Here is a 51,134-nt window from a genome sequence, read left to right as displayed (position 1 = left end):
AAACAAAGTCCATTCTCCTTCATGAACATCGGCCAACCTTCAATTGCATACCTTATAGCATTTCCATTCTTTTGGCGCCTAACATTCATTTTGATTGTTTTTCCCTTCATGTTCCTCACGTTTAACTTATGAGATTTATTTCTGAATCCCGCTGCTCTTACAACATTAGCAGGCATTCGCTGCATGCAAATCCGTATTTAAGAATTCATTCAGCCATATTCATTTTAAAATATTTCAGTCTATGATTTTTATGTCAAAAAATACGTACCATGCGGTTTTCTCCTTTCATTGTGAAATCATACTTTCCAATTTTCTCAACAGTAGTTGTTTTTGCAACAACTTTCCCTTCAACCTCCGCTATCTTTAATCCATGATCATCCCTCTTTCTTTTTTCCTTTACCTTTTTTTTAACACATACATTATATTTAGAATAAAATCTAAGTTAATAATAAATGTTTTTTTAACACATACATTATATTTAGAATAAAATCTAACTTATGGTTTTCAAGTTCTTTAGGTTTTGTTTTATAAAATATGTTTTAATTATCAATACAGTTTTACTGAAATATGTATCAATTCAATTATTGCAAGCTCTTATTTACCGATCCTTCTCTTTTTTTTAATCTCTTGCGTTCTAAGAGTAGGTAATTATCATCAACTCTACAAGCTTGGCTGGCTATATAGCTTCATTGCAAAAGCTTCAATCAAAGAAACCATCTACGCCTGGCGAGCTGGATAGAGAGATCGCTAATGATGTAGGTAAATTTATATGATAATTTTTAATCACCCCTTAAAAAAGTTAATTAAATTCCTTTCTTGATTTTTTGGAGTTATAAGCAGCTATCTAGATTCTAGATGGATCCACTAAGGCCCGAACCATTATTTTATTTGCTGAATCAATTTTAAATTGTTATTATGAAGTATTGACATTTATTTTCTTAATGTCATGCGTACTCACCATAACTAACAAAGGGTTGATGAAAATAGAACAAAAGTGACTCATTTCTTTCTAAACCTACAAACTACTCAAACTCATATATTCATAGAAACCATGAAGCCACACCAATAGTACCTTTAGATATGTTTACATGTAACTTACTGATAATTTGTTTTACTTTTTCTCTATTTTTCTTATTTTTGTAAGATAAATTATATTTATTTGCACGTTTATTTTGATTATTCTTGCAGGTTGCACACATAATACTTGTGAGTCAATACATTTACAGCTACGTTGTGGGTAAGTGAATATCGCTCTACCATTTAACAAAGAAATATTATAGATCAATGCCCACTGGACACACAGTTTAAAAAGCCAAAGTTAAAGTTATCCATACACAAGGTTTGTTAATAGTTTTTTTATTCATGGAAGGTATTATTTGAATAAGGAGATTAAGAGGTGTCCACAAATTAGTGAAATTTTTTACTCCATTTTGGGGGCAAGGTGACCCAACTTAAATAGCCTGTTACCCAACCTGCCTATGTTGCCCCTACCAATTATTCCTAATTATTTGCTAATATTTACAAACACACGTTATCTTTCTACCCACCTCCATTTAAAAAGATTTAATATATATTTTTACATGATTTTTTACTAGCAGAGTCTTGGTAGTAATTTGGTATACGACACACAAAAGTGGTGGTAAACGTACCATCCGTTTCCGAGTTATCTCTCCATCTGTTGAGACCGTTTCCATTTCAAATTCTGTCCTGCATATCAGCTCCTTACTGACCTCCGCATGACAATATGCCTCTACATGTTTACCTTTTTTCGTAACCTATTAACATAAAAGAAAAAAACATATTAAGACAATATTCCTCTACATGTTTTCCTATACATGTTGAGACCTTTTCCATTTCAAATTATACCTTTGAGTTTTCTTTTCCAGCACTGTTCTTAATCACTTCCTGTTTTTTACTAATTTCATGAATCTGTGTATCATATTTAATAAAATTACAACATCTGATTTAAATGTATTTTAATCTACATAAATATAAGGTTACTACCTCCGAAATCATCTCATCTGTGGAGTCATCATCATCATCACCGAAACTCTGTTATACAATAAGATATTATCAAAAGAGACGTAATTATTACTAAAGTGTTTAACTTTAAGCTGTTAATACTTACAAAGTTGACGGTTTTGTAGTATGTGTCTTTCGCTATCTCCATCAGAGACTCATCATCACTTTCTTCTTTTTTATTCAAAACAACTTCAACTCCTCGACGATAAATCTTTATCTCAAATTTTTTGCTTTCCGTGTTCCTCAACAACATTATATCATCATCTTCTATCCCAAGATCATCAAATAGTTTCGGACAACCTTTCGTGAAAACATAATGATCATTTATTTTCTCCCTCTCAACTTTCCAAATCTGACCTGCTGCACATATGTTATAATAATCGTTGACTGTCGTTTGAGAGTAACATTTTGTAACATAAGCTTCGGGAATCACCTGAAAAGTTTAGTACCATTTTACTCTCAATTATATATGTATATCATTTATTTTACAACTATAAAGAAAAACAGATTAATATATAAATGTATACGTACTATTATTTTTAGAATGCCGTAACGGTTTACTGTTACGAAAGATTCACCACATATGTTGTTGACGAAACAATCAATGTGAATATCTTTATCTTTCAATATCCTTAAGCGCAACAATGTCTGTTTTTCCAACTGAAGATCCCTTACGACATTTTTCCAACCATCAGTTATAACCGATTCCCCGCTTATACTTCTCAAATAAGCTGTCCAACTTCTTTCACTTTGATGATGTATCATTACTTTAGTTCTTTGCCAATAATCACCGTATACACTCTTAACAAACTCAATTGGCAGTACCTGTGGTTAGATTTATGTTTAAGATATTATCTAACACAAATTAGAGTTATTTTATTTTCTAACAATTGTAACATACCAGTTTCATCGAGTAATCATCATCTAACACACTTATGCATGAGGAATTCATCTTTATATACCTGTTAACAATGATGTACATATTTGTTTACAATATACAATATTACAATATACAATATACATATAAACAATAACAAATCAACTATTATCTCATCATATAACCAAAGTTTTTTTCACAATGACATTCACAAACTATATCAACCAAATATGTATAGTAACCTAAATTTATATACTTTCAAACACAAACAAATAAATGTAATCCGTTTTAGATAACATAAGGTACACAATAAATTACATTGTTATTCAACTTTTTTAATGTTATAACCTAATCAATGATCCAAAATACAATCTATATCAAGAATTTTTAATTTTCACAATAAGATGCACTAAATATATGAACAATAAATAACATTGTTATTCAACTATTTTAATGTTATAACCGAATCAATGATCCAAAATGCAATGTCAATCAAGAACTTTTAATTTTCACAATAAGATGCACCAAATATATCAACCAAATCATGTTATTAACAGAAATTATATATTTTTAAACACATGCAAGACGATCTAATTTAATTTAGATACACATAACATACACAACATTTAATTTCATAAAACTGAAAAACCTGATTTGATGTGTAAACCGTAATCAATCGCCGGAAATACTTCGGTGAAGTCACTTAACCCGGAAATTGGCTTTGAACTCAGATGATAACAAGTGTGTGAATCAAAGAGGAGATTTCAGATACAATGATCGGAAATAATGGAGGAAACCTTACTTTACCAATTTTCTTCTTCACCACCGCCGGTTGATGTTTCTTGAGGGAAGTGAAACTTGATTGAAGGTGATGGAGTATTGCAGTAGCTTTAGTCTTTGATATGATATATGTGATGATTATAATTTATATTTACATTTTTAATTTAAGTATCGATTTTCATTTGTAACATATATCGGTTATTTATGTAATAATATTAAACTAATGTTTTTTATTTTACCATTATGTATTTGAATATCATACAAAAAATATATATTCCCTAATTAGTACTAATATTTCGGATAACCTTTTATTATGTTAAAATTTTATTAGTAGCAGTATTTTTTAAATCTTTTGCTATTTTTAAAACACATTTACAATAATTACATTTATTTATATATTTTTGTACAATATTGACTTTATTAATTATTGACATAAATAGTTATAAGAATTGTTTATTCTATAGTTTCTTAAATTTTATTTCCAATTTTCTCATATAAATACATGCTGATATTTTTTTCTTTCATTCTATGTGTTGCTATTAGTATTCGATTCTTAGTATTCTTCCTCAACTATCGTGTTCGGGTGAATATGTATCGTCATGGTCCGTATTTCATCATAACTCTACTTGATCCACTATCCCTTCAACAGGTACATAACTTCCATTATTGTTTTTATAAACAATTTATAAGTATTGTTTGATGTTTGATATTTATTCTAATGAAATTTTTCATATATTTATTTTTTGGTTTTCAGGCTATACCTATTAGTATGAGTAGATTTATATGGACGAATAAGTTAGAATCCTCAACTGTTAGCCTTAAATTTGATGAAAAACATTCATGGCGTGTTCGCATCCAATTAATAGAAGATATATTCTACTTCACTCATGGATGGTCTGAGGTTTTAAATTACTTTGGCCATGGATATTTCTTTATTATTTTCAACTATCTTGGTGATCGTACTTTTAAGTTCAAGCTTTTCTGTCATGATCCAAATCAAGAGTGGGGGAAACCGTTTTGTAAAATTATTCAAAATCCTTTACAAACTCCAATGGTACGTACTTTTATTATAGATTTATATGGTTTATTTCTCGATTTATGTAAAACATAATACTCATACATTTTATAATAATTAATTTCTTTACAGGTTATACCAGACACTTTTCTTTCAGAACATTTTGATTATCCTTTACCGGATAACAAGGTTATACTTAACGTATCCGAGATTCATAAATGGGAAGTCCGTATTAGAAAGATTGGTCCAAATTATTGTTTTGCTGATGGTTGGTATAAATTTATTGAAGATCTCAGGTTAAATCCGGGCGATATTTTGTGTTTTAAAATAAACGACGTGAAAGATTTTAATATTACCATATTTAATAAGCACGGTCGTCAAGTTTTGTTAAACAACACTCCTTTGATTGAGCAAGAATATGAACATATTACCAATGTTGAAGGTTATCGACAAGTTAGTGACGATCCTAACTATCCTTTTTTTGCAATGACAATATCTACTGAATTGGTATCCTACTATGCTTTTTTATGTTTTATTTTTTTTGTTATTTTTAGTTTTTTTTCATTTAATAACATTAACATATTTGTAATGTGCTTACAAAATGTAGATCCTTCCCAAATTGATTACTGACATAAGTGGTTTAAATGAGTTTTCTGAACTAAACATCAAAGTTGTTAAAGGAAATACTTGGGTTAAGAATCTTCGTACACACAATATTGATGGTCAAATAAGGTTTGTGCATCAATTTATTATCTTATTATTATATATTATTATTTAACTTTCACTGTATTTGTATATGAATTACTAACAATTTCTTTCATATTTTATCTATCATAGGTACGGTGTTGTTGGGTGGCATGATATAATTGAAGCTGAACATATTTCCTTAGGTGACGATTGTTTCTTCAACTGGTCGAAAGCGAATTCCAAGTTATTGGTTACGAAACTCAAGCAAGCATAAGTGCTATAGTAATAGGGGTTCACTTTTTATTTAAAATCCGAAAAAACAATTACCTTACAATAAGTTTTCGATCACCCTTTATATACGTTTCCGGTACAATGCGTTTGTTATTTTATTTAGTTTAAATTCAGATTGCCATTATAACCAGAGAATCAAATCGTATCATCTTCAAATTTCAATAGTATGTTCATCCATACAGTTTCTTTATGACCAGTATAATCGTATTATTTTCAAAAAAAAAAAAACATATCATTTCTCAACACCGCGAAATTCGCGGGTATTAGCACTAGTTTATTTATACATATCATGTTAAAAGTATACAGTTTTCAAATAAATAAACAAGAATTAAATATTAGTAGAAAAAGTGCGACTTATTTTGAATTCAAACTTTAATGGATGATTGAAAGAATATATGCATTGCTAGTGTTTGTACTTAGGACAAGATAATCTTTATAATTGACGTGAGAACTGTAACCATAAATCTAAGGACTTTTGATTACACATATATTTTAATTTTAATAAAATAAGCATTTTGAAACGACTTCATAAAGGTTTGACAACAAACAAATACTTTTGATTCCAGTGCCTTTTTAAATTCTCATCACCATCTATCGGGAGAACAAAAAATGAGCAGATTCTTGATCTATCGACTTATTAAGCCCCAAATTTTCTTTCTTCTTGTTCTTTGTTGTTTTTTTAATCAAAACAAAACCCTAAACGCAATCACAACAGATGAGTCAATGACGGTGGTTATTTGAGATGATGGCCGATCTAGAGTTTCTCGTACACCTTCGTTCTTCACGGATTTGTTGGCTACAGAGAGAGAGAGAGAGCAGATGAAGATGGGCAGGATTTGGTGGTTATTCCGGCGGCGGTTGTAGCCATGGCCGTGGCCGTGGTGGTGTTTGTTAGAGAGAGAGGGAGAGCGTTCAGAAGAAGAGAAATAAGGCATAAATTTTTGGATTTAATATATTTCTTTTTCATGAGTTCTATTTGATAAAGCCAAATAGGGTAAAATTACTTAAATACTCTCATGGGCCTTGCACATGACTAGACTTAACATGTAAAATAAACCAGGTTAGAATCAAAGGACGTATAGTGTAACGAGTTTTGCAAATAAAGGACTGTGACTGTAATAATTGAAGTTAAAGGCTATCCATTGCAATCTGATACAAACATAAAGGACGAAAAGTGTAATTTACCATTAATAATTTGATTAACTATATTTATATATATTTATACATTGTATGATAAATGAACATTTTTTAGGACAAATGTTAATTTTTAGTGGGTCCTCACCCTAATTTTCATGCATATCTCTTATTAAATAATAGTTTTCTTACTTTTCTCTATTAGACCAAGTGTAGAGTTGAGTGAAATAAATGTCTTACCTTTGGACATGAAGCGACACGTGGGCTTGAAGTTAAAAATGTGTGTAGTTATAAGTGAAACAAATGTCTCACCCTTGGGCATGAAGCGACACGTGGGCTTGAAGTTAAAAATGTGTGTAATTATGAGTGAAACAAATGTCTCTTGCAGTGATTACACATTGAAATTGAATTTAAAGGAAAAACCCATAAAAAACTTCATTGTCCAAAAGTTTAACATTCTAGCGTTTTTTTTTTCCCACGCCAACAAAAAAAATTTCAAAAAAATGCTAGAGGGCGGTGTTGGGGCGTTTTTGGGCGTGAATTAGGGTAAAAACGTCCAATTCCCTACCCACTACACATGGTCTTATTAAATAGTGATATTTAAATTAAAAGAATATATATTTTCGATATTTAATATAAAGTTAATTATAGATAGTTATAATTTCTAAAGTTGCTTATCATTTTCGTAAAATATCATCAGATATATACCCATGGCATTATAACCTAGTGGTATCTAGGTGGTGGGATAAGGCTTATGACCATTAGGTCATGGGTTCGATTTCCACAAAGGGGGGTTTTTCCCAGATTTATTGGGTTTCCTCCTGAATTGGTGTATAGACATTAGGGCTGTCCAAACTGTTCGACGATCGAGGTTCGCTCGACGATTGCTCGAAAAATGCTCGTTCGATTCCCGCTCAGTTTGTAAATGAGCCGCTCGGATCGGTTCGATTCAAATTCAATCCAAGCATGAGCAAAGGACCGCTCGCTCGTCGATCGCTCGGTTTCGCTCGAATTATTTTTATTAATAATTAATAATTAATAATTAATATATATATATATATATATATATATGGTAGGGATATGGTAAAAAGTGTCTAAAATGTAAGAAGGGTAAGAAGTGTTTTAAACCATTGGATATTTGATCTAATGGTTGAGATCAATAGGGTATAAAAATGTAAATTGTGTTTTAATTAGAGGGACTTTATGTAAAATTGAAAGGCAATAGTGTCTCTTTAAATGTTTCAAATATGGTAACCGTATCCTACACAACCAAAAACACCTACATAACACTCCTTTTTCCTTAAAAATCGGAATTAATAATCAATATCTAAATCGGAAGCCTCTGTGTTTTATATAAGATTCAAGGCGTGGTGTTTTACGTTTAGAAGAACTGTAATCAGATTCATGGCGTGGTGTTTTAAAACATCTGGATAAATTGACTATGATTCAAGTCATGGTGTTTTATCTGGAATCCAGAAAACACCATGACTTGAATCATAGTGTTTTATCTGGAGACATTGTTCAATACAAAACATGACTATGATTCAATACAAAACATTCCCAGATTTTAAAACACCATGACTATGATTCAAGTCATGGTGTTTTATCTGGACAATCAATACAAAACATTCCCAGATTTTAAAACACCATGACTATGATTCAAGTCATGGTGTTTTATCTGGAGACATTGTTCATGGCGTGGTGTTTTAAACATCTGGAGACATTGACTATGATTCAAGTCATGGTGTTTTATCTGGAATTCAAGTCAGATAAAACACCATGACTTGAATCATAGTCAATGTCTCCAGATGTTTAAAACACCACGCCATAAACAATGTCTCCAGATGTTTAAAAACCACGCCATGAACAATGTCTCCAGATAAAACACCATGAGTTGAATCATAGTCAATGTCTCCAGATTTTTAAAACACCACGCCATGAACAGTGTATCCAGATGTTTAAAACACCATGCCATGAACAATGTATGATTAAAAGATGTTGCGATTAAAAGATGATGAAGAATATAAAACAATCAGATGTATAATGTTTCCTAAAATTGCTCCTAATTCAAAATTTGATTCAAACCCTAAAAAAACTCATTTCGCCAGTTTTTTTTTTTTTTGGCAGTTATTCTTGGAAATCAATTAAATGATAAAAATGTCAAATTACTAATATACCCTTTTGAATTAATTAGGATAAAGAACACTTGTCATTCCCAAATTATTTCTCACACTTCTCACAAAAGTCCCACTTTTTACAGGATCCTCTACCTATATATATATATATATATATATATATATATATATATATATATATATATATAGGGGAAGGTTCATTTGAGAATAAAATTTTATTGAGAAGAAAAAGAATAAAAGGGTATAATTGTAAAACATTAAATAGTTTTTTTCTCATCTCATTTATTATTATGTTTGACTAATTAATTAGTCATTAAGACTATAATCATTCACACTAAATATTTTTGCCTACACACATCAAAAGTTATCCTACACATTTCGAAATTTATCCTACACATATTGAAATTTATCCTACACAACTAGTAATTTATCCTACACGTCTCGGATTTATCCTACACTATAAATGAATTTTTATTTTTATTTTTTGTGAAAAATATATATTTTAAAAATAAGTTACAAATTTAATATAGTTAGTTATTAAAGATGAAACTACCAATTAATGATGTATGTAAGTTTACTAATATACCCTTATAGTTACATTAAGTACAAATATTAAATGAAGTCTAATGAAACATTTCTATTGGTTGAAATTTCTTCTTTTTTCTTCTTACAAAGAATTTCTTCTCATTTGAACCTTCCACTATATATATATATATATAGATTTTAAAGATTAAAAGCCCAAAAAATATACTAGCCAAAAAAAATTAAAAGCCCAAAATATATACTAGCATAACTTAATAGTTAATATCAAAATCTAACCCTAAATCCCTAATTCCTAAAACAGTACTCATAAACCGATTGTTCGAACTTCGAATATTTTTAGAATCATGATTTTAGTTATGTATTGCTTTTGTTAGTAAAGTGTTGGACATGTTTTAATTAAGTTAGGATTTGTTTTTGTTGTAATTCAATCGAGCGAAACCGAGCGAAAACGATCCGCTCGACTCTACAGTAGAAACTCTATAAAATAATACACTTGGGACCACCAAAATTTATTAATTAAAAGAGTTATTAATTAATCGATAAATTAATAATTATTAATTTATATAATTGCGAACTGCTTTCGTCATTGTAAACTTCGATCAACAGATAACATGACTTTTGAGAACTCAGATGAAGGTGGTGAAAGCACTCAAGAACTCCAGAATTTGATCAAAGAGTTGGGTTATCGCAATGCAATGGATGTCGAAGATGTTCTGACTCACCAAGAAGAAAATGTAGTTGCACAGTTGTTGACTGATGAAGAAATTATTGAAAGCGTTACTAGAATTAATAAAGATGATATCGATGAAGAAGATGATGAAAGTTCTACAATGGAGCCCCCTTCGCGAAACGAAGCTATTAAAGCGGCAATCACATTGAACAATTTCTTGTTGAGCTATGAGAAAACAACACCAGAAGTTCTTACCATGCTAAGGAAAATTAGAGACGAGATTCAAGGGGAAATTGATTTCAACAAAAAACAAAAGACAATTGAGTCATTTTTCAAGAAACCTTCATAAATCATTCATGTAATATGCTATATATATAAGGAATTATTAATTTATATTTTATATGGGGTCTAAAGAAATTATCAAAAATGTACTATCTTATAATTTTAGCGAATTATTAATTTAGCACCCTATCCCCGAGTCGGGACCGGTAAAAAATATTATCTTAGAGAGTTTATTAAATAATCGAGTTTCTACTATAGTTAGGATTTGATAAAAACCAAGCGAAAATGATCCGATCGATTCAAATTCAATCCAAGCATGAGCATCACTTTTGTGCTCGGTTTTGCAAACTCGATCCGATCGGATCGGTTGTAATTCAATCCGAGCATGAGCAGACCCTCGATCGGATCAGATCGGCTCATGAACACCCCTAATAGACATTGTTACCTAGTGGAGATGGATATGATCGGATGGTTCTACTGGTGGCACGATAATACTCCAGTGGTCCGTCAGTGATCCAAATTTGTCGTTCAAAAAAAAAAATATAAATCCAATATAATTTATCACGTTATTTATCATTTATATGATGGATAATTATTATATCATTAAAATGTTTTTACATTTTAGTTAATTACAATAGTTTATACAACTAGAATAATTAGCCGTTTTAATTTTATTCACAGATTTTTGAATTCTAAATGTTGTTTTTTATCAATTATTTTGTTCAACCACATTTTTATGAATTTTACAAACTGAAAAAGATTTTATAGCCATTTAGGTTTCAATTTAAAAAAAAGAGTAAAATGCACGAATAGTCCCTGTGGTTTGGTGAAATTTCACCTTTAGTCCCTAACTTTTCAGAATTACCCTCTTAGTCCCTATGGTTTGACAAGTTGTTACTCGGGTAGTCCCTAAAGCGGATGAAGGTTACTCAGATAGTCCCTGTGGTTTGACAAGTTGTTACTCGGATAGTCCCTGTGGTTTGACTAGTTGTTACTCGGATAGTCCTTGTCATTTCACACCCACTTAACCAGAAAAACTAACCTCCATCCGCTTTGGGGACTATCCGAGTAACAACTTGTCAAACCACAGAGACTAAGAGTGTAATTTTGAAAAGTTGGGGACTAAAGGTGAAATTTCACCAAACCACAGGAACTATCCGTGCATTTTACTCTAAAAAAACATGGAATATATATATTTGCATATATTAAGATCCAACATTTGTTATTACTTTTTTGAATCCTATGGTATTTCTTTTTCATATCAATATAGCCAAAACTATTCAAGTATTTATTTTCTTTTATTTCTTTTTCAATTTATATCATCACTTATTTTAGTTATTTAGATTTGCATATGTTTATATATATATATTTTATAGATGTGGCAACTTCAAACAATTTTTTTATGAACTACTTGATTTGGGTTAGTTTTATTTGTAGCGGGTTAAATGGTTAAAAATTAGATAAAATAGTATAAAATGAGAAAGCAGATTGATTAAGTCTCAAGTATTTTATTTATTTATTTAATATTATTTATCTCAAGTATTATGTTTATTTTTTTGCTTATTAGTAACTAAAAAAAATCAAGTGTGATATATTTAAATATTGGAAAAATTACACTTTTCGTCCTTTATGTTTGTAGCTAGTTACAATGGATGACCTTTACCTTTAATAATTACAGCCACAGTCCTTTATTTTGAAAACCTGTTACATCTTTCGTCCTTTAACACTAACTTGGTTAAAATTTTCAGTTAAATTTATTAACTTAAGGGCAATTTAGTCTTTCTACTTAATTATTTATAGTATAAATAAAAAATAAAATCAAATATAAATACTTTTTTTCTCTTTCACTCTCTCTCTCTTAATTGTCTGCAGCAAAAAAAAAAAAAAAAAAAAACAGAGGTGGGGTAATGACGGTGGCTAGTGGTGGTAGCAGGAGGTGACGGCGGCTAGAGGTGGTGGCAGAAGATGATGGCGGTGGCTCTCTCTCTCTCTCTATCTCTCTCTCTATCTCTCTAAGCCCCATGTCCCTCTCTTCCTCACCATCACACAGACCTCTGATTGCCACTCCCTTGATCTGAATCGCCCCTTCCAACCATCCACTTTTGTTTCGAATTTGAATCACTCACCCCTCACACCACATCACCAACTCCATTTGTTTTTTTCGTTCTGCACCTTCGTTTGAATCTGAATCGCCTACCCCTAAAACAGCATCACTGAATGGCTGAATAAAAAACCGAAATCAACATGGGGAGAGATCTGGTTGTGGTTTTGTCGTTTCAGAATATTGTTGTTGATGCAACAATCAAATCGGAACAAAACTTTATCAAATCAAAGCCAAAACTTATTGCAATCGACAGTGTGAAATTCGGAGTCAAGATTCCAACATTAACATCAGTGTTAATTAATTGAGAATCATCAATGTGAATAAAAAATGAAAATTGTTTCAAACTTGTTCTCTGTAACCTACAGCACAAAACTCACCCTTTGCATTTATGAGCTGGAATCGCTCGTTTTCTGTTATTAAATCTGGGATTTGTGCCTAGTACTCATCCCCGACCCGCGTGGTCTTCTGTGGCTCTCCAAAAATGTTACCAGCAGCAGAAGAATACCGTTCAGAATGGAGCCACTCGACACGTTTATCAACATCATCGATATCTTTATCCATCTATCCACAACCAAACACGAAAACAGACAACGTAAGTACGTTACAAGTTAACTTCATGTTTCAATCAATATACAAGTACTTGATTGTATGAGTATGACTAAACACATCACCGGCGGCACCAACCCTAACTCACCCACTAGTCGAACACCACCACCGCCATCTACCCCACACCCCTGCCGGATCTTCAGCCACCACCCCCGCCGTATAAAAGTCACACCGCTCATTCCGACCCCCACCACCAGTCAATCTACAACCACCCCCGCCACCGAATCTACAACAACCCCACCACCGCATCTTCTCCCAACCTCTGATCACCACCACACTCTCTCTCACAGGTCTGATTCAGATCTGATTTAAACGAAAGGGGTTCTTGTGGTTATCGGATCTAATTCAAATGTGATTGTACAGATTTAAACGAAGGGGTTCTTGTAGTTATCGGTGAGGTGGAGCTTGGTGGTCGCCGGATTTGAGGAAGCGACCGGAGATGGTGGTTAGGCGGTGGTGAAGATGGCAACACTGTGATGGTGGTGGTGGCTCATAGAAAAAAGAGTGCAGGAAGAAAGAGAGCAACAGAGATACTTGAGAATGAGATGTTTCTAATTTTCTATTGATTATGAATTATTAAGTTTTTAAAGTTGGTTTTTGTTTTATTTTTTTCTTTATTAAATACTATAAAAATAATAATTAAGTAAAAGGACTAAACTGCCCCTTTATGAAATAGACTTAACTGGAAATTTTAACTAAGTTAGTGCTAAAGGACGAAAGATGTAACAAGTTTTCAAAATAAAGGACTGTGGCTGTAATTATTAAAGGTAAAGGTTATCCATTGCAACTAGCTAGAAACATAAAGGACGAAAAGTGTAATTTTTCCTTAAATATTTGTAAAATAAGATAAGAAAATGATGTGGAGGGGAAAATGTTCTGTGGATCGGACCCATAGTCTAACGCGTTGGATACAAAAGGGTCCACAACAAATTGTACCGCAAAATGGAAACCGTGTCTACATCACGTGCATGTCCCTTCTTCCTTTTCTTAATATAATATCAGCTGGCAATCCATTTAAATTCATTCCACTTTTTTTATTAATTATGTATTAGATGGGCTAATTGAATCAAATATAAGACGTTATTTCTCTCATATAAAAAGGACTATATATAGCTTAATTCGTATATAAAAAGGATTAAAGAACCTACTGCCTACATATAGCTTAATTCGTATATAATTTGTACATGATAACAAAACATCTCATGTTATGTTCAATCTGAGATGATCTCAATACAAAGAAATATGGCCTGACCATTCCTAACCATTTAACACTTGACCCGTTTGTTGCCCAGCGTTGTTTCATCGATCTTCTATTTGTTTAAGCTTGGTTCACAAGCTAAGGCTATTATAGGTTGAATCAGGTGATTTTCATGTTTTCAGGTTAACCTGATCGGTCAAACCTTTTTTCACTTATTTCTTGGGTTATTGAATTTTAAACTTGTTTATATTTACGACGATTAATATCTGAACTGATTAACATTTGAAGTTCTACTTTTATATTCGGAGTACTAATGTTTGAAGTTCTACTATATTTTTTAAAACATTGATGACCCATTCTCGTTCAAGTCGTAGATAACGTTTGGTACTTTGTTGTTTTTATCCTGGCTTTTCTATCACTATACATAAACTATTTGTAAAATCATCAAATTATTATTTTTCTCTATCTTCTTATTAAAAAATAAATAGCTGGAAAGAATTATATGGTGGATATTAATATTATATATGATGCACTCATTGTTGTTGACTTTGATAATAAAGATCTTCAATCTTTTTATCGTTTTAAAAGACAGATAAAATTTGTATACTTTTAAGAAAAAAATGTTTGATTTAGTCCAAAAATCAAGTGAACTACTTTTTATTTCAAATGATTAAGTTAATTTTACAATTATATTACTAATTAATTAACCAAATATTCTACTTGACTTTTAGTCCAATTGACATTTGTTTTTTGCTTTCTTACTTGAAAGTTGAAACATGAAAAGGTTATGTACTTATGTCCAAAGGTTGTGCCAGTTGTGCTCTTTGATACATTCACATTTTATATTACAAATCAATGGTTTTGTTTTTTGTATGACAAAAATCGTTGGTCACAAACGTTTAACTGATAACGAAAGCGATATATGGTCGAAAATGAAACCGGTTAAGTGTTGCAGGTGATGTGAAAATGTTTAACATTTCAAACTTGACTATCAAGATGGTTTTGGTTTGATTTTAGTGTCTTTTGTCTAAAAGTCTTTTTTATATTGTCTGTTTTCAAACATATATTTTTTAAAAAATGACAAAATAAAGAAAATCTTGCAATAACAATTGATTTATATTTTTTTTTGGTTTTCATGTAAACTTATTTCAAATCATTTGTATTCTAAAACATGTAACTTATAGAAAATCCTTTTCCAAAGCATATATATTGTGTTTACTATTATTATTTTCCTTTTTCTGTGCATTTAAAACTAAACTAGTTTGTGATTGTTTTTGTCTTGATATCAAAATTTATAAAACCAGGGTTGGAGACTTACTTAGGTAAGTGTAACTGGAATCATTAACCCTGGTTTTAAATTTTTGTATTTAGACAAAACTAATCACCTGTTATGGACTAATACCATTGCAAGGTATGGGACTTGTCCCACATCGGTTGTATGGGCAACCAATGTGGGGTTTATATACCAAATGGGCTCCCTCACCCACCAGACTAGTCTTTTGGGTTGTGTTCTCCCGTTTGGTATGTAACATTGGCATCAGAGCCAGAACTCGGAGTGGTGGCCCACGGAGTGGTGGCCTGGAGAGAGCCAGCCGTGACCAACGAGGCTCGGAGTGGTGGCCCATGGAGTGGTGGCCTGGAAAGAGCCAGCCGTGACCAACATGGCCGTGACCAACGAGGACGTTGGCCCTTTAAGGAGGGTCGATTGTTATGGACTAATACCATTGCAAGGTATGGGACTTGTCCCACATCGGTTGTATGGGCAACCAATGTGGGGTTTATATACCAAATGGGCTCCCTCACCCACCAGACTAGTCTTTTGGGTTGTGTTCTCCCGTTTGGTATGTAACATCACCGACTAGCGTGACTTGTCAACTGGGATGGGCGGAAAGGACTATCGGCCAAGTCCTGATATTTCGAAGAGCATGTTTTTAAAAAAAATCAATATGTATATGTAAAAAAAAACTTTTTTAATAGGGTATACACATACAAACATCAACATAGGTCACTTACAAAACTATTCTTATGGTTTAGATTGGTTAATAGCCCATTGACATTAGGTTTACACTTTTAGTGAGCCCAATACCCAATTTCATTAAGGTTTAATGGCACGTTTTTTGAACTCGAACATGGTACACGAATTCTTAAAGCCGGCCCTGTTTGTTGATATCGAGAGGCTTGAACCCGGGTTCACTAGTATTAGTTATGTACCTATGTAAGTTTAAAATATTGAAAAAAAAGCCTTGATAAAAAAAATACATATTTGATAATATAATCATGATGAATAATGACAGTTTTTTATGTATTTTAATTTTGTATATGTTTATAATTTCATTCATAAACAAAAAAGAAGATTCTTTTTAATTAATTTTTTTTTGTACCTAGTATTTGTTATAAACAACACTCTTACTTTTATTTGTATGAAAAAGAATCTTTTTTCTTACCAAGAGATGTTGGATTTGAGATATTTTGAAAATTATAGGGGCCCTTAATGAAAAAAAAATTTCATGCATAATTGAAAAATATCGTCGACAGCAGGGTTCGAACCTGCGCGGGCGAAGCCCAACAGATTTCAAGTCTGTCTCCTTAACCACTCGGACATATCGACTATTTGTTTAGTTTCTTAACTTATTAAATATATATCTTTTTACACAGATAAAAACCATCAAAAACAATATACGCCTTAGCTAGGTTTTCGGATAAACCAGGATATATAAAACGGTTTGTTGTGAATGTCTAAAGTTATATCTGGCCATCACTACGTACACATTCTTATACTGTTCTCGAAAATCATACTCAAATATACACACCATTATATATTAGTGTTGTAACAGTTAAAAATTATACCAAAAACTAGTTAAAAATTGATATATACAACAATGATCTAAACAGTAACATACAAACTTCTTAAATACGTTAAAAACATGTACTTATCGTCCGGTTCACATAAGTACATAACATTGGTATACCGTAAAAGTTTTTAGTTTTTACAAGCTAATACTAACATCCTTAACGAGTACCAGAACCAACCCTAGATGACATCGATAACCTACGATTGCCACCACCACCACCACCACCGCCACGACCACCACCGGTGGATGCTGGACCCGATAACGACATCCGCCTTTTCGCGGGGGCCGTCGATGGTTTCTTTTCCGTAGTCCCTTTCCTTCCAGACCCTAACGGGCTTGGACTTGGACTACGGCTCGGGCTTGGGCTCAGGGTCGGGCTTGGAATCCTGGACTTGGTCTTAATTGACCTTGGTGAATTAACACGGGGAGACGAAACACGTGGAGACGAAACAGGTGGAGACGAAACACGAGGCGAAGAAACACGAGCCGTAGAGTCTTCCTGAAATGAAGAATTTGCAATGCTATGCCTCCTGTTCCGTGGGGACGGTGAAAGGTCATTTATGCTTTTCGGGCCTGATAGTGTGAGCCGACGGTTTGATACAGCTGGTGACCGTGGTGACGAGATGGAAGGTGACCGGTCCAGTGTTTGGCTCATGTCGCCAAAAGATGACGAACGGGTTATTTTTGGAGATGGTTGCTCAGTTTCGGTTGGGCTGTCGGTTTGAGATTGCGATTCCCATGGCCGAGACGCCATCCACCTGTCTAACCAACTCCAGCCCCATTGCGGATTATTTGGATCCATAAATGTCGGGTTTGCAGACTTTGATGGGTTCCTCCACATTTGCTGTTTATAAACACCATAAAAGCATATAATCAACTCATATATATATAATAAATATAATATGATAACACATGAGGTGATGTTACTTTTAAAAGGAATAGACGAAGTTTACCTGTTGAGTCTGCGCATAAGCCAGTGCCCGTTCTCTTCGTGCAGTAGCGTCTTCTTTGTGTTGCATTGTTGCTACTACTTGCTCTTTGGATCTTCGAGTATTATCCCATTCATTTCCCAACTAGTTAACCATTTGAATCCCAAAATTTTAATCAATAAACAAGAACACAAAACGAAAAAAAAAAAAGTGTTTCTTGAATTTATACACAACACTATAGAATCAAATTAAACCACTTTACACACCTCATAATCAACACCAACCAACAAAACATGAAAAACTTACATAGGATTTCATGTTACCAAGCTCTCGCTCGCGTTTCTGCATAAGCTGTCTTTGAAGGGCTTGGTTTTCTTCTGACATTCTGATCCTCCTGGCTCGAACCTGAGACTGGACACGCGCTAGAGTCTGCATACATCTTAAAGTGGTTATTGCTTGTCGTTTGACCGATTGACTTTGAACCAACACTTTTAATCTCACAAGCCCTTTCAAAGCCCGCAACTTTCTTCGTGCCTAATAACAACCAGAATCTTTGTATCAGCATATTTACAACACAATAATAAGTGGAGGCTATATAGATAGAAAACACTACCAAGAAACGCCGAAAAGCTGTCTGAATCTTAATGGCGGCTATATCTTCCTTGGATTTACCTAAAAAACGTCTAAACGCTGCTGCTGCTACTGCTACCCTTGAGGTATAACCAGGTTTGCTCGGTTCATTCTCCGGTTTTGTGGTCTTCTTCGGCTCAACTTCTGGTTTTGTGGGTTTGCTCGGCTGATCTTCAGGCTTTGCGGGCTCGTTTGGCTCAGGTTCTGGTGTTATTGTGGGTTCTGTTTGCTCGCTTTCTGGCTCCGTGGGTTCACTCGTTTCGGCCTGTGATTGTTCAGGTTTGTCTTCATCGTCATGTTCGGATGGAGGAGAACGAAGCGCAGGGGTAGCGAACGCAGATTCGGGTGGTTGTGAGGATTCTGATTCGACATTCGTTTGCCTTCCAAACCATGATTTCTTAGAAGCAGTTTTCTGAGGTGGTTTCTATATTAAAACATTTGACATAAACAAGTGTTAAAACCACATTGGCATTTCGTCGAACACATGGTATGCACAAAATAAACAACAACAAAATTGATAAAATAAAAAAAAGAAACACCTTTTCTTCTGTATTTTCCTTTGAATCATTACTATAGACAAATGCCTTCCTCACTGCAGAAAACCATCCACCCCCTTTCTTCCCCATTAACTCTTCCAATCATCTCTGAAAAATTGAAAAAAATAGTTAATTTCAAAAAATTTAAAATCCCAATTGAGATTAAAACAGAAACAGAGAGACCCATGAATTCAATACGGAGAATATGATCAACTAACGTAGATTAAAGCGAAATACCTGAACAGAAAAACAGAATTTGCAATCTTTGTCTCGAATCAATTCTTGTTGAAAAGATTATTAGAGGCAGAGAGAGGGTTTTCCCTATTTTGGGTAACGGTCAGTTGAGATCGATCATATTAATATTTGCCGCCTTTATTTCTCACATTAAAATCATATAGAGGGTGTTTGGGTTATAAGTTATAAAAGTTTTTTTTTTTTTTTTTTTTTGAAACTTTATAAGTTATAAAAGTTAATAAGTTGTTTTTGTAGTGTTTAGGTTAGTTTATTTAAATTGTTTTTGTGTATTGAGAAATTATTTTTGAAAAATTAGTATTTGTAACTTATAACTTATGACTTATATAAGTTATGTGTTAAGTTGTTTTTTAGAAGGAATCCCAAACACCAACATAAACTACAAAGATAACTCTTCTTTTTCACAAATGTATAACTTTTAGTGATGGTAGTGTGACGGGTATTCAAGTATAGTATGTCTCTAGATTTGAGATTACTTTTAAAAAGACTTTGGGACGAGTATGATATTAAATGATATAAGAACATGTTTACCTGTATCAAAACCGAACATATTAATCCGTAGTTGAATATTTCATTTCATTCATCTTTCAAGTTAGTTTTTGAGATGCGTTTAAGATCGAGCTTCTAATAAAATAATGAAGAAACATCAAACTAATCTGGTGATTAGTTTGTGGTTTGTGCCTCGACAAATAAAGGTTAATTTTCTTTGTCTCGTTCAAGCTGCTATGATGATGACCCTGCAAAACAGTAAACACATCGTAAGCTCGTTACAAGGAGGAGAATAGGGGGGTTCTCCTTGTAACCACCCTCTGACGTGAGAATAAGTATCTGTTTTGAAGATAATAGTGTGTGTATAAAGTGAGAGAGCAAGAGAGCGATCCTTAAACCTGGGGGTGAAGTTCACTATTTATAGTCAAGGTGGTTTATGAAGGAGATGGGCTGATGAGCCTTGAACCCGTAGTCGACAACAAGGAATATCTATTATGTCTCCCCTGCCATGACTGTTGGTGCTTTTAGGCGAGAGGATAGCTGGCGCACGCTGAATGGACGTCCTGGCGATTATCCTTGTTGTCTGGTCTATCATCAGCAGCTAAGTGGAGATCGTGGAGCAGTGGCCGGCGCATGCTGATTGGTGCCACGTGTACGTCCTTGTGTACCTATTTGCCCCATATACGATTGTCCATCGTGCAACATGATCGGATACAGCATGTTGGACGCTCATTGGTCCACTGCTCTGCCACTTGTACTTTTGGTACTTGTCCTAGGTTTACCTGTGCTTCCTACCTCCGCGCAACCTCCGAGGATATCCCGAGTAGCCGGCGCAAGGTCCAGGAAGTCAGGGTTTTCATCCAAGGGGTTAAGTGTCAAATTTGATCCGGTGTTAGTCCTGACCTCGTGCGCGATCTGGATTACACATGATTAGCCGGCGCGAGGTCGGAAAAGCTACCAAATTGGTCTGATGTAAGTATGGTTCCGCGCACGACCTGAATAGTTAGTCATAATTTGGGACCATACCCCTTCAAGTAACATGCATCCCAATGAGTAACTTTAAATCAGTAAGACCATAAATATGTATACCTAATGCTCATGAACCCAATGGGTAATGAGCAACAGGTATCCAACGGGTATGTGACACCATTTAATAATTAGTTTGTTTTGATATTGTGATTGCCAATGCCTATGTCATCCCTACACTTTTTTTTGTCGTTTGCTACAACAAAATCATGAGGTTAGTATGGAAATTAAACATCATTGTAGAAGAGTCTTCAAAGTCGTCTTGATTGTGGTATACCTATTCTTGGTCCTTCCAAGCCCTAATAGAAGTTGAAACATCAATAGGTCGTTCGTAATACAAACCTTTTTACTTTTTTTTATTATTCATATACGATTTATATCTATAAATAATTCTTTTGTTAGAAAACACGCAAACTTAACATATTCTAAACCGTTTATTATACGAGCAATCGATTTGGTTTCACGGTTGTTATTTTCAGAGTTTTTCAAATTATCTTTATAGAACATCTTAAACAGAAAATAATAACATTGGAGTTTTGGGTTAAGGACTAACGATGAAAGTATAATAGCATATTAGGCCAAATCATGTCACACCAAACGTCACGTGAACTAACCACAATTTAATAAGCCAATGTGTCCGTGTTAATTCATGGATACCATCCAACACCATTAAACAACCAACAACATAACAAAACTGTAAAATTAAGTCTTATGACTTGGGACTTTTGTACTGTTGTTATTTTTAGAGTTTTTTAAATTATCTTTATAGAACTTTTTAACAGAAAATAAAAACATTGGAGTTCTGGGCTAAAGTATTTTAACTTTTATCTGGGCTAAATATAAGTGGGCTGATTAGGTGAGGAAAATAAACTAATTGGGCTCAGGCCTTTATGTATGCCCCGTGGTATTAAGATAGGAGAAGATACCTAGATGGCTAGATGTAAGTGATGTCACGTGTATATTTTACATGCGGACAAGATAATTATGTATTGCTAAGTACATTCAAATTGCCAAAATATAGAAAGTATGTTGATAGGATAACAATCTAGACACCAGGTATTAAATTGGTCATCCTATGATTTTGATGGTTTAATCGGTCCAACCGCAAACAAACCGAAAGCTCATTGAAGTATTTGTCGAATATTCGTTCATGTTCCTTTATTTGATAAATGAAGTAACATTAGCACAAACGTGTAGTGTCCTGCTTGTTTCTTTAATCGTTTATGTTCATAAAAGATACTTTATGTTTGTTTATATAAGTTGTGTTATGTTCGTTCCTTTACGTACGTTAATATCCATTAGTTCACATTCATTAAATAATCAGCCAAAATTATTTATTGCTGAAATCTATATATATATATATAAACATGATAAATAAGGGCTTAGGTGTCATGTTATAAGGGCTTGAGAGATGATGTGGCATCACCATAGGACTTCTTGAAATTGGTTTTGGCTCCAAAAAAATCCTCCTTATTACAACGGGTTAGGCGGGATCCGAAAACGTTGGTTACTACCCGATATGCAAAAAAAACGGATCCATATATATTACAGATTTGGTTCTTAATATTCACTTAAAATATCAGTTATTTCTCTTTCTCCTACACGCCAACCAAGAAACCCTTTCTTCTTCATCCAGTTCATCCATTGTTGTTCAGAAATCTTCATCGGTAATCTTAATCTATTCGATATCTAATCTGATTCTTCTCTATGTTGTTTAACTAATGTTTTTTCAATGATTCTGTTTCCGTTTCATATATTCTTGATTTATTATCAATATTATAAAAGGATTTGTTGTTGTTCTTGATCTTTTGTTTTTGGTTAAACCGGAAACGCAAACCATGTTCGTTTTTTTTTTTGGTCTTTATTTGTGCTGTTATTGGTTATGACATATAGATTACTTTAAAATTGAAGATTTTAGTAATGTATTGTTTTTTTGATTTGGTTGACTGTTAATATGTATTACTAGATTGTTTTTTACGAATTTACTTTCAATGTTTGATTCCGTTCCGATTTACTTTATATATATTCAATCTTATACAACGATCTGTTTTTGTTCTTGATCCTTTATTTATTATTCAACTGGATAGGGCAATCATTGTCGATATTATTTGTTGTTTATTGTTGATGTTATTGGGTATGATATAAACTTAGGTTAATATTTGTTGATTTTGTAGTAATGGATTGTGTTTTGATTAAGTTGACTTTTAATGTTGGTTGCATACTGTATTTGAAAGAGAATTGCGCTTTTGTTAATGTATTCAATTTTTTCTTAATTCAAGATCTTATTTGAACTATCATTGTTGTACTCCTTATGTTTTGATGATCTAATTATAACACTTATCGTGTCATGTTCCAGGCATCCCTAGAAAGCTGAAATGGTTTATGGATTCGCTGCTATTTTACGTGACAATGTCAGGAAATCGTTGGTTAGTGTTAATCCTATAACAATGTTTGACCTTGATAATTATTTTTTAAAAATGTTGTCTGTGATTATACATCTTATAATTACTATTAACATAGGCTTCTATGTTTGTGTGTAGACACTTCCGGCATTGTATGGGGACTGGATAAAAAAATTTGACTATCCAGAAAAGGAAGCTTCTATCCGCACTTTAGATGGGAGGATTTTTAAAGTAAAAATTATTAAGCTCGCGTGCAACTACTATCTGTATAACGGTTGGTTTGATATGGTAACTTCTTTGAAGTTACCATGCAATTCCTGGTTGGTTTTTCAATTTGAAGAAGCTTTATCTTCTTTTCGTCTCATCTACTTTTATCAAGATATATCTCTTGCGCCGTCTGAGTATTTCTACTACCAACCTGGACATCTAAAGGACCGAGAGAATTGCATGGTACTTTTCCAATTTAAATAACATTTGTTTCACATTTTAAGTTATGTATAGCTAACATCTGACTTTCTTTATGTGTTTTGCATATCACGTGTAGTATATGGATAGGATGTTTGTTCATCACAAAATGCTCAATACTTTTCCGAGATATCCTGCTGTGGTACGGTCGTCAGGTAATCGTAAATGGTTCGTCCGTATGGAGGTTTTTGACGATGAAGTGTATATTACAACTGGTTGGAGTCGCATCAAAAAGGAGATGTCTATTACTGATCATCATTTGGTTGTTTTTGAGATGGTTGATTTGAGGAACTATGATTTGAGTGTTTTCTGTTTCAAGCCTACCCTATTAACTCTACCACCAGAACTACATGATACAAAAAAAGAACCTATAGATGAGTTGATTGAAGTTTCTGATGATGATTTGCCCAAACCCATTCCTGTAGTTGGTGTTGAGTTAAATATGGATGACGAAGTACCGGTTGTATTTCGTGTGGACAATCATTTTGTAAGTTTTTCATTTTTACATTTTCATATTACTAATTTATGTTGTTTTTTGTGTTGTTTATAATTTGATGATTTCTATTTAATTACTAAAATGTTAAAAATTTTTATTGTTATTCGTAGCGCCTGAAAAAGAAGTGGGCACAATTGCACGGTTTGGATCGTAAGATGGATTTGATTATCCAGGACTCTGCTGGTTTGAGTTGGAACGTATCCATTGGTGTCGAGCACTCTCAAGGATGTCCGAGGTACAACGTTTCTGGCATGAATCATTTTGTTCGAGACAAACAGTTGGAATGGGATTCCGAGTTTCATATGGTTTATGTCAAAAGTAAAGGTATGTTGATTTACCATTGAGGTGGTGAAGGTAGATGGGATGTGTTAGTGGTTAAATACCGTATAATGCTATTTGGTGTTTACAAAACAGTGGATTTATGTTTTGGTTTTTGGTTATTTTGTTAACTATGTCTGTTTATGTTGGTACGGTACTTTTGTTTTATTAACGATAGGGCAGATTACTAAGGTTTTCATGTTTTGTACATGTGTTTTTATCTTCGCTTATTAACGTTTTGGATGATGTTTTGTTTATGGTTTAACGTTAATAATTTGGTTATTTAAATGATAATGGTACGAATGATAAGTATTTATTAATTGATATGTTGTCAAGATTTTATATCATATTATATGTATTGTAATTTTCGTCTATGAGTTATATAATTGTAAGACGTTTTATAGATTATGTATAAAACATCCATTTTGTAATTAACTTGATATTGAATACCGAGTAAATTCACCAGTAATTTATTAGTATACAATTATAATCCGTCATAATGTCTATATCTTCCAATTTTAAGTTTTCATTCCATATTTATTGTACACATTTTGTAGAAAAGTTTTTATTTTCGGTAATTTAGTGTTCTTATTCTTGGATAGTCTTTATGATCAAGCTAATCAAATTGACAATTTAATCAAATTTATTTTACCAATCATTAAGAGCTTATATGTTTAAAAAAAAACTTCCAAATATAATTTACAATAATTTGTAAACATATTGTTAACGTAACATCCATTCTTTAATTAACTTGATATTGAATACCGAGTAAATTCACCAGTAAATTATTAGTATACAATTATAATCCGTCATAATGTCTATATCTTCCAATTTTAAGTTTTCATTCCATATTTATTGTACACACTTTGTAGAAAAGTTTTTATTTTCGCTAATTTAGTGTTTTTATTCATGGATAGTCTTTATGATCAAGCTAATCAAATTGACAATTTAATCAAATTTAATTTACCAATCATTAATAGCTTATATGTTTAAAAAAAACTTCCAAATATAATTTACAATAATTTGTAAACATATTCTTAACGTATTGAAGATCATTCATTGCATTTATAAATAATTATTCATATAAGAAACAATAACATTTCCCTCCAATACATATCATATTATTTTATCTCTTTGTGTTTCTTCAAGAAGGTTGTATCCAAATATTCTATCTAATACTCACTCAATTTTGATTTATAAAAAATAACTAATTATATGTTGTTATTATATGTGTTTTACTTTGCATAGGTTTGTTTGTACTATGGATAATATCCCGTTCGATTTGGTGCTCATGGAAATTTTTTTTAGGCTTCCTCTCAAATCAGTTGGTCGATTCAGAACTGTATGTAAGGATTGGTATGAGGCACTACGAAGTTTTGAGTTTCTGATGAAGCATTTGGCCCGCGTTAGTAATAAATTGGATGAACTTCTTGAAGAAGGGATTTATCCGGATCCTTATCTCATTTGATAATATGAACGGCGCTTAATTTGTGTTATTGTGTTATTCTTATTGAATACATAGCTGTTTTCAATTATGTATGGATAATCATCCAACTTTTATCAATCATTACATGCTATTGAACATTCTTTGGTATTTGAATTGATATTTTTGGATTGAACCGAGGTTTTTTATATTTTGTGTTGGTTTTCTTTGTGCTAAATTTCAATCGAATCTCAATAGAATTCCAAGCTAATCTCAACTGAAATATCCATAAAATTCATAATACAAACATTAAAAAACAAGTTCACATATACGATAAATCTTTCGTAACTTTTTCATTATTTGATTAAAAATATGTACATTCAATATGTAAATAGATTTTCAGTCTCACAATGTATTTTCCTTAAGTAGTTGTTAACTGTTTGAGCATTATTCCGTTCTTCCATAAATAATTTCTCATATTATACTTTTTGATACAAAAATAATACACCAACATTTATGTAGATGAGAATCGGTCTTTTTTATTGACTATAGTAATACATCTTTCATAACTTTTGCATTATTTGATTGAAAATATGTAAATACACTATGTAAATAGATTTTCAAGGTCAATAAATTTTCATCAAGTATCTGTTAATTGTTATTGAAATATTCCATAATACCATAAATATTTTTACATAAAATACGTGTTTGGTATACAAATAATATACAAACATTTAAGTTGATGAGATGGGCCTTTTTTGATATTAACTATATTAATATATATCAAATATATCGTATATTTAATAGTAAGGTTTCCAAATGTATGGTTTTATTTTATTTGAACGGAAACTTAAATTGATTGGTAATAGTTATGGCAAAAGTTGTAAAAACATGTAATAATTAACGAGAGTAAATATAATTCTTTTTAAATCTTTTTTTTAGCAACATTTATATATATAAAACAGATTTGACATATTTTTTTTAATAATAACAGATTTCCAATATATAATTAAAGTCCTATAAATACCCATATTTTGTGTAATTCTTTCTCATTCTTCAATTCTTATACATAACACCTCCACTTACACGGTTAGGTATTGTATACTGTATGATTCAATTTTTGATATTCCATTGATAGTTCTTTAGTTGTTATACAATAACTTTTTATACAATCTTTTTTTTTATTTATTTTTCAGAGTATTACGAATCATGGAACGTATTGGGGATGACATGATTTTTGAAGAGATCTTATCGAGACTACCTGCGAAGGTAGTTTGTCGTTTCAAATGTGTTTCTAAACAATGGTGTTATGAATTATCTACACCAAAGTTCGTTTTCATCCATACTCGCCGAGTTGTAAACTCAATACAAAAGAAGCTGCTCTCCTTGAATGAAAATTCCATTGTCGTTGACGACATAGTATCTGGCAACTTACAAGTCAATTCTAGGAAAACCGTAACTTTTCCAATCGATGTCCATCCATCCCTTTTAAGCATTATGTGTTCGTTTAACGGACTGATTTTAGTTTGCATTAAAAGGAGTTACAATGAGCTCGTACTTTGGAACCCAACGACTAGACGTTTTAAGGTGATATCGGACGACTACTTTAGTCGTTATTTTGGTCGACACACCGATACTGGTGGAATGTACTGTGACGAGGACAACGATCTTAAAGTGCTTCATATTAATTGTTACTGGGACGTAGTTACCGCTCGTGTATATTCACGACGTAATGACTCATGGAGAAAATTGAATTTCTTGAACGGGACTCACTTAGGTTCAAACTTTTATTCATGGTCTCCTGGAATTTATTCCGGCAAAACAATATATTTCACTGTTTCCAATTACTGGATTCCACCTGGTGAAAGGAACATTGTTGCTTTCGATGTTATATCTGAATCTTTCAGTATACTTCGTTTTCCGGAGCGTATTCAAGTCAATCCTTGCCAAGCACATTTTCTATCAATTTCCAACAAGCTCCATGTCATTGTCGTTCAATATGCAGGTGAACTAATTGCAGATTTGGTCAAATATGAACAGGATGACTGGATCAATGTCTTTTCTTTCAATAAGGCTCGCATAGTTCAACATTTGGAGCCGCAGCAAAGGACAAATATAATTCAAGATAACAAGTGGTTGATAACCAGTATTTGGGGAGATACTGTTGAAGTTCTCCTTTGCAATGATTCTTTGAAGTATATTAAACATGTTGACTGCTACAACGGACCGAAAGGCGCATTATTTTTCGAGACAATCCTTTCGCCTTTCTATTAGAAAATTTTAATAAATTTGATACTATTTCATCTTTTGTTTATCGAACTATGTAATTTGTTTCAAGTATCTTGTGTTTTATCTTTTCCTTAGTTTTATAATAAAAGAATTTTGTATTACGTTTCATGTTTTATTATGTCCAAAAAATTGCTGTATTAAATTACATATTTTAACATTCATTGTGGTTACATGCCTTCTTTATTACCAAATACCCTAATTTAAATTAAATCCATCCAAAAAAAATACAAAAGTTGTATAGTATAATCTATATATATTTGATGTTTCTAAATATAGATATTATATTCTAACACCACAATTAGCATTAACAATGAATATAATTTTTAGAAAGATTTTTAATTATTAATCATACAAGATAATACATTTGGCCAACACTTATTTTTTCGTCTCTGGTTTATTATACTAATATATATATAGATTTCGAAATAAAATATTCTAATATTACTTGGTAGTTGTATAATATCTAACATTGGTAAGGTAAATTAATCATTACCCCTACAATATCTTGTCAAACCAGTTTTACAATTTCCTTTTTTTTTCAATATAATTCATACCGGTTATTGAAAGATCCGACCCATTTAAAATAAGATAAAGTTCATCTGGTTTGTTCTATATCTTTAACCTACACTACACCCAAGAAACCCTTTGCTCTACAACCGCTACTTCCAATCTTCAAGAAATTCGTATTCGGTAACTTCTAAATTTTTGATTCGTACTGTTATTTTGGTTTCATTTGTTCATGAAGCTTTGTTTAGAATTTTTCTTCCGTCTCCGTTTGTTGTTTCTGTATCTTATTTCTTATAGATGGATATGGTTTTGATAGAAAAATTATTTGTTTTGATATTTTAGTTTTGATTAATCTTGATAGAAGCTGCATTATCTAAACACTTTGTTCTTTTTTTTTCATCAAGATTGCTTTTAGTTTTTAAAGCTGATGGTTGTTTATGGAAGATTTGTTTATCTTCCTTTGTGCACTAATCTATGTCTTGGATCTTATACAAGGATTTATTTATTTGATATTTTTTTGTTCTTTATTTATTAATTGATTGATAATATTTTTATCAAATTATTATTTTCTTAGTATGCATGTCGTCATATTGATCTATAAGATTTATAAAAACAGACATGGATCTAAGTATTTGTCTTATTTCTTATACAGTTGTGATTTTATTTGGTATTCCATTCAAAAGATAAATTCGTATGACATAAATTAACTATAAGATTTGGTTTTTTTTAATAATATTTTGGTTAAAAATAAGTTTTATGATCAATATGTATTTATATTTAAGAATATTTCTAATGCTCTCTTACGCTTAACACTTTTTTCAGTTCAATTTCTGGTTGTGTTGATAATGGGGGACAATTCCGATGATGATGTTCTTGAAATATCTCGTGATGAGTACGTTCATAAAGTAGACGAGGTAAAGTACTAATATCTATAAACATGTTTTTCGTTAATGGTTATATGGCAGTATGTAAGTTACCAAATCGTCCTTTTTAGGCGTTACGTAAAGATTATGGCTTCTTTTTTTCACATGAAGAACAAAATGTCGACCAGGTAATCGTATATTTCTATAAATGTATATGTTTACATAAAGTTCATCTGATATTTAGCAATAACAGTTCTCATTTACATTTTTGATGTTAATGTAAAATGTCCCATTTTAACAGGATCTTTGCATTCAGCAACAAGATGCTATCACCATGAAGGAGGGAGTTGAGAAACAAGTAAGGCTAAACAACATGACGTTGATTGTACTTCCAAGGGAATTATAGCTGAAGGATCTCAATCTCTCAAAAATGATGTAAGTTATGAGATTTATACAAATAATATTAATTTGTTAACTATGCAATGGTGTCGTTTAGAAGTTAACAAATTTGGTAATCATAAAGGTAAAGGAAAATATAAGGTCTGTTGGTAGTTCCAAGTCTAAGAATCCTCTACATGGAAAGAAATCTAGAAAACCCACTATTCCTGAAGATCCGGAGTTTTTTGAATTTTACACGTAAAGGGGAATACAGGCTGGTATTTTTTTTTTGCTCAGTAAATCGTTATATTTAAATAATTTATCTTTAGTATTGGATGTTTAAAGAGTAAAATGTTAAATAAACGTTGTTACATGCAGCGTCTTCCTGTCGGGGTATCAAACCGCGCTGGTTTTACAAAGAAGCTGCATACACTTAAGTTTGAAAACCTGCAGGGGCAGGTTAGTATTTATGAAGTCAAACCGGAAAAAAACGGAAGTGCATTACGCTATTCAGTCATAAACTGGCCTTTATTTATGGCGGAAAATAATTTGAATGATGGCGACATGCTTGATTTTACTTATGTGACTTCAAAGAAAACCGTCATCTTAAAAAATGTCCGATATGTCTAAGCGAAAGTGCACCTATCTTTTTTAAACTGTCTTAAGAACAACGTTTTGGTCTTTGTTTTGGTAACCATCTTTTAAACATGTACCTCTATGGACTTTTTTCGTAGTAGACTTTTGTATGGTACGTAAGTGTTGTGTATATGTTGAATGTTTATCTTTATGTTTGTTTCTACAACTAAAAATGTTTATGATGACATGCATACATCTAATTTGTAATTTGATAAAAAAATAAGACAAATACATCTAATTATACAAATACATAGATCCATTATACTATTTATTGTCAATAGTTGTATTGACATTTGTTTGCTACTTATTTTCATTGACCATCTTATTTATCAAGAGAAACATTAAATTATACCTATATTAGAATGCCGTTTAGTATATAATAAAAAATTATCTTGGTGTATTTTTGTAAAAATATTTAACAAATATACTATACATATGGACACTTTTTGAATAGACTAACTATTAACAAGGTTAGTTTTATCATCGTGAGTTACTCTAATAATTTCTCAATCAAAGAATAAAGTATCAAGAAGGTGGAACCTCCAGGCTTTAATATAATCGACAATTATTTGAATTATTAAATTTTGGATTAAGTTAGCATTTCAAAAATTTTAATGGGTTACTCTTAATTTGATAAAGATGTAGGTTTGTATATTTCCCATCAGTAAAAAATATTATAATTGAATACACTTCCATTATTTAACTAACACGACAACGAGTAACCGGAAAGTTGGCGATTAAATTATGAGTTTAAAATTCATAATGTGTTACAGTTAAGGATATAATGCCATACTATTATATATTTGTGCTTCCTTTTTTTTTTAATTAATCTTAATAAACGTTTCTTTCAATGACCAAATCAAGAATACTAACATCAATTTTTTCCTAACTTTTATATTTAAAGGTTAACTTTAATCACTTCGAAATTTAAGTATGATTCCATAGTTATTGTTCTTTTTTTTTTGGAAAATTCTTAAAAGTCTACAAGGTAGTTTTGTTATTTATGGAAACTAATTATGATCAACCTACACAAATTGTCAATTTGAAGATTTCGTCCAATTTAATTTTTTTTAGATTTGTTAATTAATGAATTAAATGTTCATCGTTTTTGAAAATTTCCAAACATAGTTTTCAATAATTTCCAAAGACAATATTAACCTATTCGAGATTTGATTTTTATTTTACATTTCAATACACTTTCTTAAAATAAATTTTTATATACTTGTATGTATCAATTATAAATACACTGTTTTAATCTTTCATTATCACCACATTTTATCATTTTCTTTCTCTCTACCGAAATTGATAAAATTATTTCGCCATGGAACCTAAAAAAATAACCATGTTGTCTAATGTTAATGCGATGTCGAATAACTATACATTGAGGTTGAAGATAGTTTCGTTGTGGAGGAAGATGATGCATGGACGCCCCAATGTAACATATCGCGTTGACATGATATGCATGGATGAACAGGTTTTGACTGAATATTGTTTTTTATATTGTTAAATTATTTGATGTATTAGTTACTTCAGATGTGTTTATTAATAGGTTTTGACATAAAATTTTATAAGTATTTATTTCTTTTCAGGGTGATATGATTTTGGCAAATTGTCTTCATAAGATATTGCCAAGGTTTGATCATCACTTTAAACTCGACGAAGTTCTTCTCATCAGCAGGGCATCTATTGCACCAAACCATGCAACTATCAACTACACCAAGGATAAGCGGAAGTTAACATTTACGCTTTTCAGTCAGATTGAAAAAAGTGTTGATTGGTGTGGTCCGAAGTATTCTTTCTCTTTTGTGAATTTCAAAGATGTTGTTGAAAATAAAGTTGATGTTGGTACAACTGTTGGTAAAGATTTTAACTCAACATTTATAATTATGTTTGAAGTATGTTTCGTTTTGGTTGTTTTTTCAATTTACCATTATTCCCTTGTATATAGATTTCATAGGGTATGTTGAAGTCTGCTTCAATATGGAAGACACGGATAAAAAAGATGGTTCCAAAGGCAAGAGATTGAACATAAGAGTTAAAGATATTGAGTGAGTATTTTACTTCATACCTATAACATCCGTTCTAGATTGTTTTTGTAAAGGCTGTTTATATAGATTTATTATTTTACATGTAGGGGTCATCAAGTTATTGCTACATTGTGGGATTCATTTGCCATAGAAATGCATGATTACTTTAATAATCCAAATAGAGAGAAGCATGTCGTTATGGTGATTCACTTTGGTGTCGTCAATCTTTACAGAGGTATTAATCAACATCATTTTGATTGAAAACTTTATTGTTAAAATTGGTTTTGTCAATCAAGTTTAGTAACATCGTATATAATTTATTCATTTGTTTTTTTGTAGATAAGAAAGGATTGTCAACTTCCTTTGATATCAGTAGAATGTCCATCAACTCTGATCTTGATGAAATAACATCATTCAAGAAGTGGTAAGAAAGAATATTTTATAATTTCCGTAACAACAAGCTTAGCTACCTAATACCTTTTCATTTGTTGAATGTTTATAGCTTTGTTGACAAGTTTGCATCAACACCATCTGAAAGTGACAATGTTGGCTCATATATGGTATCATCTGCTGAGGATGAGTTTCTGAACAACACTGGGTTTGTTTTGTCAGCTTATCTCAGTACCATTCAAAAGGTTATATCCACCTTATTGATTATTTTATTTATCATGATAACAAACAAAAGTTTCATTAAATTTAATGTATTTTTTCTTTAATTCATTAGCCCAAGAAGGTCATATTAGTTGGTACAGTAATCGGGATATGCACTGATAAAATATGGTACTATAATGCTTGCAACCACTGCAAATCCAGTATTGAAGAAACATATGTTACTGTTGACAATGAGGATGGTTCTGGTGGTTTGGATGAGAAAAGGATTGTCATGTGTACAAACGCTAAATGTAAAGGAGTTGATATTGTGTCCTTTCCTCGGTATGTTTTTATAAAGCTTTTTAAAAAAAGTGTTTTAAATGTTTTTAATTAGTAGGTTACAAAACCTAAAAATTTATATTTTGTTCTGATTAAAATAAAACAGATACAAGATTCCTATTCGCGTGCAAGACTCATACGGTACCGTGACTCTTACACTATTTGATTTTGAGGCTTTTAAGCTTTTCAAAAAAACTGCAAAAGAGTTGGTTGAAGTGCATGATGAGGTATTTTAGCCTACCAATTTTGTTTTTATTAATAATATTTATGAATACTGTATTTAGTTGGCCTAAGTATTTACTGAAATCCTAAATGATTATTGTACGTGATAGGAGTTGGCTTCTGGAGGCGTTCCCAAACCTTATCCGGAACTGTTTGACATTTTAGTTGGGCAAAAACTTGGTTTTATCATCAATGTTTTAGAGTTTAACATTATACACCAAGTTGAGAACTACGGAATCTCAATGCTCACGTCTGATCCGAATATTCTTGCTGGACTCTACGCTAAATTTAAAATACATGAGGTATAAAACCTGGTGTCATTACTAGAAGTTTGTTTTTCGTTAAATGTTGAAATTGTATTAAAGTTGCAATTCATATTTATTTTGTATTGATACAGTATGAGAATTCTGAATCAACCGGTGCTCAACCGTCTGGAATTCAATCTGTTGCTTGTGATGTTTCAAAGGTTTCTATTGTTTACAGATAAATTATTTATTAATTCTAATTATACTTAAATACATGAACTGTTTGGAATTATTTTATTCTTAGCAATAATATTATATTTTTCAGGATGGGGTTTCGTTCACTGGTGATAACGAAACACCGTTGTCCAAAGGTTTGGATAATGATGCAAAGACAATATCTTCTGGTGAGGTGAAACGTAATCTTCACGATGTTTATGATGCTGATGATACACTTGGATCTTCGTCAACAAAACGTCGTGTTAATGATGGGAAAGATGAATGCCCATATTCTGAAGGTGGTAACATGTTGACTCCAAAAATCGAGAAGTAGTCGGTGTCGTTAGATTTATGGTTTTATGGTGTTGAAGTTAAGACAATTTGTTTTTTTATGGTCATGAGATTATGGGGGTTTTTTAATGTTATTCTGAATAATTTTGAGACAATTTCAATTTATTATATTTTATTAAATCCTACTATTTTATTTAAGTAAAGATATCTGTCAATGGCATTTGTATTATGTTGTTATTATATTTTGAAGTTATTGTGTGTCGGTTTTATCAATTACGTGTATTGTTATATTATTTTGTTTACTAACTTTCATATTTATAATACTTGTATCCGGTTAAAATATTTTATTATAGACGTGTTTGATTTTTATTACTAAGTGTGTTATATCTCTATGGAAAGGGAATGGGATCAAATACAAACACTTAAGTTTGTAAGAACCATAAGAACCAATACATAATTGACAAGTGTCCATCAATAAAAAATTAGTTTAGGGGTAATTTAGACTTTTTGACCATATTTATTTATAACTAATTAAAAATAATTACAAAAAATATAATCAGCACAACACTATATAATTAGCACAACATCATTAATCGTTCTTCATTATCAGCACATCGTCCTCGAATCATTCTCCATTATCAACATAAACGACATTAGCACAACATCTTCAATCGTTCTCCATTATCAGCACACCAGATGTGCTGATTATATCTACTTTTGGTGTTTGTTTGTATTATTTTGTAATTAACACATAATCAGCACCTTATTAGCACAAATATAAAACACCTTTTGTTAACTTTTTTTAAAAAACACTTTTATAAATACAAAAAGGTATAGCAATATGGTACTCATATTAAAGATAAAAAAATACTTGATTTTATGGTATATATTTTTAAAAAAAATAATGAAGTATATAAAAGTTATTTTAGTTTAAAAAACCTTGGTGGAATTTGTATTTAATAGAAAATGGTCAAATGACTAGCAATTTTACAAAATTACCCCTAATTTGTTAGTAGTAATTTTTAATTATAAGAGTTTTATTTATAATCAATATCAACCCTTGATTTAAATTAACAATGGTTCAGATCTGTTCTTACGGTTCTTATAATTAGCACTGTTTATTGTTTCTACAATTATAAATATTAGTTTTGTATTTTCATAATAGAACATTAACGATTATAATTTACTTATTTAGGTGTGAATGCTCTTATACGTCTCTAAGTATATTCCACTAGATGTTAATTCTTTTTTTGTAATGTTATTTTTTCTTAGTATATTCGACTAGATGTTAATTCTTTTTTTGTAATCTTATATCTCTTACTGTATAAAATTTATGTCAGTTAATTTTTTCTTAGGTATTTACGTATAAATAATCCTTTTGTAAAGCATCCTACTTTTATTTTAAAGCAATTAAATTTGATTACAAATCTTAAAATATACAATGTGAAATTTTTTTCATGTTGTTGCAGAAATCTTATGTTAAATATTTTATATTTCAAATATAAAAAAATATAATAAGTTAGTGTTGATAGCCGCTTTATTGGTCTGTTTTTTTGCAATTACATTTTTTAAAGCACATAATTAAACTGACATCATGTTATATGATGGTCAACTATTATAAGATATTTCTATTCGAACTAAAATTTGTTTTATTGCAATAATTTTGCTATCAAACTTAAAAAAAAATCGTAATTTAGTGTAGATTACATCTTAATTGGGAGGTTGTATTGCAAGTGATTTATTTAAGGTACGTATTAAAATTAAATGTTTCATATGGCATGATTATAAAAATAGTTTGATTTTAATTTAATAGGTAACGTTGTTAAAACTTTAAATTCGGAGTAACATAGGTGTTCACCAAGCGAAATTGTCTGCTAGAAAGTATATGTATGATTGTATAAAAATATTCTTTATTAATTTCCAAATCTTTTCCTTCATTAACCATTTATTAAAACGTTCAAGATTTTACAAATCTTATTCTATATTTTAATTGTTTACCAAAAATGTTATCATCTTCTTCTATAAATAAGGTTTTATTTGTCTTCATCCTCATTCTAAATTGCTTTGCTTTCCTGTAGATTTCTTCATCAAGGTATTTAGTCATACATTTTTTTCGTATATGTCATTATTGAAGATATGTGAGACAGCACTTATTAATATTTGTTAACTATATATTTATACGTACAATCATGTCTTCAAATCTTCACAGTTATCATGTCTGCAAACAGAGATATCTCATATGATTTATTTCTTAAAGATACAACCATCACTAATCTTGGTGCCGTATGGGAAATATCAATGGTATACGTGTATCTTCTTAAAGAACTATATTTTTTTTTTTATAATTAACAACTGATATCTTGTGTTACATATATCCAGCCAAAAAGTGTTGTTATTGTTGGTACTGTTATTAGTGTTAACAAATGTTGGTACCATATGACATGCCCTAAGTGTTCACACGAAGCCACTTTGGAGGTCGAGGAACTTTTTGCACCTGATTGTTTTGATGATTTTCAACAATTTGATGTTTATTACTGCTCCAATTATCAATGTTCTGAGAATACAGTTGAACCTGTTCCGAAGTTCAAAATTAATCTTGAAGTTGCTGATGAGTCGGATGATGTTGAGCTGATTTTGTTTCACGACCAGGCTGTTCAGCTTTTTAATAAGTCGCCAAAACTTTTGATTGAAGAGAACAAAATGGTTGGTATTAAAATTATATGATATAAAACACCATAGTTTGTTTATTATAACATTTTATAATTTTTATTAATGAAACCAAAATTTTACAATACTCTCAGTCTGACGATATTATGAAGCTTCCAGAAGAAATAAAGTTAATTGTTGGGAAAGTTTTCGCTTTCAAGATAGAAGTCACCGAGTACAATTTGGTTCATTATGACGAGGTTTATGGAATTACCCATATAAGCGATGATGCAAACCTTATTGTTGAGATTAAGAACAACTTTGTTTCTCTACAGGTTTTGAATTCATTTTTAAAATTGAAGTTCCGTGAATATTTCATATAACTGATAATATGTTTGTATTACGTTTTGCAGGATCAGAAAAATGTGAATGGCAAACGATGTGTTAATGAAGTTAAAGACATTCATGTGATTGAACACTCTGTTTCAACAAAGCGCAAGACCATCGGTTGAGATTACCATGTCCAATGTCTATCAGTTTTAGTTATGAAATTTATTGCATTTATGTTTTTTCAATAATTACTATGAGATTTTTTTTGACGTACTATTTTATAATATTGACAAATTATTGGAATTTTTGTTATGTTGTTTTCATTATGTTGTTCTATCATTTTCTTATACTACTCAGTAATGAAAATGTTTAATGATAGTTGAATTTTATTTACATATTCACATGATTAAAATCGAAGTTTATAATATTGATGATTTTGTAAAGTCCGATTGTAAAGTTAAGGATCAATCACTGCCAAATTTAACTACTATTGAATGTGATCAATGAAAAAGTAATTATATTATCACACAACTAACATCCATTCTTTAAGTATGTCCACACTGATTAACTAATAAATTGGCGAGTAAATTAGAAGTAAATTGTTGTTTTTTTTAATTCATATAAGTAAACATTACATTAAAGTACTAAATAAAGATTATTAACATTAATAATTAAAAAAATTTGTATACAGATTTTTAAAAAATAGTTAAATGTCCACAAGATAGTTATCTTATTAATGGTAAATCATTATTCTCAACCTAATCAAATTGTCAATTTTGGTTTAAATGTCTTGTATACTAATTTATGTAGTAATGATATTTAGAATTTCCAAACATATGTATCCATATTTTGGAAACTTATTGTTAACATATTCGATGTTTACTTTTTCAAATGAGTAATTATTATTTTTACATTTTTTTAAGAATAAATATTATGGTAAGTTTAGTCTGCCTAACAATATACTTAATTACATTCCATATTGACACAACGTTTACATAATCACTTATGTTTTCTACCCTATATATGTGTAGGATACAAATTACTTGTGATCAATTTTCAATTATATTACCAATCTATCACAAGACTTCACAAAAAAATTCAAGGTAATTGTTTTTTTTATCTATTTATCGATATATGTATTGTTTTGTATGATATCCATTTTCACGAATGAAGGTATAATTGTTATCCATTTTCTATATTTTCACAGTTTATACTTCATTATATGTTTTATATACTACTTTGTTAATCCGCTGCAGATTTTGTTATTAATACAAGATGTCAAAGAGAACCTTTAATTTTCGTTCATCAACATCATCATCTGGTAAATCTAAACAGTTTGATGTTAACAGTAAGTGTCTATTATGAAAGTTTTATAATTTTTAAAGCTACTATACTGCGTGTTTAGTTTTAATTTTAATAATCACATATACATATAGGTGTTTTGGATAGAACTCCTCTGTCAAACATTTCGAATGGTAAGTGATTCGTTTTTAAATATAACAGATAATGTAGTTTTTTGTATATTTTTGTTAATTATGAAACTTCTAATACTTTTCTTTATGTGGTTTGTTCAATTTTAAGTTATTGATACCGGTGAAAGGCGAAGAATCAGAAAAAGAATACTTGAGAGTAAGCGGTCGAAGAATAAAACTTCTTCTTCAAATGTTGGTGTGACGTTACGTGATAAAGAAAACTCATCTCACGTATCTAATGTTACAAATCAGATAGATATGACAATCTCTTTTCAGAGAAGTGTAGATGCTACGCTATCTTCATATACTAATAGTAAGTGTAAATAAAATTATTAAACCACTAATAACTATGGGTATTTTTAATAATCTATTTATAGATATAGGTAATTTTGACAGAATTCCTCTTTCAACCATTTCTACAGGTATGAAATTCTATGTATGTTAATGAAAAATCATTTTATATGTTAACTTCCTTTTTTAAATGAGTAGTAATTTATTTATTTATCTATTTGTTGGAGATTATTCAGTTATTGATACTGCAGAAAGACGAAGTATCCGAAAAGCAATAATTGACAAAAAGAAGGGAAAGAAAAAAACTTCTACTACAAACGTTGATGTCGGCATACGTGGGAAAGAAAACATATCTCAAGTCTCTAATGTTACACATAATATAAATACGACAATCCCGTTACATGGAAGTTTGAATGGTATGCCTGCTTTACTTGATACAAACTTTTGTACGTTAGACTTTTTAATACTTTATATTAGTTTGTACACGTAATACTAATAATGTATAGAATAAGTTTTAATTATTTTTTTGTTGAATGTAGCCAGTTAGTAATTAGGATATAATTTTTAATATCCTTTTTAATGTATTTTCCAGGTAATGATAATTTGCAAAACAACGATCTTTCCGTATGTACCCCTGGCGTATATTCGATTAACTCAAATATCTTGACATATACCAATTCGACTTCAGCATCTAACCGAACATCACTTAGTAAGTTGTCAGCCGGAAAGCGCAAACTGAAGCACAAGTCACGTGATTTATCCCCAGTAGTTATGCAAAGTTTGGAATCGGGTGATCCTAGCAATGCTGAAATTTTTGTTCCAGATCCTTATAAAGGAATTTCAAGTGGTATATTTTTTGTATTATTTAATACACACTGTAAATTACCAATACTTAATAATTTTGTCAATATATTTTTTAAATTTATACAGAGTACATAGATCATGGTGATCAAGTTGTTATATGTGATATTTGTCATGCCAAGTTATGGACTTCCGAAGCTGGAAAAGGTCGATTGACATTGGGCAAGTTATGTTATGGTTTATGTTGTGGATATGGGAAAGTTGAGCTACCAAATTTAAAGGAGGCAAATTCGTCGTATCAAAATTTGTTCCACATGTCAGATCAAAGAAGCAAGTTCTTCTTAAAGAATATCCGACGATATAATTGTATGTTCTCTTTTACATCTATGGGTGGAAAGGTTGATTCGAAAATAAACAAGGGAAATGCTCCATTCATATACCGAATTAGTGGTCAAAATTTTCATAGCTTAGGTAGTCTAAAACCAGCTAATGGCAAGCAAGCTAAGTTTTCTCAACTATACATATACGATACTGAGAACGAGGTATATAACAGACAAAGTGTATTGGGGTAAGTTAATTCTGTATATTGCGTTTTTTTTCGGTTATTACATTTATCTAAATATAGTTAATTTTTTATTTTGACTTTCATAACAGGCAACAGGTAACTTCACATGAACAGGAGTTGGACGTCGAAATAATTGAATACCTTAAAGATTTTTTAGATTCCCATAATGAGTTGGTTAAATCTTACAGAATGGTACGAAACCATTTTCAACAAAATCCGGGAGCAATCCTTAAGCTCCGACTTATTTACAACAGAGACAAAGATGGAAGAACTTATAATCTGCCATCCTCGACTGAAGTAGCTGCTTTGATTGTCGATGATTTAGATGCTTCTGTTGATCGTCGTGACATTGTTGTTGAAACTCAATCTGGTATGCTTAAACGTATTAGTGAGTTACATCCATCCTACCTTGCTCTTCAATATCCTATTTTTTTCCCGTTTGGTGATGATGGATATAGAATCGATATTCCTCATAGGGATGGTGTAACAACCAAGAAAAAAATACGACCAAAATGCACAATGCGGGAATTCTTTGCATATCGAATACAGGATCGCATTAGTGGTTATTCTTTGGTTTTAAACGGAAGAAGACTGTTCCAACAGTTTTTGGTTGACGCTTACACTATGGTTGAAAGCGAAAGGTTAAATTTCATACGTGGTAAGCAGAAGAATCTACGATCCGAGACATTTGAAAATTTACAAAAGTATAAGCACACAGGTCAAGAAAATTTATCGAACACCGGTCAAAAGGTAATTCTGCCTTCTTCCTTTACTGGAGGGGCTCGGTTCATGCAACAAAACTACCTTGATGCTATGGCTTTATGTAAATGGTTTGGATACCCAGATTTTTTCATAACCATTACATGCAATCCTAAATGGCCTGAAATTTCAAGATTTCTTAAAGATACTTCAATTAAACCAGAAGACAGACCAGATATACTATGTCGATTGTTCAAGATGAAGTTGGATTCAATGATTAAAGATCTAAAGGATAACATATTTTTTGGTGAAATAAACGCAGGTGTGTATTTTATGTTATATTTTTTTTAGAATATCTTATTAATTGCACATAAATTAGATATGTGTAATTGCTAACACATACACTTTTCAACTTATGCAGTTGTTTATACCGTTGAATTTCAAAAACGTGGCCTACCTCATGCACACATTTGTTTATTTATGAAAGTCGATCCTAAACTTCCCACCGTAGATCACATAGATCCTTTTATTTCAGCTGAAATTCCAGACAAATCCGAAGATCCGCAGTTATACTCACTTGTGTCTGAGTATATGATTCACGGTCCTTGTGGGAATGCTAACTTGAGCTGTCCTTGCATGGTTGACAAAAGATGTTCTAAACGATTTCCTAAAAAGTTTTCTGCTCAAACTATTATTGACTCAAGTGGTTTTCCGGTTTATCAAAGAAGAGATTGTGGTCGTACTGTTATAAAGAAAGGTGTTCAACTTGACAACCGAAGTGTTGTACCGTATAACAAAAGTCTATTAAGACGATACCAAGCTCATATTAATGTTGAATGGTGTAACCAAGCTGGCTCCATAAAGTACCTTTTCAAGTACATTAACAAAGGTCCTGACCGGGCTACCGCCGTTGTGTTTTGCGAAGCAGAAGGGTCTAGCATTCAGAAACCAAAAGACGAAATAAAAGAGTACTATGATTGTAGATACATATCTGCTTGTGAAGCTTCTTGGAGAATTTTCTCAAATGAAGTGCATTATAGATATCCTGCTGTAATGAGGCTTCCTTTTCATTTACCTGGTCAGCATAATGTTGTATATGGTGCAGATGATGATATTGAAGATGTCTTGAGCAAACCATCCGTTGCTTCTTCGATGTTTTTGAAATGGTTTGAATTAAATCAACGTGATGACGAAGCATGTAAATTGACTTATGTCGAGTTCCCACAAAAGTATGTTTGGAATGTAAAAGATAGACGCTGGCAAATACGAAAAAGGTATCAAACTGTTGGTAGAATTCATTCCGTTTCAATTGCTTCTGGTGAACCTTATTATTTAAGGATTCTCCTAAACAAAGTCAGGGGTCCCAAATCATTTGAAGATATTCGAACAGTTAATGGAGAGTTATTCCCCACTTTTAAAGACGCATGCTATGCAATGGGTCTTCTAGATGATGACAACGAATATGTTGAAGCAATTAAAGAAGCAAGTTTTGATGGTCATTGTCGGTATTTAAGAGCATTATTTGCCACAATGCTGTTAACAAATACTCTAACAAGACCTGAATTTGTTTGGGATAAAACGTGGCATTTATTAGGAGACGATATTTTGTACAGACGTCGGAAAGAGACACGTATCCCTGGTAAATGAGTTATTTTATTTTGTCACCTATATGTTTTACATTATTATATATAATTTTTCCAAATTTTTTTTTGTGCTTTTTGTAGATTTAACGCTTCCTGAAGATCAACTGAAGAATCAGATTTTGTTTGAAATTGAGAATTATTTAATTTCCAATGGTTCATCTTTAAGTAAGTTTACTACAATGCCTTATCCTGATCATCACTCTTTACGTCAAATTACCAACCGTCTAATCAACGATGAATTATCCCAAGACATAAATGAGTTGCAAACTGAGTTTTGTCGAATGAAAGAATGTCTAACTGAAGAGCAGTCGAAGGTTTTTAATGAAATTATGCATGCAATCGATAGTCAAAATGGAGGGTTGTTTTTTGTATATGGTTATGGTGGAACTGGGAAGACTTTTTTGTGGAAGACATTGGCTTCTGCAATTAGATCTAAAGGACAGATTGTGTTGAATGTTGCTTCGAGTGGTATTTCTTCGTTATTACTATCTAAAGGAAGGACGGCACATTCTAGGTTTAAAATCCCCATTAACTTGACAGAAGACTCCATGTGCCACATTAAGCCAAACGATGATGTTGCTGACCTACTAAAAGAGGCAAAGTTGATTATATGGGACGAAGCCCCTATGGTCCACAAGCATGCTTTTGAGGCACTAGATAGAACAACGAAAGACGTTTTATCGTCTTCTATGGGTCACCAGTCTGAACTACCATTTGGGGGTAAAGTTATTGTTTTTGGTGGGGACTTTAGACAAATCCTCCCGGTCATTCCTAATGGTACTAGACAACAAATTGTCAATGCATCTTTGAGTTCTTCATATATATGGTCAGAATGCAAGGTTTTAAAATTAACAAAAAACATGAGGTTGATAGTTGGAGCTCAAACATCTAACGTTGAGTCTATTGAGAAATTTGCAAGATGGCTACTTGATATTGGTGAAGGAAACCTTGGTTCAGAAAATGATGGTGAAGCACTTATAGAGATACCGGATGACTTAGCAATCACCAATTTGGACGATCCAATACAAAGTTTAATCGACTTTGTTTATCCTTCAATTTTATAAAATTACAAAAAATCTGGATTCTTTTCTGAGAGAGCTATTTTAGCACCAAAAAATGAAGTTGTTCATGAAATTAATGATCGTTTACTTTCGTTATTTTCGGGTGAAGAAAAAGAGTATTTGAGCTCTGACAGTATATGTCAAACTGAGCAAGTACTTGATTCTTTCCAACAAGATTTGTATTCGGCTGATAATTTGAATGCTCTTAAAATAGCCGGTTTACCTAATCATAAGTTGGTTCTTAAAGTTGGTGTTCCTGTAATGCTTCTTCGAAACATTGATCAACAAAGTGGTCCATGTAATGGAACTAGACTTCAAATAACCTTTCTCGGTAAACGAGTTATTGAAGCTGAAGTAATATCAGGTGGGAATATTGGTACTAGAGTTTATATTCCAAGGATTTCAATGATTCCTTCTGACAAGAAGATACCGTTTCAGTTTCAAAGAAGGCAATTTCCGTTGTCAGTATGTTTTGCTATGACAATTAACAAAAGTCAAGGGCAGTCTTTATCAAGAGTTGGGCTATATTTAAAGGATCCAGTTTTTAGTCATGACCAGTTGTACGTTGCTTTATCGAGAGTGAAGACGAGAGAAGGTGTCAAAATTTTAGCGTACGATGCTGATGGTAAACCTTCGAAGCAGACATCAAATGTGGTTTACAAGGAGATATTTGGTAACTTGTGATGTAATTTTAATTACAGTTATTTTATTTAATATAGTAGATATTTGGTAACATGTGATGTAATTGAATCAATGTATCTATATCCTCTTTAATTTTATTTAACCATCCCGACAAATAATAATAAATAATTATTAATATCCTAAAAATAAATCAACCCGTGGGTACCACGGGTGATAACCTAGTTATTATTATAAAACCTTATCGATTTTCTTTTCTTTTTTTTTTCTTTGTTATTTTTTAGATGTTTAGGCTTTAGCCCGTGATAATAGATTTTGCCAGTTAGGCATTTAGCCCAGCCCATTTGTTAAGATGTTTAGGCTTTAGCCCATGATAATAGATTTAGCTATTTAGGCATTTAGCCCAGCCCATGACAGCATAAGTTAATTAGGAAAGCATTAGCCATTCCGGCTTAGAGTGGATGGAAGAGGCTCTTGCCTCTTAGAAAAGAACAAGGTTCAAATCCTGGTACGTGGTATGGGTTAAAATTTGTATTTATTTGTGTAATTTATAAGTAGGAATAATGTAACCTTTACGGTTAAAAATAATAAAATAAAAATTATGAAACCATTAATGTTGATTCGGGATCGATGGCACATCTTAAGCGAACTCACCAAACAATTACAATTAAAAATAAAAACTTATTGTCTTATATGTGACTACTCGATGGAATACCACATATGCTATGTCGTCTCTCTGGCAGTGGCGGAGCTTGACCCGAATGACGGGGGGTCGAAAACGTATATACCCAAAAATTTCTATAGAATCGGGGGGTATATACCCAAAAATTTCTATACGAAAACTACATATATAACACTACCAAGCGAAAAATTCGGGGGGGTTGGGCGCCCCCTCCCGCCCCTTCTATACTTCGCCCCTGCTCTCCAGTCTTGGACCACATTACTTGATTGAAAAATGTTAGTTGTTTTAGGTGAATATATCAGATTGGAACACTTTGCTTGATTGAAGAATGTGAATTGTTTCAGGTGAATATATCATATAAACGCTTTGATAAATTTTGTATGTATGGTTGAACAACTAATTCGAGTTCATGTCTTTATTAGTTTATTTACATATCATTACATGATAAATATGTTGATGGTGCATCTCTCATCATCATGATGGTGAATTTGTGATTTGAAGATAGTGTTTTAAAGCTAGTTTACAAAAGATGTATATAATCTACCTTTAAACTTTTGAACGTAATGTTGATAGTTATGTTTGGATATTCACGTTAACTTTTAATTGTTGTTAGTTTGTGTTCGCTTAGTATCGTAAACAAACTAGTATAAACTATTAGAAGATAATAAAATGTATAAAGTTCCCAATAAACGTGTTCATAATTAATTGCTCATGAAATTTAATTAAGTTTGTATTTACTTTTAAGTCTTTTAAAAATAATTCCCATGCTAAACCTAAAAGGCAAGCTTTACTTGAAGGTCAAGTTATATCTATATGGGAAGGTGTATATTTGAGTATTAAGTTGTACAAGGGCGCTTTTTTTTTTTTTTTATATGGACTACAGTTTGGATGTCGCTAACTGCGTTAGTAGTTAGTATGTTAGTATCACCAAATTAGTAATAAAATCCCCCTTGTCTGGTCTTGAATCCAGGACCTCTAAAAGAAGCAAAAACTTTCCCACCTTCTCCTTAACTACTAGGCCAAAAGATCATTGATGCCCCTTTGCCTGGACTTGAACCCAGGACCTCCATGCGAAGAGATAAAAAAAAAAAAGTTTTACAAGTTTGACATTTTGGGCAATTAAGTCTGCTTGTGGCCAACTTGTTGGAAGTAATTATTAATTAATAAACTTAATCTTGACATGATGGTTGAGTATTTATATTGAATGAATAGTTTTTTGGGTTTTTTTGTTTATATATTATTGAAAGTTGGTATGACTTTTTATCTTGAGTTTTTAAAAATCCAATCCAAAACATATATAAATGCTTGATGACTATATATGGATTAAAATAAGATACAAGAGAATACCCACATGTAGTTAATAGTTGTATAAATACGAACAAGAAAGTTGAATATATGTGTGTATTTATATACTCATTTGCTCGGCTACCTTTGTTTAAGACTATTCATTAATATTTTTATAATAAATAATTCACAAACACTATGACTACTTGGCTGCCTCGGCATGAACACCCTTCATAAAGCGTTGTCACGCTAAAGGTTATAAATAATATGTAAAACAAAAAGAATAAAACAAAACTCAAGAAGGCTACTAAGATATCCGCAATTTGAACAACCAAAACCACATAAAGTTGAGCAAAGGATAATAAAATCAATGTGAAGCCAACATTTTCGTTGAAAGATCGACAAACTTACTTGCGATAGAAACGTAACAGAATCAAAGAGTGTAACATAACAACCATATCTTGAATAAAATACAAATCAGTTTCAATGACTATTGTTTTTAAATTTATACTAACCTACTCTTAAATACTTTTCAACGACCATTTATGTTACAAAATTTTTAAATATAAGTTTATCTATATAACTTCTTAAATGAATGGTGGTCTATTGGCAAAGACAAAGTCTTTAAAACACCTAGGTGGGAAGGGAGAGATCTTGGTTTTAAGTCCCACAGATAACAGGGGATTAAAGAAATTATCCTGTTAAAAAAAAAAATGAAAACATCACTTTTTTACCACCTTAGGCCCACCACTATGAGGATTGGACGCAGCCAGGTGAACGACAAAAATACCACCTCGTTGACTCACCAATCAAGATAGCTTCCTAAAAACGGAAAAGTGTTAAGTGGTGCTCCACTACTAAATGCGCACACTTTTTTCTTTTTGTTCGGTTTCACAATAATTGTTTATAGCCAAACTGATTTTAATTGTTTGCTCAGCAACAAAAAAAAAAAAAGGATCAGTAATTTTGCAATGGGGAGATATTTTGTTCGGAAAAGTGGTGCCTCCACTACTAAATGCGCACACTTTTTTCTTTATAGATCGTTTTTAGGATATGATCTTATAAGTTGGTTATAGTTATTAGTGTAAGATATAATAAAAGAAATAAAATCAAATCAACGTTAGAAATTGCTAGGGGTGTGTATGGGTCGGTTTAGGTTAAAAACCATAACCATAATTGTGATGTCAGTTAATGGATGACTATAATCATAACTGATCGGTTATTGCGGTTTTGATCAACTGATTTTGAAAGTTAGAACAGTTGGTTATTAGTAAGTTAACCTTGAATTAAGGCCTAGCTAAAAGTAACTCAAGTTTTTTTTTATCATTGAAAAAATTATTATTACACATTTCTATATATTAGTATATTACATATTATTAAAAATATATAATCTATAAATTTAATACCAATTATTACCGAATATTCAAAGAAAACACTATAATTTCATCCATAATTATAAACAAACATTCAACAAAACGATATGATATAACTCATAGATTTTAACAAACATTCACACAAAATTACAAAAACATCAACGGTTGAAAAAATTGTGAAAAACCCAAAATCCAATAAAGATTTCACTATGTGTCGGGGGCAAAGTTATTCGACAAAGGCACCTAAAAATAAGAAGTGTACAAAGACACAATGGATCGCAAAATATAACACAAGGTCAAAAAAAAGACATATCGAGTCACAAAAAAGACACAATGACACAAATATAGAAAAGACATAATAATATAAGCAAAAATTGTAAAATCTACAAGCTAAACATCTATTCATAACCGATATTCAAAACCGATACTTTTTTTAAATACAACTGACCATTTTTTTTCCTTTTCCCGGTTCTTATATAATATACAATTTAGTTTTTCTCTTATATATCTCTAATATAAATTTTGATGTTGGAAGTTAACATATGTATTTTCTGTATGAAAATCACGAGGATAGAAAATAACAATATTATAATTTCTGGTAACATATTTAGAAGACGTACGATTGGTTTATTAAAATGAAACCTATTTTGCCCTTTTTCGTGACTATATAATAAATGAAACCTATTTAAAAAAAAAAAAAGTTTATTAAAAAAATAAATTCATCAAAAGTCCATCATTATATAATATATTGTTTTATCAAATCCGATTCATGTACCACGTTTGTTTTGATTTTTTTTATTATGTTGGCATAATGTAATAGGCTATGTTTACATAATAGTTCTCAAAATATTAAAGTTTGAAGTCACACTTGTCTCCTTTCTTCTCCATTTGTTTTCAATGCAGAAATCCATTAAAATACTTGAAACAAAGGTTTAGTGGTACCTAAATTTGTATTTTATAAGAAAAAATAAATGATTTTTTTCAAGAAAGATCGATATCAATCAATATCATGATATAGTTTTATATTTAGTTGATGAAGTTTCGTGACCTTCCTCTAGATGAGATGAGGACGGGATTTTAGCCTTCCACATTCTTGAAGCGAAAATTCAAGCCTCATGTTTACGACCTATGTAAAACATTAAACGCGCTATAATATATCGGAAATTTCATGAGGTAATCAATAACGAAAGGCAGAAAAACAAATAATCAATAATATATACTATTGAAAACTCAAAGTACTATAATTTATGGGTAGATCTAATTCAAAGTATTATTCAAGTAAGCTAATTTATTCGATTACTATAAACATATTGATATAACTTGGTAATCTCGATTAGTATAAATTCAGATGATATTTCGGGGAATTATAATGTCAATGTGTTCGAAGCTTCTTAACAATAGACATCCTAGAGAGTCTTGATCAGTGTGGGTCCCAACCATGTCTCAACATGTAACTACCCTTTGTTAATTAAACCAAATCATATAATTAAGAATAATAGTTATTAAAAAATATTAGCACATATAAAGTTGAAAACGCGGATCAATCCATTTAATAATATTAATATTAATAATTTCTCAGTTATTTGACGTTAATCGCGGTGTTGGTCAATGGATCTCCCACCTTTGAGTTTGGTTACTCCAAAGGTAATTAGACAAGGCGACCCATTATCTCCGTTCCTTTTCCTAGTGGTTATGAAAGCTCTTTCTAGCATTCTTTACAAAGCTGGGAGGGATGGGTGGTTTAAAGGTATTAAAACGCCTAATAATGGACCGATTATCTCGCATCTTTTTTATGCGGACGACGCTCTTTTAATAGGGGAATGGGATAAGGATAACGTTTTGAGCGTGGCGAGATGTTTGAGAATTTTTTATCTGTGTTCGGGCCTAAAAATCAATTTACATAAATCTAATTTATACGGGATGGGGGTGGAAGATGACGATATTAAAGATATGGCCAAGGTGGTGGGATGTAATACGGATAACATCCCTCTTTCTTACTTGGGGATTAAGGTGGGGGCTAATATGAATAGAATAAGTAATTGGACATCGATTGTTGAGGTTTTTGATAAAAGGCTGTCGGTTTGGAAAGCGAAATCAATATCAATGGGAGGGAGACTAACCCTAATTAACGCATTGTTGGAAAGCCTCCCTATCTACTACTTGTCGCTGTATAAAATTCCTGTTGGGGTCATTAAGATGTTGGAAGCAAAAATGAGAAAATTTCTCTAGGCAGGGTTAAACGATGTTATTAAAATGAATTGGGTAGCTTGGGATTGGGTGACGTGGCCTAAATCTAAAGGAGGGTTGGGTATAAGTCGCATTAAAGAGGTTAATGAGGCTCTCTTAGTCAAATGGGGGTGGAGATACAGGGTCGAAAATCAAAACTTATGGAGGAAAGTGGTCGATGCTTGTCATGGTAATGTGAATCAGAGAAGTTTTCTTCCTTGTAATGGTAAGTTGGGAGGGTGTTGGAAAAATATCGTTAAATCGTTTAACCTTATTAAAATCAAAGGGAAGGGTGTTAAACATTTTATTATGGGTAAGGTTGGGAATGGGGAGGATATTAGGTTCTGGATTGACACATGGGAGGGAGATAGGCCTTTTATGGATAGATGGCCACATTTGTTCGGGTTGGATTTGTTTAAATCTTGCAGGGTCGCAGACAGGATGGAGAGGAACAGGGGAATTGGCGGGTTCAATTGGTACTGGTCTAGATTGCCAGAGTCGGATGTGGAGATTAAGGAGTGGCAGGAATGCAGAGAGACCTTAAATAAGGTGATCCTTAACAATTCTAAGGATAGGTGGGTCTGGAATGAAGATAGCCAAGACGGATTTTCGGTGAAGATGGTTAAAACGGCTTTAATCAACGAAAGGGGTAATAG

At 31.7% G+C, this 51,134-nt stretch overlaps 6 protein-coding genes, 1 long non-coding RNA gene and 1 other non-coding gene across 8 annotated transcripts; 5 read left to right on the top strand and 3 right to left on the bottom strand.

The window, feature by feature from the left end:
• The first annotated feature begins 10,095 nt into the window (after nt 1-10,095).
• LOC110901348 lies at nt 10,096-11,132 on the top strand. Its single transcript, XM_022148180.1, has 2 exons — nt 10,096-10,401; nt 11,118-11,132. The coding sequence occupies exons 1-2, from the start codon at nt 10,096-10,098 to the stop codon at nt 11,130-11,132; spliced, it is 321 nt and encodes a 106-aa protein (XP_022003872.1).
• A 1,613-nt stretch (nt 11,133-12,745) lies between these two features.
• LOC110898748 lies at nt 12,746-13,696 on the bottom strand. The gene is made up of 2 exons (XR_004864923.1): nt 13,235-13,696; nt 12,746-13,101 (listed from the first exon to the last, which is right to left on the bottom strand). It is a non-coding gene; the product is annotated as an uncharacterized LOC110898748 (long non-coding RNA).
• A 3,174-nt stretch (nt 13,697-16,870) lies between these two features.
• Nucleotides 16,871-16,952, bottom strand: TRNAS-UGA. The gene has a single exon. It is a non-coding gene; the product is annotated as a tRNA-Ser (tRNA).
• Nucleotides 16,953-17,198: 246 nt separating this feature from the next.
• Nucleotides 17,199-19,681, bottom strand: LOC110898749 (protein IQ-DOMAIN 1). The gene is made up of 6 exons (XM_022145585.2): nt 19,529-19,681; nt 19,295-19,399; nt 18,739-19,179; nt 18,432-18,659; nt 18,150-18,269; nt 17,199-18,040 (listed from the first exon to the last, which is right to left on the bottom strand). Exons 2-6 carry the CDS (start codon nt 19,379-19,381, stop codon nt 17,354-17,356), a joined length of 1,563 nt encoding a protein of 520 aa, XP_022001277.1. The 5' UTR covers nt 19,382-19,399; nt 19,529-19,681; the 3' UTR covers nt 17,199-17,353.
• Nucleotides 19,682-29,803: 10,122 nt separating this feature from the next.
• LOC110901349 lies at nt 29,804-34,809 on the top strand. The gene is made up of 14 exons (XM_022148181.1): nt 29,804-29,872; nt 29,953-30,009; nt 30,123-30,206; nt 30,578-30,658; nt 32,425-32,692; nt 32,784-32,883; nt 32,970-33,097; nt 33,202-33,286; nt 33,365-33,497; nt 33,587-33,795; nt 33,899-34,019; nt 34,125-34,316; nt 34,412-34,480; nt 34,585-34,809. Exons 1-14 carry the CDS (start codon nt 29,804-29,806, stop codon nt 34,807-34,809), a joined length of 1,821 nt encoding a protein of 606 aa, XP_022003873.1.
• A 2,171-nt stretch (nt 34,810-36,980) lies between these two features.
• LOC110869797 lies at nt 36,981-37,924 on the top strand. The gene is made up of 4 exons (XM_022119016.1): nt 36,981-37,067; nt 37,146-37,469; nt 37,568-37,747; nt 37,826-37,924. Exons 1-4 carry the CDS (start codon nt 36,981-36,983, stop codon nt 37,922-37,924), a joined length of 690 nt encoding a protein of 229 aa, XP_021974708.1.
• A 1,093-nt stretch (nt 37,925-39,017) lies between these two features.
• Nucleotides 39,018-44,958, top strand: LOC110869798. The gene is made up of 12 exons (XM_022119017.1): nt 39,018-39,090; nt 39,179-39,217; nt 39,324-39,527; nt 39,592-39,636; nt 39,742-39,951; nt 40,045-40,047; nt 40,098-40,352; nt 40,436-40,874; nt 40,961-41,892; nt 41,992-43,209; nt 43,295-44,242; nt 44,384-44,958. The coding sequence occupies exons 1-12, from the start codon at nt 39,018-39,020 to the stop codon at nt 44,956-44,958; spliced, it is 4,941 nt and encodes a 1,646-aa protein (XP_021974709.1).
• Nucleotides 44,959-49,860: 4,902 nt separating this feature from the next.
• Nucleotides 49,861-50,481, top strand: LOC110869799. Its single transcript, XM_022119018.1, has one exon. The coding sequence runs from the start codon at nt 49,861-49,863 to the stop codon at nt 50,479-50,481; it is 621 nt and encodes a 206-aa protein (XP_021974710.1).
• Nucleotides 50,482-51,134: the final 653 nt, after the last annotated feature.

Source organism: Helianthus annuus, chromosome 8 (genome assembly GCF_002127325.2).
Source record: "Helianthus annuus cultivar XRQ/B chromosome 8, HanXRQr2.0-SUNRISE, whole genome shotgun sequence".
NCBI lineage: Eukaryota > Viridiplantae > Streptophyta > Magnoliopsida > Asterales > Asteraceae > Helianthus > Helianthus annuus.
The sequence above is the reverse complement of the archived record's forward strand: the minus strand, read 5'-3'. Positions and strand labels throughout refer to the sequence as shown.

Excerpts from the sequence above, each read along its gene's own strand:
- LOC110869799 (XM_022119018.1), top strand. The coding sequence starts at position 49,861 with ATGGATCTCCCACCTTTGAGTTTGGTTACTCCAAAGGTAATTAGACAA.
- LOC110901348 (XM_022148180.1), top strand. The coding sequence starts at position 10,096 with ATGACTTTTGAGAACTCAGATGAAGGTGGTGAAAGCACTCAAGAACTC.
- LOC110869798 (XM_022119017.1), top strand. The coding sequence starts at position 39,018 with ATGTCAAAGAGAACCTTTAATTTTCGTTCATCAACATCATCATCTGGT. Across the intron at positions 40,353-40,435 it reads TTATAAAGGAATTTCAAGTG|AGTACATAGATCATGGTGAT; the intron begins GTATATTTTTTG and ends AAATTTATACAG. Across the intron at positions 44,243-44,383 it reads TTTGGACGATCCAATACAAA|AAAAAGAGTATTTGAGCTCT; the intron begins GTTTAATCGACT and ends TTTCGGGTGAAG.
- LOC110869797 (XM_022119016.1), top strand. The coding sequence starts at position 36,981 with ATGTCTGCAAACAGAGATATCTCATATGATTTATTTCTTAAAGATACA. Across the intron at positions 37,470-37,567 it reads TGATTGAAGAGAACAAAATG|TCTGACGATATTATGAAGCT; the intron begins GTTGGTATTAAA and ends CAATACTCTCAG. Across the intron at positions 37,748-37,825 it reads ACAACTTTGTTTCTCTACAG|GATCAGAAAAATGTGAATGG; the intron begins GTTTTGAATTCA and ends TACGTTTTGCAG.
- LOC110898749 (XM_022145585.2), bottom strand. The coding sequence starts at position 19,381 with ATGGGGAAGAAAGGGGGTGGATGGTTTTCTGCAGTGAGGAAGGCATTT. Across the intron at positions 19,180-19,294 it reads AGGAAAATACAGAAGAAAAG|AAACCACCTCAGAAAACTGC; the intron begins GTGTTTCTTTTT and ends GTTTTAATATAG. Across the intron at positions 18,270-18,431 it reads TTGGTAACATGAAATCCTAT|TTGGGAAATGAATGGGATAA; the intron begins GTAAGTTTTTCA and ends ATGGTTAACTAG.
- LOC110901349 (XM_022148181.1), top strand. The coding sequence starts at position 29,804 with ATGGGGGACAATTCCGATGATGATGTTCTTGAAATATCTCGTGATGAG. Across the intron at positions 30,207-30,577 it reads TAAACAACATGACGTTGATT|CGTCTTCCTGTCGGGGTATC; the intron begins GTACTTCCAAGG and ends TGTTACATGCAG. Across the intron at positions 32,693-32,783 it reads TGATGTTGGTACAACTGTTG|ATTTCATAGGGTATGTTGAA; the intron begins GTAAAGATTTTA and ends CCTTGTATATAG.